This window comes from Amblyomma maculatum, chromosome 8 (assembly GCF_055883805.1).
Source record: "Amblyomma maculatum isolate TAMU_Amacu chromosome 8, ASM5588380v1, whole genome shotgun sequence".
Taxonomy (NCBI): Eukaryota; Metazoa; Arthropoda; class Arachnida; order Ixodida; family Ixodidae; genus Amblyomma; species Amblyomma maculatum.
In genome coordinates this window covers 116,523,484-116,595,572 of record NC_139351.1, presented here as the reverse complement: position 1 = coordinate 116,595,572, position 72,089 = coordinate 116,523,484, and the positions used below count along the sequence as shown (strand labels likewise).

The window sequence follows — 72,089 nt, the reverse complement described above, 5'->3', positions numbered from 1 at the left end:
AGAAGGGAAGAAGGAAGAGAGAGAGAGAGAGAGAGAAACAACTTTATTTGCTCGAGCTAAATACGACGTCTGCTTAGACGCCGTCGATGGGAGTGGTTCCCTCTTCACGGGACCCATATGCATTCCTGGCCGCCTGGCCCCTGGAGATCAGGACGAGCTGGTCTTCTACGGCGGGGCTGGTTAGCAAGGTCTCCCATCGCTCGGTAAGGGAGGATGAGGGATGGAGTGGTGGGGTAGTGGGGCAGGTAAGAGGTGGGGGGATTTCCTTGATGAAGTTGCATACTCCAATGACATGTTGGAGCGTGCCTATCTCAGTCTTGCAGAAATCACATTCCTTCTGGTACCTTTCCGGAAGAAGCGTTGGTTTCTGGGGGCTAGCAGGCTTCACCTGTGACTCTCTCCGGTGACTACCGTGGACCGACTCATTGATACCTGACGCTTGTTTTCCTGTCGCCTGGCCCACTGCGGCTTAGTCCTCTGCAAGTCTTGGACTCTTCTGATTCTGAACAGGTGAGGCCGTTCCGCGAGTGGGGGATTTTGCCAGGTTTCCCCTTTATGGTTTAGGTCCCATGCCTAGCTAGGCCTACGGTCATGACTATGTCTTCGCCGGGCTCAGGTCCGGCAAACTGGTTGGCCAGTTTGCCGGCAGATAACCTACCTATAAAATGCTTTTCTGCAAATGGTGTCAAACATATCCCCATGGCACTTATTCCTGTTGGAGATGGATTAATTAAAATAAAATACCCTCGTCTAATCCAAGATCAACTGAGAGCGGCAACCAGCCAATACCTGCAGATTTCTTAAGTGCGAGCATTTGGTAGAACAGGTTTATTATGCAAATCTGATTACTTGGACTGCGTTGCTGACTTACTGCATTGCACTGCATTTGCCTCATTGCCGGTGAAGGCATTTATTCCAGAACAGCTTGCATGCGTGAAGGGAATAATCCGCGGGGTTGATTCATCCGCTACGCCAGCAGAGATTCTTGAGGACCTTCATGAGGCCGGTGTTGGTATCATGTCAGTGTACCGTTGTAGCAGACAGGCTGGAGGCTCACGCGTACCAACGGAGTCAGTAATTGCCACATTTGCAGGGTCCTCTTGCCCAAGTGAAACTAAAGTTTGGCCAATTATATACCGTGTTGACCCTTTGTATCCTCGGCCATTGCAGTGCAAAAATTGCTGGCGTTTTGGGCACAGTGCCAAAGCGTGCAAGTCGGCAACTGATCATGCTTCAGATCAATGCACATCTGAGTCTATTAACTGCTGCCTTTGCCAATGCAGTCACACAGCGGATGATCCCACTTGTCCAAAGAGGGCCGATGAGCAGAGTGTCCTAGACATTATTCAACGCGACAGGTGCTTGCGCGCAGAAGCTTATGCCCTAGTAGCAAAAAAAAAAAAAAAAAAAAAAACAGTGCATACGCAAATGTTGTCCGCACCTCAACTCCTGATGTTGAAGCAAGCTTAACAAAGTCGGTTGTTGCTGTAGTAGAGAAGGCTGTTGCTGGGGTAATTGCTCGCTTGATTAATACATTCAGCGATGCTTTGCAGCAAGTAATTTCCGCGCAGGCTGCATCGTCTTCCTTAGATACTCTAACCCCGTCTCTGCTCAATTTCCTATAAAACATTAGATAACATCCAGCCTACCTCCTCTTCTGCGTCCACGCCTGTGGAAGCAAACGATACCGACTCAATCCCTATTTCTACCGCATGTCAGTCAGATGTTGAGATGACCTGCCCATCTCAGAAGCGTCGTGCTTCTTCTTTTCCTAATAAACCGGACCATCCGCATGTCAAATCGAAGAAAGGTACTCAAGGATTTGCAAAGAAAACGGATGTGTTGAAAGAGGCTGTTGCTGCCTCATTTTTAAAGCAATAATCATGGCGGGAATCTCCGTACTCCAGTGGAATTGTCGCTCTATCTTATCTTCTTTTGACGACCTACAGCACCTTATTCTTAAAATTACCCCGGATATTATCTTACTGCAAGAAACTTGGCTCTCTCCTAATCGTCCTTTCACAGTTAAAAATTATCGTGTTTTTAGAGCTGATCGCCCACACGGCAAGGGCGGAGGCTTGTTAACATTGATTTCAACAAATCCAGTTCATCGTGCTAAAGTGGTACATGAATTTATTGAGCCTAATTGTGAGATACTTGCCGTTGAGTTAATATTCCCGCAGTGTGTCCCGGTCATAATTGAAAATATCTACTTTCCCACAGGCGTCCGTAGGACAGATTGTTTGGAAGCTTTGCTGACAATTAATTCAAATGTAGTTTTGGCTGGGGACTTCAATTCCCATCATGTCATATGGGGTTTCAGAACAGACTATAGTGGGCAGTTACTTTGGTCTTGGTTGTCTAGAAATGATATTCAATGTTATAATAGTCGCGCCTATACTTATATGAGAGCAAATTCTCATTCAGCTATTGATTTAACATTAGCTACAAATGGTATTCGAGTATCATCGTGGTCTATACAATAGACTTCGGTACGTCAAGTGACCACTACCCTATCACTTTCAACATTGCATGTAATCAGATTAGGTCAACTGGTACATCGAGTAAAATTTTCAACATTACCCTGTTAAGAAATGTCTAGGAGAGGAGTTCAGATCATCTGCCCCTTCTAATAAATTGAATCGCGGTCTTGAAGTATTGTCTTCAGTTTTAGACGCAACTCGGCGATCAGAGTTTACAGTTCAGTCTGCCATTAAAAATACGACTCCTTCGAGCTGGTGGAATGAAGATTGCGAAAAAGCCTATCGTCAGCGGAAAACCGCATGGAAGCGACTAGCCCACAATCAGTGCCCAAACAACTGGATTAATTACAAATTCTTTGCAGCTTCGTTTAAAAGAACAATATCTAAGGCTAAGGAAGAATATAATGCGAATCTGCACACCTATTTGTCTAACCCAGTCAACCAGAAATCTCTCTATAGATACATGGAACGTGCAAAAGTTTTGCCCTCCTTTCATACCACCCTGTCCACTGTTTTGTCTAAAAAAGATGAATTAGATCAATTGGCATCAATTGCCAAAGGCCTTGCGGCGCGCTTTCAAGCTTGCACTACCTTTTTTCTTCAAACCGATTGCAGTTTGGTGTAAACTTCACTGAGGTAACTATATCTGAATTAATGTCTGTAGTTAATTGCCTGCAATCGGCTGCCCCTGAAGTTGACAGAATATCTGTTGCCATGCTGAAAATACTATTCAAAGACTTTGGCTCGGACCTATTGCAAATTGTGAATTGGTCTGGAAAAAGCTTGGATTCCACACAAGCTTGGAAAACATCGAAAATTATTTTACTGCTTAAAGACCAGGAGAAAGGGTTTGACCTCGACAACATTCGGCCGATTGCTATCACTTCAAATTTAGTTAAGCTTATAGAACGGATAGTCTGCTTTCGTCTCACGGATAATGTTCTATCCTTCCAAGGCTTTAGCGAGGCTCAGATAGGATTCCGACAGAAATGCTCGATTTGGAACGCGCACGTAGACTTGGAGAGTCGTATTAGGGTTGCCATGAGGCAAAAAGAGGTGTCAGCTCTAGTTAGTTACCTTAGATATTGCCAAAGCGTACGACAGTGTAGAATACAGCATTTTGCTTCATAAGCTAGCTGATCTACATCCTCCATTATACATCTTTGCGTGGATTAGGGAATGTTTAAAGGATAGATCATTCTTCTGCACAAATAATGCATTAAATTTCAACACTTACACCCAGTCAAGAGATGTGCCCGAGGGAGCAGTCCTGTCACCGTTATTGTTCAATATATTAATGCGTGACATTCCTATTCATCCGGCCGTCAAAGCTTATGTGTATGCAGACGATATAGCTTTTTTTTTGCTTCTGCCACAAAATTCAAACCATATATCAATTGTTGCAAGATTATGTAAATGCCCTAGAGGTCTGGCTGGACAGCCTAAGGCTAAATTTAAATGTCAACAAATGTGCCGTCCTAGTATTCTCACAGACATCCCCCGTTAACATTTCCTTGTATTATCATTCTATCCTAATCCCACAGGTTGATTTTATTAAATATTTGGGTGTATTATACGACCCACAGTTAGATTGGAGGCCTCAAATTAGAAGCCTTGTGCTTAAAGGTGAAAGTGCCCTTGGCCGTTTGATAAGAATCAGCAATAAGAAATATGGTATGCGTCGGGACACTCTGCTCTTGCTTTATAAGACCCACGTACGACCAATACTTGAATTCGGCTCCATTCTCTTTTCTGGGCGCGCACAAACTTGAGCCCCTGTTTGTTTTAGAACGACAAGCTCTGCGCCTTTGTTTACGTCTGCCCAAATCAGTGGCCAATGCACTGCTATATTTGGAAGCTCGGATACCAAATCTAAATTCGCGGTTTCAGCTTCTAACTTTGCGAACATATTTAAGGTCTTTGGAGCCAGTCCCTGGAGTGGCTAACCCCATATTTACTTCGATCCCATCATACTTCTTTGATAATATTTGGCCTAGGTATAAGCTCCCTCAGGTTGGGTTTACTAATTCCCTACTGTCCAAACTTTCAGTATCAGTAACATCTTTATCACAAGTTGACCACCGGCAGCCTGATAATATAATTTCATTTGATAACACCCTCCCAAGCAATGCTAAGCATTTGCCTGCCAATGTATTAAATGCCCTTATAGAGGATTACCTAGACAATTTTCCGAGTCATTTTGCCATTTTTACAGATGCGTCTCAGCAGGATGAAAAATCAGCTATTGGCATATACTCTCAGGCTCTTGACTGGAGTTATTCATTTCGGGTCCCAGACTATACGCCAATTTTCGTTGCGGAGTTTCTGGCCATTAAGTTGGCCTTGACTAAAATCCCTAGTAATATTTCTAAAGGTTATTTTTCTTTCTGACAGCCTATCCGTGCTGTTATCGTTCGAAACTTCGAAGGACACTGTGTTTTGCCGTTCACTTTATTTTTTTCCTTCCGCCTCAGATTTCAGATTGCGTTTTCAATGGGTCCCAGGCCACTGTGGTATTACATATAGTGAAAGGGCAGATTTTTTAGCAAAATCCGCTCTTAGTGGACCTCTTGTTCCATTCATACCTTATACCGTTTACTTAACTTTAGCACGATTTCAAGATTTCCACCGTATCCATCACCTCAGTAACGAGCCTCTCCTTTCTACACCAGATTATCAACACCTCAGATGGCCTTGGCGTGGCCGCATGTGTGTTTCAAGGATATGTGAGGTGTCTATGACTCTCTTGCGCTGCTGATAACCGAAACTAAATCTTTATTTATGTCGTTCGGGGCTATCCGCTACTAACATCTGTGAGTCTTGCAATGAAATTGAATCTATCGATCATTTTTTTCTCTTCTGCCGGAGGTTCGCATGTCTCCGAAAAATTTACTTAGCAACTCCCCTTTCGAGATTAGGCCTTCCAATAACCATTCCAGTTCTCCTCTCCTTCGGAGCAAGCGTCAAGGGATATGCCTTAAAACCAGTTTACGATTTCATTCATGATTACATAATTTCAACAGGTAGATTCCTATGCTAGGTACGATTTCAACTTTTCTTTTCCTTTTTAGTTTTCCAAATTCTAGTTAAAGATCCATATTTATTTGAATACTCCAGTTCTTAATCATAATTATTTACAAACTACAATGCACCCTGGCCAATCCCCCCCATGGGTATGTGCCATTTTGTCTCAGATCATCATCATCATAATCATCATCATCATCATCACCACCACCACCACCACCACCACCACCACCACCACCACCACTACCACCACCATCATCATAATCATCATCATCATAATCATCATCATCATCACCTAATCCGGCTGCCACAGCACTGTAGATGAACACCCCCTTTCTTATTTCACCGTAACAATATAATTGATTTCATGACTTTGCTGTCTTACTGTCAGCGCCCATCGATGGCGTCAGGCATATGCTGTGAGAGGGAAGGAGAGGATTTCATGTCTTTTGTTCTTCGTGGAACGAATGTGTTTTGACAAGGTTACTAAGTCTATAGCACTAGAACTCAGCACATGCATTAAAGTTCAGCTTGTGATTTGGTTTATCAGGTATAACGTGTCAAAGTGATTCAAATAATTAAGGATGGCACCGTCGAAGGCTCCGGATAATTTCGATCAGCTAGGGTTTTTTTTTTTAACATTCACTGATATCGCATAGTGCACGTCAACCGGTGTTCCGCCTCCACAGAAACACGGTCGCCGCAGCCGGGTTCAATACCGGGTGCCCTGGCTCTGAAGTCGATTGACTAACCACTGAGCCACCGCCGCGGGGCGTTTGATAAGTCTGCCGTACCAGTCTTGCACGACTTAGTGCAGATTACTAGCAGATATAGTATAAGCTAAGGAATCTATTGTCAGAGAAAGAATGCTAGCGACAACGGACCAGGAAGAGGAGGCCACACACGTATGCGCTCATTAACTTTATATTGTAATACAGCCGATTAGCGCCTTATATACAAAGGCCAAAAGTGCGCATGAGCACGGTTATCAGAGCTCAAGCATCCAAGGAACGGCATCTCATATTGAACACAATTAACCCTGTGACACGGAATGTGTGGGGCGGGGCAAATGCAAAGGAACAAAACGAGGCACACATGAAGCCCAGATAAAACGATATTGAAGGAGGCCAACAAATAAAATGGCTAAAAGCGAAAATGAATGCATGAGACCAATAACAAAAACAACAAAACAGCGCGGCATAAGCTCAGTCTAAACTCTAAGGCTGTAAATTTCAGCGAAGGTAAAGGCGCTGAAATAGGAAAAAGGATGGAAAACATGAACAGCAACTAAAAGACGCTAAATGAAAACTCTGAAATCTAGTCATGCAAAACCGAAAAAGGCAAGTAAAAGGACACTGACAAAAAGGTCATACGCCCAGCAAACCGAAAAACAGGACGGGCTAAAGAAACGAACCACAGATGCATGAAACCTTATGGCAATGAAACGATGGGGCAAAAGACAGAATAGCTCGATTAAAAATTACGGCAGGCGAATGCGGAACTAACAAACAGAGGCGAAGACTAGCGCTTTTTCTCTGACAATAACCAAGTCGCCCAGTAACATACCCTGTTTAAGAAATCTACCTTTCTACAACGGTAATGTGGTGGTATTATCGGCATATTATATATATCCAGCAAATGTAAGAAATGATGGCAAATTCTTAATGTGAATTAGAAACACTGACGGTCTAAATATGGAACACTGAGGAACTCCAATGTTAGTAGTCTTGGCTTGCCAAAGTTCAGAAATGAAATATATTTTGATACGCCTATGTGAATTGGTACGAATTTGTGCTGCTCCCAGGAGGTCAATATATGAGCGAGTACATTGCTAGTGTTTGAATTTTTATTGACCGATATTTTCATGCCATTTCAATTTGGGATCGAATGATGCAGCAGCAAACTTTCCTCACTATATAGGCGCCTTAATATGTGCTGCAGGTCCGGATTCGCCCCACAGCAATTATTCACAAAACTCATTGTAAAGCAGTCTGGTTACGGTCCTCCTGTCACAACAGTCGTTTAAAAACCCCGCGTTCACTCTGACTCACCTAATTCCGCTAGTTCATCGCACTCGTGGCATTGTTGCATTGGTTTGGTTTGGTAAAACTATTTCCCACAGAAGTGGTCCTGTTGCATTCATTCTCGGAACTATTTCGGGCCACCAAAGATATATCTGCGACCGCGGTGACCGTGACCGTCGCCACGCGTTCCTTACAGACACTTTTGGGACACAATACAGTGTTATTTAAAGGCATATTTCCTTATATCAAGAAAATGCAATCAGTATATGATGATGTGAACAAGAAAGGCCAAAAAAACAATGGTAAATTTCTATTATAGTAAGAGTTGTATCGTAGACTTCCCCTGTAGCTAATCCGAAAGCCTGTTGGCGATCATGTGTCGCGACGTAGTGCAATTTTCATTGTTGGGACGCGAAGTCGCACATCGCCATCAAACATTAGAATCTCAGTGCGCCTCTGTGGAGAAGTTATGCGGTGCCAAGAAAGGATGCAGCAGTATTTCTGGTCCACAGCGTAAAATCGGCAGAAATTCAGTCTAGCGCTTGCTCTTCTAGGGTTTCGTGGATAACCCTGTGTGCAGTTGTCCAATCAGGAAGAACTTGAAAAATATTTTGCTTTGAAATTTTGAATTTTTACATCAACATAAAGACTTACTGCAACAGAAGACGAATAATGTTCGATCTGCCTTCAAAGAACGTTGTTGCGGAATAATCAAATAAGCGAAGTGCTTTGTTTAACAATTGGTTGTCACGCTCCCCTCCGCAACCTGATGACGCGGGTGGTGACGTCCACGTTCTTTGCAGGCCATGACCTTGTCAGAGTACAGACTGGACTCAAGGAGAAAGACACAGCGGATATGTTTCCATCATCGCCCATGACTTCGACACAGGTGAGTGCATTGTTGGCTTCCTGAAATGTTTTTTTTTTTTCGCGCTATGAAAGGTCGAAAATGGCAATGCGTCTTTTGGTGTGGCGGGACAAGGGACATCCATAAACACGTACACAAGTGGAAAGCTGAACGATCCGGCATAAACATATGGCTTGCTTTATGGGATTATGCGCGAGAAAGTAATAATTGAAGAGGAAAGTCGAAACTAAGAACATCTACGAATATGTTTTGGGGACTTTTCAGATGGCGGCCAGGCGGGCAATTTCAACATCAGAGCCTCGTTTTTTCATGTATTGATAATTTTTCCTTAATTTCAAGGCTTTTCGGCTTTTCGTAAGTCAAGATTTTAGCCCTACGTAGTTATCCTTAGCGCTAAGCTATGGCGTTAGCTGCGCACTTTCGAGAGTAGCCTCGCCGTTTTCGTTTCATTAATTTGCATAAATACCCCTTTACCTATGAAATATTTGCGAGTGCTTGGAAGCGTGCTATAGAATAAATGGACTGCATCGCCCTTATGGATGGAATATAGGAGCGTCCCCTTTGAAACGGAGTGGTAGCAGTAACTTTGATGCTCATTTTTCTTCCTATATCTTAATTAGTGGTTTAGATTATTTAACTATACCATCATTCTATTTCTTGAATTTTTGTTTCTGCATTACTATCATTACTAACATTATGTCACTGTTCTGCTTTTAAGCCACCATTCTTCCAGTCGTTTTTTGCTAGCTTCCACCGCTGGTTTATTCACCCGGTCACTGGTATTTCTAAACCCCAGAGCTTCAGGAAGAGTGACTGCGCCTGCATCGAATTCCGGATGGATACCATTACAATCGAGTATAATATGGTCAATTGTTTCACTGGAGTTACCACATATAGCACGTGCATCATCTTCATTGTTAAATTTCTTTTTCTAGCTGCGTGTTCTAAGGCATCCTGATCTAGCTTCAAAAAGTAGGGCACTGCCTCTTGAGTTATCAAAGAAAGCTTCCTTCCTGATCTGCCTTTTCCACTTTCGGTATAATTCCACACTCTGTTTCTTTTCCGTTGAATTTATCCAATTTTTACCTTCTGTGTTTTTCACCTGTTGCTTACCGCTCTTTATTTCTTCGTCCTTGTGACCAGCATACTTACTGGTTAGTTTCCTAGTTCGTTTCCTCCATTGTGAGTCAACGCTTTTTAAGTATAGATATCTAAATACTTTACATGCCCATCTGTTACTGTCCAATTTCCTCAGGCGTCCCTGATATAATTTTTACTCTGAGCTTCCCGTACTTCGAAAGATACCCAGCCTATAACTCTCTGTACTGCCTCATTTGTGGTTTTGCCGTGGGCACCTAGTGCTAATCGTCCGACGGCTCTCTGATTTATTTCTAATGTAGACTGTACCTCTTAATTTAGGCACAAAACCGCATTTCCGAAAGTAAGCCCAGGCACCATAATTCCTTTCCAAATACCCCTCAAAACCTCATACTTGTGGAATCCCCACCATGCCCTATGCTTCATTATCCCGGCATTTCTTCGCCCTTTGGCCTCAAGTGATTGCTCATGCTTTCCAATGTATGCCAATCCTTCCTTTACCCATACCCCGAGATATTTATATTCTGCTACTCTGGGTATTGTATTTTAAGACCCTGATCAGTTGAGCCGTAGAAAATCATCAGACCCGACTTAACTGCGCTAAAACTGAAGCCTAGAGCATCCCCTTCGTCTCCGCAATACTGAACCAGAGTTTGCAATTCTTCCAGACTCTCAGCTAGCAGCACAATATCGTCTGCATACATTAAACCGGGGAGGCGCTGCTCTACCGCCTTTCCACCTAACCTATATGACCGGTTAAAACCTAGGTTACCTTCTTGTGTCCTCCGTTCCAGGTTTATCATATAAACCATGAACAGCAGCGGTGATAGAGAACAACCTTTTCTTAATCCTTTGCATACTTTGACATCTTCCGTACTTCTTATACCTTCCCATGTAATTTCTACTTTGTTATCCCGCTATATTTCCTGTAGGAACTCTGTTATCTCATAACCGATACCTTCTTCTTTTAATATGTTCCACAGGAGTTGCCTGTTTACGTTGTCGTACGCCCGTGTATGTTCAGGAAGGCCGAACACAAAGGTCTATTTTCCACTCTAGATATTTCGATACATTGGGTAAGCAAGACCAGGCGGTTATCTAAGCGCCTACCATTTATAAAGCCGTTCTGAAGTTCTCCGAGTATCTTGTTACTTTCTACCCATGCTTGCACCATTTAATTTCACCGCCTGCATGGCCATCCAGTACATATCAAATGTTATGGTAATCGGCCTGTAGTATTTTATGTGCATCCTTTCTCCTTTCCCTTTATAAATCAAATCCATTTTACTCTGCCGCCAGCTGTCCGGAATTTGCTTATTCGTTATGACTGTTTCCAAAGCTTTTAACGACGTTTCCTTACTTCTTGGACCAAGTTCATTAATCAGCTTGATCGAAATTCCATCTATTCCTGTAGATGTGTTTTTAGGAATATTTTTTCTGCCTTTTTCCAGGTTAGATTGGTCAGTTCTAAGCTGCTTTGTATTCTGTTATCTTCGGTTGCTTCCTGATTTGCGGAAATTACCCTATCGTCGCTCTTAAATGATTCGGCTATAACTGATGTGATGTAGTTGACTGCGTTGTCTCCCTCTAAACAATTTCCCTCGTTATCTTGAATCCGGTTCTGCTTTCTCTGCTTCGTTTTACCTAGCCGGCTTATATGGTCCCAAAATATTCTTGGTTCGCCTCTAGAGGCATCGTGTATGGCAGCCATCCACCAATCGGCGGACTGCTTTATTTTACTTTGGACGAGGGCCTGTACATCAAGTTTCGTTTGTTGATATGAATCCCATTTTTGGTCGATTTCCTCCTGAGATACATCTGTATTTTTTTTTATGCCTCTCGGTGTTTCCTTGAAGCAGCCCGCCGTTGTTCAATGGCTTCCCTGATTTCCTTATTCCACCAGCTCCGTGCCTTCCTCTTTCCATTCCAGCGGTTTGCTACTTTAACCTTCTTAATTTTCCTCCTTATGAGTATTTCTACCATTTCATAATCCCAGTCTTCCATGGGGCTTTTCTCTATTGCTTCCTCTATGTCTGCTGCTATCTGCGCTATTTGATCGTCGCTTAATTTTGCGTTTACTTTTTGTCTAAGTTCCATTTCTTTTTTCATCACGGGCCCCATCTGCAATACGTTTATGGTCACTTCCCAGACTACACTCCCCTTCTTCGTCTATTTCCATTTTTGTGACCTTGTTATAAATTCCCTTCGACATTGGACAACAGTCAGTGGTCGTCTGCCTGTTGCGGAATTTCCGCGTAATTTGTCCATCGCATTTTGTTTTTCTATTTACTATAAATAGGTCGTGTCGCTCACAGAAATCTTGCATTAGCTTCCCGTTACAACCCTTGTATCCAACGAGATCGTCGATGTGGCCGTTCATGTCCCCCAACAGAATAATATCGGCCCCGTCTCCAAACTGGCTTATATCGTCACTAAGAGATTCAACAAGATTCTTGTTTTCTTGCCTGCATTGGTATCCCGTTCCTAAATAAACTACCCCTAGCCATGTCCTAATGCCGCCAATTGTTCCCGATACCCAGATATGTTCTTTACAAGTTGATTTTATTATTTGCCAGTTTGTTCCCTGGTGTAGCAACATACCTACATCTTAACCATTTTTTTCCGTTCTCGTTCTGTTGCACCCTTCCGAGACGTAGCCTTCTATAAACGGCGGATTTTCTAGATTCCTGAGATGAGTGTCACATAGAGCGTACACACCTATTTTGTCATCCTTCAACTGCTGTTCTATCTGTAGCCATTTCGCTCCTTTTCTACCTCCTTACATGTTTATGTAGCTGATCCTAGTGTTAAATCTCTTTTTGTACTTTTATTTCTCGACCTCCTCCTTGCCATTTTTTTTGGGCTCAGCCTACGTTATTATACTTTCTTCTGCTTTACTTCTAACTACCTTTGTGCACAGTGCCCTCGCGGACCCCCTTAAAAGTTGCAGCCCTGCCTACCATGCGCCAGCCGATACCTGCTCTCACCCTTCTATTAAAATGAATGCCATGTCGCTGAAAAGCCCTGCCAAAACCTGCTTTATGCACCTCCCTGTTTACCTCAACCACTTCGAAATGCTCCTCCAGGCTTAACTTTCTTATGTCTTAACTGTCACCACGTCCTTTTCCAGCTTTCCGTTCGATCCTATGACCTCCGGTACTGTGCATGCAAGTACCTGCGCTTGCTGTGTTATCTCCCTGACATCGTCAACTGCCTTAGCTAAACTTTCCACCACTCCTGCAGCCTCACCATTTAGGACATCGTTTAGCCCCGCAGCTACTATCACTATATTGCGCTCTGCGGAATTTTTAAACAACCTATTTTTACTCTCTTTCAACACTGCCCTCATTGTCATCCCTGGGAAGGTTTCAACTAGCACTCGCTTATCACCCTTTACACTTTCCAAGATATCTCGCTTGCACCTGCTCATATTAGAATCTCCAGCGATAAGCACCTGGGTATTCTCTCTCCCTCTCCCGACTGTTGGCTCCTGCTTTCGGTTATCTTGATTTTGTTAAGCGCCACATGACACTTGATGAAAGTAGTGCACGTTTGAAGCCTCTGCCCGGTATTCCTGCTGTAATGTGCTATAAACCTCTGCATGATGATTGGTGATGGGGGAGATAAAAGAGGGATACAGAAAGGAAACTTTATAATGACAGAACTCTGAGGTCAATTTTAAGAAGTTCGACGTCCAAAGCGATTCAGATAACGGTGGACGCCGTAGTGAAGGGCTCCAGAAACAGCGACCTCTCGGGGTTCTTTAACGTGTGCTGACATCGCACAGTACACTTGCTCCTTGCTTTTCACTTTTATCTAAAAGCGGCCTCCGTAGCCGGTATCGTAACAGCGTCCTAGCTTGGGTTAAGCAGTCGAGCGCCTTATCCACTGAGCCACCGCAACGGGGCAGCATTCAGGGTTAAGATTATCCTGCGCTAGGGTAACCGGAGCTCAGTGGCCTGCCATTTGGTCCGAGGTCAATCGTACTCACCACAGTAGAGGAGCCGGAAATGCGTAATGGCGAGACTCGATGGAAATGGAGAGAACAGAATGTTTCAGATTAGAAACGTACTCGGGGCACCTTCAAAGGGTAGGAGATGGTAGAAGAAGGCACGTGTAGGTGTGAGGAGTGTATTAAAATATACGCGCCTAAGTATATCCAAGTTGAGTAGTTACGAGAGATTTGTCAGTAATGAGGACAGTACAAAATTTTTCGTTAACGTTTTCACCAGTCAAATGTTCATTTAATGTTGGCAACAGAAAATAATGGGTGGTGACATCAGTAATGAGGAGATTACTAAATGTTTTGTTGACGTTTTGATAGTCAAGTGTTTATTTAATGTTGGCAACAGATAATAATGTTCCGTGCTAGTGGATAAGGACAGGAAATCTCAAGCGCCCTATTGCGTATCTCACGAGTTAGGCGATTGGCTGGTGATCCCAAGGACACAGGGTTCATCCCGGCCGCGGAGGCCGCTTGTCGATGGAGGAGAAAAGGAAAGCGCCCGTGTATTGTGCGATGTCAGTGTATATTGAAGAACACAAGGTGGTAGAAATTTCTACAGCCGGCTCTCCACTAAACAGTCCCTCATATCTTGAGTCGCTTTGGCATTTGAAACCACACCAGACCATGTTAACTACGCCTTTAGTTTGCATCGAATTGACATATATGAACATCGTTGTGTTCTGGGCGAGTCGGTTGTTCATAGTGGATGGAAAGTTTGTGCGCACTACAGATATGGACAAGATGGAGACACACACAGGTGCCGTATACCCGGACGGATTGACAGGTGAGCGAAAGAGGTCTATCATATCGGTGATCATAATGTGGGTATCTATAGGTAGTATTAGGAAGTGGTTCAGAGCGAGGACTTTGTGTGAATGTCACGGTCTGACTCTCACGCCCAGTACAGCGCGAGCCGATCAGCCTGGAATGATGTCGGCTGCAACTTGTTTTGAAACGGTTGTGATGCAGAGGTTATCTAGGAAACAAGAAGGAGGCGCGATGATTGGGAAGTTTTTTGGGACGAAGGGCAGCCTGCTGAAGGATTCAGTGTCCATGTTTGGTGCTTGAAAAACGTGCTATCGCAATCTGCTGGTTCCGGTGCCGTTTTAGGAGCTCTTACGAAGCTAAAGAGTCCTTTATAAAGTATTAATGCTCAGTGAATGTATTTATGCCAATACTGAGCCACGTCTTGTATAATGTATGAAGCGCAACAGCATATCCTGTCGTTGATGTTGTGTCAAAATGAGATATGGAACTGTATCTAAGGGAACTGTATCTATATAACGAGCCATTATACATAGCATTCAATGATTACGAAAAAGCATTTGACTCAGTTGAAACTTCCGTGGTGATGCAGCTGGCATTGAGAAATCAGGGGGTAGACAAGCCGTACGTGAAAGTGCTGGAAGATATATATAGTGGCTGCACAGAAACCATAGTTCTGCATAAATAAAGTAACAAAATCCCCATGAAGAAATGTGTTAGACAAGGAGACACGTTCTCCCCAGTACTATTGACAGCTTGCTTAGAGGAAGTATTCAGAGACTTGGAATGGGCGCAGTTAGGGATAAGGGTAGATGGAGAATACCTCAGTAATCTGCGATTTGCTGATGACATTGCCTTGCTAAGAAACTCGGGGGATGAACTGCAAATAATGATTGATGACCTAGACAGGAAAAGTAGAAAGGTAGGCTTAAAAATCAATATGCAGAAGACTAAGGTAATGTTCAGCAGCCTCGGGAAGGAACAGCAGTTTACGTTAGGTAACGAAGCACTGGAATTAGTAGGCGAATATATATACTTAGGACAGGTAGTAACCGCAGATCCAGACCATGAAAAGGAAATAACAAGAAAAATAAGATTGGGATGGAGCGCATTTGGCAAGCACTCGCAGATTATGACTAGCAGCTTACCGGTATCGCTCAAGAGGAAAGTATACAACAGTTGCATCTTACCTGTACTCACCTATGGGGCTGAAACGTGGAAGCTAACCAAGAAGGTTCTACTTAAGTTGAGGACAACTCAGAGGGCTATGGAACGAAAATTGGTAGGGGTAACATTAAGAGATAGGAAGCGTGCAGTGTGGGTCACAGAAATAACTCAAGTTACTGACATTCTAGTAGAAATTAAGAAGGAGAAATGGGCATGAGCAGGACATGTAGTACGAAGAGAGAATAACCGATGGTCGCTTAGGGTAACAAAGTAGATTCCAAGGGAAGAAAAGCGTAGCAGGGGGCGGCAGAAAGTTAGGTGGGCGGATGAGATTAAGAAGTTCGCAGGGGTCAAGTGGGTGCAGTTAGAACAGAACCGGGTGAATTGGAGAAATATGGGAGGGTCCTTCATCCTGCAGTGGGTATAGTCAGGCTGATGATGATGATACATACATCCAATGAGCGATGCGTGCATCTCTTCCGGCAGTCTATGAATACAGCAGAGAAGTGAAGGAGTTTGTGGTAGAAATTACTGATCGAATTTCAGTGTCATTTATGAAAAGCCCCCTTCTAGTTTCTGCGCGTCTGCAGTACCGTAGGGGGAGCACCATGGAGCGCCACAATCCTCCTGCCACAGCGTGCAGCTGCGGATATCTCCTGCGCACTTCCCTCTTCCAATCCTACGGTGAGCGATGCTACCCTCATTCCAGACAAAGCAAGTCGCTAGCTTCTTTTGGCAGTGGCGGGACCTACATAAGTCTGGTGCTATTGAGTGTAGTTAGGGGGCCTGTGGTGTAATATGAAATTTCGTTCACGAGGTCTGTCGTTGTAGCGCTGCTCAGATCCTCATCGGAGTCTCATTCTTCAGTTTGAATTATGCGGTCCAACTTCTCCATCTCTTATCTCATGGAACGGTAATGGTTCTATATTACTCCTAAAAATTTCATCGAAGGCGGACATGTTGAGCACCGGCTCGGCCACTCGTGCTTCACATCAGCTGAACTTCAAAAATGTATGATCCACTAGAACTGAAAAGATGTCGGGTCAAGGTAGCCAATTTTGCTCCATGGCCGGTAGCCGGCGGAGCCAACGCAGCGGACGCATGCGGTAGAAGATTGACGCTTGCAAATTTGGAAGTTTTTGCCAAAGAATTAGGGTTTACCTTTTTTATGATTATCAGTAGAAGTAGGTGGTATAATAGTTAGAGAGGATACCAATAAGCTGTCTAAGGAGACGAAAGATTTGATTAAGAAACGCCAGAGTATTAAAGCTTCCAATGCAATAGACCAGATCGAATTGGCCGAGATATCAAAGCTAATCAATAAGCGCAAGGTGGCTGATGTAAGGAAGTATAACATGGAGAAAATTGAGCATGCTGTAAAGAACGGGGGAAGCCTTAAATCGGTAAAGAAGAAATTGGGCATAGACAAAAACCAGATGTATGCGATAAGGGACAAGGCGGGCACTGTCATCACGAATATGGACAAGATAGTGAAAGTAGCAGAGGAGTTCTATACAGATCTCTACAGCTGCCAAAGTAGTCAGGACTGTAACGAGATTGGCGGCAGGGAAAAACAGTCAGACGTTCCACCAGTGACGAAGGACGAGGTCAAGAAAGCATTAGAAACTATGAAAAGGGGGAAATCAGCTGGAGAGGATCAGATAACTACAGATTTGCTAGAAAAACTGGCCACCCTGTATACGCAGTGCTTGGTGTCATCGATGGTACCGGAACCATGGAAGAATGCAAACATTATCCTCATTCATAAAAAAGGGGACTCAAGGAACTTAAAAATTGCAGACCAATCAGCTTACTGTCTGTTACGTATAAGGTATTTACTAAGGTAATCGCTAATAGAATCAGGACAACCTTAGACTGCAATCAAGCAAAGGATCAAGCAGGTTTTCGGAAACGGTACTCTACTATCGATCATATCCATACCATCAATCAGGTGATAGAAAAATGCTCGGAATATAACTAGCCCTTATACATAGCATTCATTGATTACGAAAAAGCATTTGACTCAGTTGAAACATCGGCGGTCATGCAGGCATATCAGGGGGTAGACGAGCCGTACGTGAAAGTGCTGGAAGATATATATATATATATATATATATATATATATATATATATATATATATATATATATATATATATATATATATATATATATATATATAGTGGCTGCACAGCAACCATAGTTCTGCATAAAGAAAGTAACAAAATTCCCATCAAGAAAGGTGTTAGGCAAGGAGACGCGATCTCCCTAGTACTATTCACAGCTTGCTTAGAGGAAGTATTCAGAGACTTGGAATGGGAGCTGTTAGGGATAAGGGTAGATGGAGAATACCTCAGTATTCGGCGATTTGCTGATGACATTGCCTTGTTGAGTAACTCGGGGGATGAACTGCAAATAATGATTGGTGACCTAGACAGGAAAAGTAGAAAGGTAGGCTTGAAAATCAATATGCCTCGGGAATCAATAGCCTCGGGAAGGAACAGCAGTTTACGTTAGGTAGCGACGTACTGGAAGTAGTAGGCGAATATGTCTACCTAGGACAGGTAGTAACCGCAGATCCGGACCATGAAAAGGAAATAACAAGAAGAATAAGATTGGGATGGAGCGCATTTGGCAAGCACTCGCAGATTATGACTAGCAGCTTACCGGTATCGCTCAAGAGGAAAGTATACAACAGTTGCATCTTACCTGTAGTCACCTATGGGGCTGAAACGTGGAAGCTAGCCAAGAGAATTCTACTTAAGTTGAGGACAACCCAGAGGGCTATGGAACGAAAAATGGTAGGGGTAACATTAGGAGATAGGAAGCGGGCAGATTGGGTCAGAGAAATAACTCAAGTTACTGACTGACATTCTAGTGGAAATCAAGAAGAAGAAATGGGCATGGGCAGGACATGTAGTGCGAAGAGAAGATAACCGATGGTCGCTTAGGGTAACAAACTGGATTCCAAGGGAAATAAAGCGTAGCAGGGGGCGGCAGAAAGTTAGGTGGGCGGATGAGGTTAAAAAGTTCGCAGGGGCAAGTGGATGCAGCTAGCACAGAACCGGGTTAAGTGGAGAAATATGGGAGAGGCCTTCCCCCTGCAGTGGGTATAGTCAGGCTGATGATGATAATATATATATATATATATATATATATATATATATATATATATATATATATATATACACGTACGAACACGTGTCATTTTGAAAAGCAAACACCATTTTAGAAAAAGAAGATGTTTAAGAAATTTTTAATTTAATTTAAGAAAATGCGAATTCATAATACATGGCAAGAGATCACGGAAGCAGTCAGGATCGCTCATCTGGAAAGACCAAGTCAAACGGAGACAGGGTCGGTCTCCAATCAGACCGAGGTCCACAAACGAAAACGTCTATCCCACCCAACATAAGGGAACACATACTGGTACCACCCTTACCACAAAACATGCACCCAGACTACAACAAAAAACGCAGAGAACACAGAGCCAATGGGATCGCTATAAGAAAGGAACACAAAGCAGTCGAGGAAGTTGCTCAGGTAGACGCATCATGCGGACGACAAGCAGCAGCCGTCTGGGCAGTAGTAAACGGGGAAGGTGCATCTAAAATTACGGCCTCAACAGGCACCCGAGACAGCACAGCTGAAGAGGTCGCGATAGCGCTCGCATGCACTGGCACACAGGCCAAAGCTATAATCAGCGACTGCAAAAGGGCTGTCTGGAATTTTGCAAAAGGACGGATCTCAGAGAAGGCCAAAAAGATTCTTCTCACAAATCTCATTACAAGAACCATATCCATCATGTGGATACCAGCACACTAGTCTGCCTCCGGCGACGAAGCAGCTCACCTGCTGGCCCGAAATCTCTACCACCCCGCAGCGGAAGAACAGCTGGAATGCAAGGGAATTAGAGATTGAGCTATTACATACATTGATATCACTGAATCTTACGAACTAAATCGTTAGGTCCCCCCCTCCCTTTCCCAGATCGTTCTTTCACTAACAATGAAGAACGCATCTGGAGACGGTTTTAAACCGGTAACTACATAAGCCTGGTCTGGGTTTTCTTAACACAGACCAGGAAGGAAGAAAATTCCAAATGCAAAAATTTCGGCCAAAAAAGGCACACTATAGATCATATAATATGGGAATGCGGCGACTCCCCAGGTGCCGGCATTAACATTATTAGTAGAGGGATTGGTAAAGAAGCCTGGGAGATTTGACTGCGGAGCGGTGATCGCACCGCTCAGTGGCACGCGACCCACCTGGCAGCTGAGGCCGTGAAGAGTTCTTGTAACCTCTCCTGGGGACCTCAGCCTGCGGGGCCCTCCTGACATGACCTGCGGCCTGCGTTCCGGGGACGGAAGATGAAGGGCTTCTTTTCGGTGGAAATCAAGTTTTCATTCATTCATTCATTCATTCATTCATTCATTCATTCATTCATTCATTCATTCATTCATTCATTCATTCATTCATTCATTCATTCATTCATTCATTCATTCATTCATTCATTCATGTTGCTTGCTCCTCCTCACCCTAATTGTATTTTATTATTATTTACATAAATAATTGCTTTTGATTGGTCTCGACCCTTTATTGCACTTTTTCAGTCTGACGTTGAAACGCACGTCGTCTTCCGGTTGTGTGACGTCACGTCATTTTGGACATCGACATTAGATCTTTCGGCTATTTGGACATCTCAATGGTTTACTGGCTATAATTAACCAGTGAGCCCACTTCTACTACACAGTTTCTCTGGTGAGATTCCTTGGTGCTCTTTCGCACACATAAAGATAATTTATTGGGAACATATATACATACAAAAGCGCACATTACTCACAAACCAAACCACTATACAAAACACTATAGGTTCCATATACATAATAAACTGAAAAACATGATTATTCAGAGAGGGGAAAACAGTAGAAGGGGGGGGGGGGGGTTCTAATAAAGGACGACAGGCATCTCAAGTCTGCTACCCCGTACAAGATAACGCGTGTGCCTGTGCCGCAGAAACCGCATCTCGCCGTCCGTTTCTAACTGTCCAGACAGATACTTCCAGATGACGAGGCGCAGCCTCTGCAAGGCTGAGTACATTGCTCGGGTGGGAGTGCGGCGCGCCTCAGCGAGGCACCTGCGATGCCACAACACAAACAGAACCACAGTGAACAAAAGTTGTTCAAAAGGGTTGCGCCGGTGCCTGACGCCGGGGTTCATGTGGACGTTAAACATCCTACACGCGAGCCGTCACATTGTTCCCGCAACTACACATTCGAAAAAAACGTGCGCGACGCTCTCGGGAGCACCGCAGTTGGTACACTGGTCATTGGGTATAATACCCCATCTGGCAAGGCGCTGTCTCGTGAGGAAGACGTCCCAGCGCCTAAGCCAGTCAAAATCTCGCACTTCATTTGGCAGCCGACAAGCTTCCCACGCTCGCCATTTTGTACAGCGGTCTCTCGTTTATCATCAGCTCACTGCAATTGCGATGACAAATTCGCGGAACAAGCGTTTCGAAAATTGCCACTTAACGCTAACGCATTAAGAAATTTTAATATTTTAAATTGACGTGCGTTTTGTTACTTTGGAGCCTTGTGCTAAACACTACGCTCCTATCGCAAGTGAAGTTGCATAGGATTTTAATACAAACATTCTTAAAAACGTTGAAAGCACAGCGGATATCTGCATTGGAGGAAGGCGGTTGCGACATGCAGTTGTGAGCTTGTGATGTGGAATCGAATGCCGGCCTCGGCGGCCGCTTTTCGATTAAGGACAAGCAAGGCGCCCGTGTGCTGTGCGATGTCAGCGCACGTTAAAGAACCCCAGGCGATCGAAATTTTTGGAGTCCTCCACTACGGCGTCTCTCATAGCCTGAGTTGCTTTGGGACGTTAAACCCCACAAACCAAACCAAACACAACTACACTCCGATCAGCGTTCGCATGCTCAATTCGCTTCTTGCAATCAGACGCAATGCAGCCTTCAAGCTGTATTTCATACATTTAGTACCAGGTGCTTCGCTTTCTAAAGTTTCGGGAGGGAGGGGTGCGAGAGGGGTCTTTTGGACTTCTTCTTTAACTGCGTTTCTAGAACTTTATCTTCGATTATTTCTTGTATTGTGTTATGCTCACCTAACTCTGCCAGGCGTTCGTTGCTGGCTGTTTCGGGCAGGCAGAGCGCCTCCTTAGTAGCTTGTCAAATAATAAAGTTTGTATGGATTTTGGTTAGACTGAGTTTGAGGTATGGGGTATAATACAGTACTCTACTCATAATATAGACTTGTTCCACTCGCACAGTATCCGCGTCCCTTAGGCCGTGAGCTTTACCTGTGACTATGAATTAACTCTGTAGAGGCTCCTTGCGTGTTCTTTAACCTTTTGATGTCTGTATTTTTCTCATCTTTTTTGGAGGTAGAGGCCCAGGATGCGAATGGTTCACACCCAGTGGAACCTCTCTGCCCTGTACGCAGATTCTGCTGTGGCTGTGATAAGTTCTGCCGTGTTGTCAAGAGAAGTTCAGATTTTTCTGATGAGCAGGTGAGGCCTACCTTGGTAACCTTTTCCTTTATTACTGTTGCGGCTGTGTATGGCTTCGTCGATTTGGGCATCCGATCCATATGCAGTTCACATGGTGCTATCATCCAAGTAAAAGCTATGACCAAGATGTGGAATTAGCAGCACTTTCCGCGCAAGCAGAATAAACATTGCGTTAAAAAAAGGGATGGTGACAGCACGAAGCCTAATGGGGTGCCTATGTTCGCTCGTGTGTAGCGGCGTGTACAATGATTGTCTACGCACATGCTTGCCGTTCGGTTTTACAAAAAAGTCCTTATGGAAATGTATGTTCGCTGGCCAACCCCTAGGTCTGTCATGGCTTTTAGGATGGCCTCATGCTTGACATTGTCGAAGGCCATCTTGATGTCAATTGCCAGTACTGCTTTGGTGAGTGTAGGTTTGAGGGGGTCTAGAATAGCTTTTGTGAGTTGAGGCATAGCTTCTTGCATGGATTGGCCAGATCGGGAACCAACCATTGAGTGTGGGTATTGACCGCTATCTTCTATGTGGATATGCAGGATGGCTAGTAGGACTTGCTCAAATAAGGTGCCTAAACTTGAGGTAAGGGAGATGGGGTGCGTAAGTTTTGCGGTGACTGGTTTTTTAGGTTTAGGTATAAGCTTTGGTTTGGTTTTGGAGCTTAACGTCCCCAAAGCGACTCAAGCTATGAGAGACGCCGTAGTGGAGAAATCCAGAAATTTCGACCTCCCGGGGTTCTTTAACGTGCACTCATATCGCACAGCACACAGGCGCCTAGCTTTTCGTCTCCACCGAAAAGCGGCCGCCGATTCCGGGATTCGATCCCACGTCCCTGGGCACAGTAGTCCAGTGCCCTAACCAATGTGCCACCCCGGCGGGGCTTTCAGTTCAATTCAGTCGTTCAGTCATGGCCGACTCATCGTGACCCTGTGTACATATCACGCCACGCTTTCCGGTCTCTCACTATCTTCCTAACATCACATAATTTCATCTGCAGCACCTCGAGGATATCATCTAACTACCGCGTTCGCTGCCTACCCTTTCTCCGGTCACCCTCAACCTTTCCCAACATCAAATCTTTCTCCATCAACTCCTCTCTTCTCATCAGATGACCAAAGTAGCTGAGCTTTAACTTTACAATTTGACCCTCCAATGAGCAGTCAGGGTTTAGCAGCGGGGCTTTAGGTATAAGGATAACAGTCCTATGTGTCCACTCCTCTATCAGTGTGCCACTCTGCTAATGTTTATTAAAGATATTTGTAAGTTCGTGAAGTGAATAGCCGTCCAGATCACGGAGAGTGGTATTTGGTATCCGATATTCGCCTTGGCGTAGTGCTTGTTCGCGAGATGTGTCAGCGAGATTCCGCGAATGACAGATGCTGCGCCTTTCTTGTCCTGTCAACCAATTAGAGAACACCGGTGAGCTTTGATGCGTTCAACGGAATGCTCGTTGTGTTCGACAACGGCACTGTGTATGGTAGGCCCCGCCGTTTGCTGCGGGGGTTCGCCTGTCATCGGTGGTTGTACTTGTTGTTAGCCGTCATTGCACCCGCCATTGCTTCGACGGCGGACGACGGTTTTTGCGACGCGCGTCTTTATCTCTTTCTCTTCATCCTTTTCTTTCTTTCTTCTTTATTTTCTCCTCGTACCCTTCGCATCATCGCGTCATACCGTGAAAGGCGGAGCTTAAATGTTCACCCTAATTTTCCTACTTGGGTTTTAACTACGGGTTTATTTTGTAGCCTGCAAAAACAGATGCCCAGATTCTCACTTCAGTCCAAAATCAAGAAGTGATGCTACTATTCTTTCGTTTGTAGGTACTCTTTGAGGCAGCAGATTCCACTATACGCAAGGGCTAAGCTGTGCTCTAAACCCGCGGCGCCTAATATTTGCATGCTGGTGCTGCATTGCGGCACAGAGTATCCCAAGAGTTCTGATTTAGAGCTTATACACGTGACGTCATGGCAGTTTTACGGCAACCACAGCGCAACATCTGAGAGGGTGGCTCCGCAAGATAGGATTGGCGAAACTGCCGCCCAGTGAATAGCGTCTATAGATTTATTTAAAATGAATTGTGAAAAATTATGAACCGCTAAGGTGCATTTGCGAAACACAACATGTGCATTCTGTAAGCGCGTTTTTAGTTTCCCTGAGAGTACTGTACTCATTATGTTGCCTTACCAGTAAAAAAATGAGAGTTGAGTCCTAATAGGAAATTTTCATTTGAAAACATATGAACTTTTCATTCAGATAGTTCCCGCAGCCAACTTCACCAGATTAAATCCAATTCAATTTGGGAAAACAAAAACGAATTAAATTCCAGGGGGCCTAGCATGAATACTGGTGGAACCTCTGCCAAACTCCTCTACAACGGAATCGAGGTTGTTAACATAGCATGCTGTAGAATTTCAGAACAAAGTTGCATCAATTGAAATGAATAAAGTTACACGTAATAATGGTCGGATGCAGCTCAAGGAAAAAACGTTTTCCTTCAGCCATTCAGAAACTTCAGCTATTGGCGTAAGACGATTTTTATGGTGAATTCCATTTCGTCTTCCACACTTTAAGACGACACGAAAAAAAGTACAAGTAAAATAATTTAATTGGGTACGTACAGACATGTCTCACGCTAACAAGGGCCAGCAACTACAAGGTGTAAGATATCTAAAAAGCCTAATATCATGACAAATTTGGGCCATGCCCCTGGCAGGTTGCAAGTGTGGTAGGCGGATTGTCTGACTCTGCTCGCATACTCGTCTACCGCATCCATGCAAAGTCGTTGCTATCGCTTTAATACCCCTGTCACACGGGCCCTTGTAAGGCCTTTGGAATTAGGATTATTTGCTCCAAAGGCGGTTGGCGCGTAGCTACACGGCAAATTCTCAAGACCTTTGCGAAAAAGACCCGTGGCGGAAAAGGCGGTCGTCAGCGGCCTTTAAGCTGCGTAAAGGATCAGCCTAAACATGAGCGCCAGCGAGTGAGCTCAGACAAAAAAAAAGTTCACGCAAATATATATTCGAAGAATACATTTAAGCCTAATTCAATTCAATGGCTAATTTCACATTACAATCAGCTTTAAAAATCTGGACGGTCAATTGTTTTCAGCATCCGCATCGACATACACTTGATTTGCTTCTCTCCTTATGCAGTATTTTTACTTCATTGCCCTTTTTTGTGTGTGCTCATTTTTCGTTGGTGAGTATTTGCTGGCTAATGCACAATTTACTGCATATTGCAACGCTTTACTTCAACTGTTTTATATATTTAAAGTAATATTGCCTGTCGAGAGATGGCGCTAAGGGGGGTTGCATGTATCTGGTAACTGCAGTGGAACAATTGACCATATTATACTCGAATGTAATGGTATCCATCCGGAAGTTGATGCAGCCGCAATCACTTTTCCTGAAGCTCTGGGGTTTAGAGATACCAGTGGCCAGGAGAATAAACCGGCGGTGGAAACTAGCAAAAAAAACGACTGGAAGATTGGTGGCTTAAAAGCAGAGAAGTGACGTAATGTTAGTAATGTAGAAACAAAAATTTAATAAATAGAATGATGGTTTAGCTAACCAATCTAAATCAATAATTAAGATATAGGGAGAAAAATGAGCATAATAGCTAGTGGTACCACCCCGTTTCAAAGGTGACGCTCCTATATTCCATCCATTCCATCCATAGATCATTATCATCATCGTAGCTATCTTCTTAGCACTTGCCGTGTAGCTGTGCCGCTGCTCCTTCTTGGTTTTTCTCCGATGAATGCGTGGACGAAGCTCGTGAAAACAGGAGCGATATTCGGAAGTCTGCGAACCGAGCGTCATTCGATGACGTTTCATCGACGCGGTGGAGTTCCCGAGCTGTTTTCTTCGTTTTTATCTGGTGTATCGGTGTGTTAAGTTGAGGGGGAAAAGAAGTAGCGCCATTTCTAATCGCCGATATCTCTGGTGTTAATAATTCATTCATTCATTCATGAACCTTCATTCATGAGGATGACTTGAGGCCTAGAGGAGAAGGGGGTGGGTTAGGTGAGGTTGAGGGCGCAAGACTCCGAAGCTAGCTGAAAAATTTTAATGAATTGACGTTTTAGGGCCACCTATCTCACGGCCGATTTACTTTTACCCCATGTTAGGCATTTCATAGTCCTTTTAGGCAAATTAAACATTGCAATTCCTTATCAACGTGAAAAAGTGGTATAAGTATTTCCGAAACATTCCGGTCATGCTACCAAGCCCATTCAAAAGCGAGGCAATGACGTTTCGCTTTTTATTTTTTGGCGATGACGTCACATGGCTTTATATCCGCGTGATTAAAAGCGGGGGGGGGGGGGGGGGGGGGATCAGGCGTTGGGTCCGGAAGCGTTGGCGTGATGCTCTGAATGATGTGTGTGCACAGGTAGAAGGCTTCGTTGCTGTATCTAGGAGCACGACGGAAGTCCACCACGTCCGCGCGGATGGAACCATTGCTCTTTCGGAGTCTGGGTGCCGCAGTCACCAATTTACAGCCTGAGGGCAGGCCAACAGGAATGGCTGCACGAAACAGAAGTGGTACTGGTAAGTGCAAAATATTACGGTTATAATATATTTCACAGAATAACCACAGTAATATGAGATCCTCGAGGCCAGAGATGGCCTCGGTCACGTTCGGTTGTCTTCACACAGTATGGCTTTGCTGTTTACCCTATAGTCCTAAAGAAATCGACGGAAAAAGCGCCCCCCCCCCCCCCAAACAAAAAAAACAACAACCAAGAAGTAGATAAGAACATCAGAATGATAGCTGCATCATTGCTTCGTTTTTGCTTTTGAGGACACCGAAAGCGCAGCGTTCTGTCGGGGGCGTTATCGTTTATATGCATGTCTGAAGTTCAGCACACATAACCGCAATCAACTGAATGGGCCGAGCAAAGAAATACTCAATCCAAAGCCTTCCATAATGATTGCGTTGGCTGTGCTTCTACAATCCATGCCGTTTGGAATCGGTGTGAAATGAGACATGACAGAGCTCACCCAGTTTTCCGTCCAGCAGAAATTTATCCTTTGTAAGGAGTTGCACTGTTCGGCGGATACTGCACGATGTGTCACTTGAAGGCGCACTGTGAAGCGTTGGACGAATAGTAACCTTAGCAAACGTACTGTTACTAGTTTAGAGCTGTATAATACCTTCGCAACCTGCTTCGCTGGTCTGAAAACCACAAGCGAAAGATTCGAACGCGGCAGACTCAAGGCTAGTGTTTCTAATCCCATACGATGCTACGAGGCGCGGGATGAACTGGGAACTATCCCGGCTGCCTAAAGAATGTGGTTTTAAGCCTCTTTAACTAATGTGTACAGGTCACCTCTGCATGCAAGCATGCTGGTTGCAAGCATGCAAGCATGCTGCATGCAAGCATTCAACCAGCATGCAAGCATGCTGGTTGAATGTTCAAGATATGTTCTCCGCTCAGCTTTGCCGACTGAACACATCTTTACCAAGGACTTGTAAATGGTGAGCATGTCATTTTTTCTTGTCCACATGAGACTGCGACAGCCATCACTGACTGTTGGGGCATACATCAGGAATATGAATAATTGTAGCAGCTAGCTTTCCTGGTTGTGGTTTGGCCCAGTTGTGATATGTGCAAGAAGTGTGAAATGGCATCCAGTTTTTGTGTAGTACACATTGGCGAACGAATGACTAGAAGTTCCAGGCTTAATTCTCTACGAAGTCTGAATTGCGTTTACTTAAGGAACAGGTGTTGTCAGAATATCGCGGTGCCATGATGCGAGTATAAATGATATCCGCACTTGAAATAGACAATCGAGCTAGCACTTGCAGTGTTTTAGTGGCCTAAAATATATTTTTTTTCGTCACAACTTTTCAAAATAATGAAATGTGTCTGTATGCTACAAAGTTCAGAAACTGATCTGAACGTTGGACATTGCACAAGCCAATTGAAACTTCGGCACAACGCGATGCAAGTAGGAGGATCTCTAATTCAGCTGTTTGTTTTCGGATCCGTAACTGAAATTCGGAGCTGGTGTCGCACCCTTCTTTCCGGTTCCCTTTCCTTCCATGTGTAGCTTTCCTTTGCGCTGGATTGTGCATAAACATGGACTGCCTCCGTACAAGCGTGCTTCCGGAAATCTGGGTCCGCTTGCGCGAAACAATCGTAAGACTGTCTTGGCTATGTCCTTGGCTTGTTGAATGCTCAAAATATGTTGTGCACTCAGCTTTGCCGACTTGACACATCTTTACCAACGCCTTCTAAACGGTGATCACGTCACTTTTCTTTGTGCTCATGAGACTGCGACAGCTATACCTGGCGAGTCTGTTACAGCACACATCAGGAATATGAATTATTGTAGGACCTAGCTGTCTTAGTTGTGGTGTGGTTTTAATCATAAAAAGGTACAATAATCAAATGTAAGCCCCTCGTCAAAAGTTTAGATCGCATGGGGCCTACTTCTGAGACGTACTATATGGCTCGTAATTAATTCCCATGTTTCCTAACTTGCAGAACGCAAAAAAAAACAAAAAAAAAACACACATTTTGTTTTAACCTCCGGAATGGCTAGGACTTCCATGATTGTTTTAAAAGCCATAATAAAAAGCCTAAACGCAAACCCTTTGGGCTTGAAAGTTTGATAAAGGCTACAACTACACCACGCAGCAGCATTGATAAGTGGCTTATATCGATATCTAGCTACAAGGTTCAGAAACTGGTTTGAACGTGGCTGGCCTACAGAGCCATATTTCTCAAGGCACTTGAACTTTAGGACTGTGCGATACATCTGTTAGTTTTGCAGGGACTAGCGTGGTATTAAGGTTAATAAAAATTCTCAAATGTGGCAATTTATTGAGCGAAAGCAGTCTTCCTTACTACATCATTCCTTGCACCATATAGCGAAGACATCCCCGTTTTTTCCATACAAAACTAATACACGGCAGCAACGGGCATCCGCCCTTTGGATGTCCGGGGGACCGCGAGAGGAGGTAATGTGCGCAAAGGCACACCACTTCACCTTGTCCACCACACACGGCGGCCGAGCGTGCAGCCGGACTTCAAATTGCGTTGTGAAGCAGCTTGTACTTACATCCGCGCATTAACTGACGCTCGCCTTAAAGAGCATTTCCCTGCTCTTCGATTACGTTTCTTCATCCTGGAGATCTTCTTTCACTGCTCGCAAGGTACCGATGCCAAAACTCTGGAGCATCTGTTTATCTCACGTCCTACATTCTCCTGAAATCCCTCTTTCTCCCTATGATCCCATCCGAGACCTTTCGGGTGCAAAGCACTGCATTCCAAAGACGGATGCAATACATTGCCCCTATTTTGTTCATGTGTAATAACAACCACTGAAGACGGTTAAGGAAAGCTGGGGACGCGGCTGAGCTGCGCGTCTGCTTCGCATAACTATTTATGAAGCCGGAAAGTCTGGCACTGCGCCGCAGGTTCGCCGTGCTTGATATGCTCAAGTACAACAGTTACGAAGACAGCGGAGACGGTAGACTACTGATACAGATCATCATCATCATCATCATCATCATCATCATCATCATCATCATCATCATCATCATCATCAGCAGCAGCCTGATTATACCCACTGCAGGGCGAAGGCCTCTCCCATATTTCTCCACTTAACCCGGTTCTGTGCTACCTGCATCCACTTGACCCCTGCGAACTTCTTAATCTCATCCGCCCACCTAACTTTCTGCCGCCCCCTGCTACGCTTTCCTTCCCTTGGAATCCAGTTTGATACCCTAAGCGACCATCAGTTATCCTCTCTTCGCACTACATGTCCTGCCCATGTCCATTTCTTCTTCTTAATTTCCGCTAGAATGTGGGTAACTTGAGTGATTCCTCCGACCCACTCTGCACGCTTCCTTTCTCTTAATGTTACCCCTACCATTTTTCGTTCCATAGCCCTCTGGGTTGTCCTTAACTTAAGTAGAACTCTTTTGGTTAGCCTCCACGTTTCAGCCCCATAGGTGAGTACAGGCAAGATGCAAATGTTATATACTTTCCTCTTTAGCGATACCGGTAAGCTGCTAGACATAATCTGCGAGTGCTTGCCAAATGCGCTCCATCCCAATCTTATTCTTCTTGTTATTTCTTTTTCATGGTCCGGATCTGCGGTTACTACCTGTCCTAAGTAGATATATTCGCCTACTACTTCCAGTATTTCGCTACCTAATGTAAACTCCTGTTCCTTCCCGAGGCTGTTGAACATTACCTTAGTCTTCTGCATATTGATTTTCAAGCCTACCTTTCTACTTTTCCTGTCTAGATCATCAATCATTATTTGCAGTTCATCCCCCGAGTTGCTTAGCAAGGCAATGTCATATACTGATACAGATATTGCAGCTAAGGGGCTCAAGATCCTAGATCACAAGCAGGGATAAGAAGTGATACGCACCTACCTCGCTTTTGCTTGATGATGAAAATCGGATATAATGTTTTTGACGTACCAATAGGTTTTCTTCCCTACCCCGAGCACGTTGAGCCTGCTGAGGACCGCGTCGTTATAAAACGCCTTCGTGAGGTCTGTCCTAAGATTACCTTCGCGTCTTCAGTGTGCGAGCCCGGTATATGTCATGCTTGAGTCTGAGAATCACGTACTATGCTTGCACAAGTGTTGTCTAAATTCGACAATCTCGAATACCCGAAGTCTATTCTGCTCCATGAAGCCCACCAACCTCGTCTGTACAACGTGCTCTATTAATTTTCCTACGCATGATGATAGTGAAACTGGTCTAAGATTCTCTGGCTGCGGCGGCTTACACGGCCTTGGTATGAATATGATATTTGCCGCCTTCCACTGTTCTCGAAAAGGGCATGTACTCTATTTGTTATGTAATGGAGTTATCGTCTAGATTTCTAAGCATTTTATTCGTAACACCTACAGAGCCCGGCGCTGATTTAGGTTTGAGCCTGACCCTCTCTGCCCACACCTCTGCCTCCGTGACGAAAGCACCTACGGACTCTTTTGTGCCCGACCGTACTCCGGAAGGAGGTGTGTTGGGTGTCCCCAATGTACGTCTTTATAATCTTATCCGTAAATCCTGCGCCGCCTCCCTCAAACGTGGGCATAGAATTGGCACGTCTAATCCTCGGTTCCGTTTCCAATTTTGGTGGGACCAGCAAATGCCGGAGCACGATCCACGTCCTAGAGAGATTCATGCCTCCCCCATTTCGTTGCGCTCACTGCCCCAATTTCGCTCTTTTACTTTGAATGTGTATTCCTCAATTTCATTATTGTGTTCTGCAATCTTCTTAAGATTGCAGTTCCATTTCTGCTTCTTTAATTTCTTTGCCATACTTCACCTGGCCTCCTATATGTGAAGCAGCCGACTTTCCGCTATCTCGGGAGCATTCTCCTCTTCTAACGTTTCTGCCGTCTTTCCTCTCGTGGTTCTTGAGCGCCTCATCCCACTCCCCTATGTTTTCGATTGCTCTTTCTCAGCGTTCTAAAACGATCCCACTCTGTCGCATATGTGCTGACGTGCTTTGAGCGTCCTGACGGCATAATGCAGCGCCAATACGATAACGAACTAAGTTTTGCTCCGAACTGTACCACTCGAAGCCTCTCGCGTTTTTGAAAAGCAAAACGCACTATTATCGTAACTTTGAGCTAAGTATTACACCATTTTACTACTTAGCAGGATACTGCATGCCGCGATGCAAATGTGCCAGGCTCAGTGCGTGAGTTTTTCTATCGTGCGGTAATTCTGTAGCTGGCTTCAGGCGAACGGGAGTATTTATAAACATTTTACGTCATGGCTACCAATAATCAGTCATTTTAAGCCACTGTAACTTATTTTTGCAGGTCATGGATGCAAGATAGAGCGACGTTGGATGACCGGAGGCGTAGAGCGTGTTCTGTAGGCAGCCTTGTACGACTGACCACATCATCACCGAGGACGTCTACATGGTGAGCACGTCCCTTTCTGATGCCCAGGCGAGAGTGCCGAAATCTCAACTTAGGAATGCGGAACACTATCACAGAGTTGTTGTGGCCACGATGTTCAGGAAGTGGGACGGGACATCCACGTTTGGTATATATAACGGGCAAACCATTTCCGCTGCTTTGCGCTACTGGCTGATTTCTCCCATGGCTAAACTGTGTCTTTGTAAAATATTGATCTTGAGGAATCCATCTCAGGCTCGCAAAGCTACATTGCAATGATATAGTTTTAAAGAGAACGCCTGAAGAGTGGAACGAGCATTAAGTTCGTGCATTCTCGTGGCTGGCGATACGTCCTTGAACGTAAGAGGAGCTTTGTAGTTACGATAATATAAAGCAACGCGGATGTAACGGTAATTATACGAATGCGAAACGAAAAGCTTCGTAGTGGGAATATACCGGCATGTGACTTCAAGATAAACTGGTTTGAACATGGCTATCCTGCAGTATGTACTATATTTAAGGTTAGGGCAACTGCGAGATTTTCCGTCACAATCTGCTACTAACCTGCTTGTTCTGAGCTCCATAATTTAAAGCAACAACTGCTGTTGTACCTGGTCTTCTGGTTCTCATTCCTCCCGCATGTAGTTTTGGTGCGCGCTGATTTCTTCGTAGAAATCGATCGCCGACTCCCAGAAGTAAAGTGGCCTTTCCGGTAGAAATCCGTCTGATCTTTGCGTTCTCGGGTTATTTCCTGAAAGATTTCTTGCTTACAGAGTAAAAAAAAAAATCACAGTTGCTCCAGTCAACTAGCGGCAAGTTAAGCGAATTTTCGACAGTGCCCTTCATGCTACTCACTTTTGAAAAGGTAATAGGAATAATTCGTTCATAATCCGGCAGAGAGTCCTACGTCCTTTCCGCCAGAGAAAGGAGACTATAGCAGGCGACGGACCAGGAAGAGGAGGACACACATATGCCCTCCTCTTCCTGGTCCGTCGTCTGCTGTAGCGTTCCTTCTCTGACAATAACCAGCTCGCCCATCAACACACCCTGTCCAAAGTAAAAGAAAAGCAAAGAAGGTCTGGGCGTTCTTCTCCGTATACAAGGAAGGAACCAGCAGCAACGGGCATCCGCCCTTTGGATGCCCGGGGGACAGCGAGAGGAGATGCTGTGCCTAAAAGGCACACCACCTCGCCTTGTCCACCACACACGGCGGCCGAGTGTACAGCCGGGCCTCGAAATGGCCCGGAGCGACCTGTGCCAGAATCCCAGTCCCCACACCGCAGCGATCACTGGCACAAGCAGTGCAGGCGCTGGGATTCGAACACGGGTCTTCGCGAGTGCGAGCTCAACACTTTACCCACTCGGCTACCGCGTGGCACGGCTTTTTGTGCCGCCTGTTCGTGCTGATGCTAGAGGAAAGAAGTAGGCCGAAAGAAATCGTGCGTCGTGCTATGGTAACTACGTCGGTGCTGAGGTGCTACGTGTTACATTCCCACCCTCCGAGATTACCGCAGCTGATATGGTGAAATAGCCGCATTGCCGCGATAATGTTGCGGCCTGAAACGCTATCCGCGTGGATTGTGAAGCCGTTGCCTATAGAAGCGGAGCGCGTTACGAAGAAGATAGCATAGCATAGATAGCATAGCTATCTTCTTCGGTGAAATTCGTAATTATGGCGGCTCAGCAATATAGTATTGGCGAAACTGCCGCCCAGTGAATAGCGTCTTTATATTTATTTAAAGGAATGAATTGGAAAAAATTATGAACGGCCGAGGTGTATTTGCGAAACACCACATGTGCATTCTCTAAGCGCTTTCATCGTTTCCCTGAGAGCACTGTACTCTTTAAGTTGTCTTACCAGTAAAAAATGAGATGTGAGTTCTACTAGGAAATTTTTTATTTGGAAACATATGAACTTTCAATGCAGATAGTTCCCGCAGTTCGACCAACTCCACCAGTTCCAATCGAATTCAATTGGGGAAAAGAAAAAAACTAATCGAATTCTAGAGACCACTAGCATGAATGCTGGCGGAACTTTTGCCAAACTCCTCTACGAGGGAAACGAGGTTGTTAACATAGCATGCTATAGAATTCCAGATCAAAGTTGCATCAATTGCAATGAATAAAGTTGCACGTAATAATGGTCGGATGCAGCTAAAATGTTTTTTTTTTTTTGCTTTGACACGCTCTGAACTGCACATGACCCTTAAAGAAGGCCCTTCAGCCATTAGCGTAGGCCGAGTTTTATGGTGAATTCCATTTCGTCTTTCACACTTTAATTACGACAAAAAAAAAAGAAGTGAAGTAATTTAATTGGGTACGCACAGACATGTCTCAAACTAACAAGGGCCAGCAACTATAAAGTGCAAGATATCCAATAAGACTAACATCACGACCAATTAGGGGCATGCCCCTGGCAGGTTGCAGGGTTGGTAGGCGGATTGTCTGACATCACCGCTCTGCACGCACACTCGTCTACAGCATCCATGCAGAGTCGGTTCTATTGCTTTAATACCCCTGTCACACGGGCACTTGCAAGGTTTTTGAAATTCAGGTTATTTGCTCCAAAGGCGGTTGGCGCCTAGCTACACGGCAAAGTCTCGAGACCTTTACGAAAAAGACCCGTGGAGGAAAAAGCAGTCGTCAGCGGCCTTTACGCTGCGTAAAGGATCATCCCAAACATAGCGCCAGCGAGTGAGCTCAGAAGACAAAAAAAGTTCACGCAAATATAACTTCGAATAATATATTTAAGCCTAATTTAATTCAAGGGCTAATTTCAGATTACAATGATCTTTAAAATTGTGGACAGTTGAGATACTACTTCAATTGTTTTCAGCATCCGTATCGACATACACTTGCTTTCCTTTTCTCCTTTATGCAGTGCTTGTACTTCACTGCCATTTTTTTGTGTGCTCATTTTTCGTTGGTCAGTATTTGCTGGCTAATGCCCTATTTATTTCATATTGCAACGCTTTAGTTCTACTGTTTTATATATTTAAAGTAATCTGCCCGTCGAAAGATGGCGCTAATGGGGGTTGAATCGATTATTATCATCATCGTGACTATCTTCTTTGAACTTGCCGTGTAGCTGCGCCACTGCTCCTTTCTGGGTTTCCTCCGGTGAATGCGTGGGCGAAGCTCGTGAAAACAGGCGCGACATCCGGAAGTCTGCGAACCGAGCGTCATTCGATGACGTTTCATTGGCGGGGTGGAGTTCCCGACCTGTCTTCGTTTTTTCCTGGTGTCTCGGTGTGTTGAGGGGGAACAGGAGTAGCGCCATTTCGAATCGCCGATATCTTCGGTGTTAATGATTTACTCATTCATTCATGAACCTTTATTGAAGACGATGACGTGAGGCTTAGAGGGGAAGGGGGTGGTTTAGGTGAGGTTGAGGCCGCCAGACTCCTAAGCTAGCTTAAAAAATCTTCTAATGAATTGACGTTTGAGGGCGCACCTATCTTTCGGCCGATTTGCTTTACCCCATTGTAGGCATTTCATACTCTTTTTAGGCAAATTAAACATTGCAATTCGCTATCAATAAACATTCCGGTCATGATACCAAGCCCACTCCAAAGCGAGGCAATGACGTCACGATGGCTTTAATTCCGCGTTATTAAAAGGGGTGGGGGGACATCAGGCGTTGGGTCCGGAAGCGTTGGCGTGATGCTGTGAATGATGTGTGGCGCAGGTGGAAGGCTTCGTTGCTGTATCTAGGAGTACGACGGTAGTCCACTGCGTCCGAGCGGATGGAACAATTGCTCTTTCGGAGTCTGCAGGTGCAGCAGCCACCAAGTTACAGCCCGACGGCAGGCCAACAAGAATGACTGCACGAAAAAGAAGCGGTACCGGTTAGTGCAAAAAACTACGGTTTTAATATATTTCGGAGAATAACCACAGTATATAATACGAGATTCTCGAGGTCAGAGATAAACACGGCTTTTTATTTTTGGCGATAACGTCACGGTGGCTTTACTTCCGCGTGATGGTAGGTGGTGGGGTACATCAGGCGTTGGGTCCGGAAGCATTCGCATGATGCCGCGATTGATATGTGTGCGTAGGTAACAGGTTTCGTTGCTTTATCTAGGAGTACGACGCAAGTCAACTACGTCCGAGCGGATGGAACCATTGCTCTTTTGGAGTCTGGGAGCAGCAGTCATCAAGTTACAGCCCGAGGGAAGGCCAGCAGGAATCACTGCACGAAAAAGAAGCGATACCGGTAAGTGCGAAATACTATGGTTGTAATATATTTCGCAGAATAACCACAGCAATATAATATCAGATAATCAAAGCCAGAGATGGACAGGGCCATCTCGCAATTCGCCGACGTTCGGTTTTCTTTACGCAGTATGGCTTTGCTGTTTACCCTATAGTCATAAGGACATCGACGGAAAGTTAACGAAGTAGATGAGAACATCAGAACGATAGCTGCAAGCATTGGGATGTAAGTTGCAATGTTTTCTCCATGGCAAACGTTTACGCCACAATGAACGAAACAGCATGTGCATCTCTTTGCCTGCTCTTCTGGAATGCATCATTGCTTCGTTTTCGCTTTTGAGGGCACCGAAAGCACAGCATTCAGTCGGGGCGTTGTCGTTTATATGGATGTCGAAAGTTCAGCACACATCGCCGCTGATAACTGAATGGGCCGAGCAAAAAAAATGCGAGTCCAAAGCCTTTCATAATGATTGCGTTGGTTGTGCTTCTCCAACCTATACCGTTTGGAATTCGTGTGGAGTGAGACATTACAGAGCCCACCGAGTTTTCTGTCCACCAGAAATTTATTCTTTGTAAGGGGTTGCACTGTTCGGCGGAGACTGCACGATGTGTCATTTGAATGCGCACTATGAAGCGTTGCACAAATATTAACGTTAGCAAACGTTCTGTTACTAGTTCGGAGTTCAATAGAACCTCGGCATCCTGCTTCGCCGGTCAGAAAACCACAAGCAACTGATTACAACAAGGCAGCCTCATGAAAGAGAGACACCGAGAACTTATTTGTCCGACAGGGCGACTATCCCGCTCCTCGGGGGTTAGACCCGGAAGGTGGGAAAGTGCACACGACGTGTGTCAATCGCGTGCATCACATGCGCGCATGCGACGCACACGATCGGATCAGATCGGTGCACGCGACGCGTGTTAATCGCGTCGATCACGATCCGATCCGATCCGATCGGATCGGATCGAATCGGTGCAGGCAACGCGTGTCAATCGCGTCCATCGCATGCGCGCATGCGACGCACACGAACCCCGTCCATCGGATCGGATCGGTGCAGGCGACGCGTGTCAATCGCGTACAACGCATGCGCGCATGCGACGCACACGAACCGCGTCCATCGGATCGGATCGGTGCAGGCGACGCGTGTCAATCGCGTCCATCGCATGCGCGCATGCGACGCACACGAACCGCGTCTAACGGATCGGGTCGGTGCAGGCGACGCGTGTCAATCGCGTCCATCGCATGCGCGCATGCGACGCAGACTAACCGCGTCCATCGATCGGGTCGGATCGGTGCAGGCAACGCGTGTCAATCGCGTCTATCGCATGCGCGCATGCGACGCACAACAACCGCGTGAATAGATCGGATCGGATCGGTGCATGCGACGCGTGTTAATCGCGGTAATCGCGTGCGCGCATGCGACGCACACGAACAGCGTCCATCGATCGGATCGGATCGGTGCATTCGACGCTGGTCAATCGCGTCAATCGCATGCGACGCACACGAACCGCGTAGATCGATCGGATCGGATCGGATCGGATCGGTGCATGCGGCGCGTGTCAATCGCGCCTATCGCATGCGCGCATGCGACGCACACGAACCGCGTCCGTCCATCGGATCGGATCGGATCGGCGCATGCGACGCGTGTCCATCGCGTCTATCGCATGCGCGCATGCGACGCACAGAAACCGCGTTCATCGATCGGATCCGATCGGAACCGATCAGTTCATGCGATGCGTGTCAACCGCGTTCATCGCATGCGCGCATGCGACGCACACGAACCGTGTCCATCGATCGGATCGGAACGGATCGGTGCATGCGACGCGTGTCAATCGCGTCAATCGCTTGCGCGCATGCGACGCACACGAACCTCGTCCATCGATGGGATCGGATCAGTGCATGCGACGCGTGTGAATCGCGCCTATCGCATGCGCGCATGCGACGCACACGACCCGCGTCCGTCGCTCGGATCGGATCAGGTGCATGCGACGCACACAAACCGCGTCTATAGATCGGATCTGATCGCATCGGATCGGTGCATGCGACGCGTGTCAATCGCGTCTATCGCATGCGCGCATGCGACGCACATCAACGGCGTCTATCGATCTGATCGGATCGGATCGGTGCATGCGACGCGTGTCAATCGTGTCTATCGCATGCGCGCATGCGACGCACACTAATCGCGTATATCGATCGGATCGGAACGAATCGGTGCATGCGACGCGTGTCAGTCGCTTCTATCGCATGCGACGCACATGAACCGCGTCCATCGATCGGATCAGATCGGAGCGGATCGGTGCATGCGACTCATGTCAATCGCGTCCATCGCATGCGACGCACACGAACCGCGTCCATCGATCGGAACGAATCAGTGCATACGACGCGTGTCCGTCGCGTCTACCGCATGCGACGCACATGAACCGCGTCCATCAATCCATTCTGATCGGATCGGTGCATGCGACGCGTGTGAATCGTGTCTATCGTATGCGCGCATGCGACGCACATGAACCGCGTCCATCGATGGGTTCGGATCGGGTCGGTGCATGCGACGCGTGTTCGTCGCGTCGATCGCATGCGCGCATGCGACGCACACGAACTGCGTCCAACCGATCGGATCGGTGCATACGACGCGTGTCAATCGCGTCTATCGCATGCGCGCATGCGACGCACACTAACCGCGTCCATGGATCGAATCCGATCGGTGCATGCGACGCGTGTATCGCATGCGCGCATGCGACGCACACCAACCGCGTCCATCGATCGGATCGGATTGGGTCGGTGCATGCGACGCGCGTTAGTCGGGTCTATCGCATGCGCGCATGCGACGCACACGAACCGCGTCGATCGATCAGATCGGATCGGTGCATGCGACGCGTGTTAATCGCGTGCATCGCATGCGCGCATGCGACGCGTGTTAATCGCGTCTATCGCATGCGCGCATGCGACGCACACGAACCGCGTCCATCGATCGGATCGGTGCACGAGACACGTGTCAATCGTGTCTATCGCATGCGTGCATGCTACGCACACGAACCGCGTCAATCGATCGGATCGGATCGAAACGGATCGGTGCATGCGACGCGTGTTCGTCGCGTCGATCGCATGCGCGCATGCGACGCACAGGAACCGCGTCAATCGCGTGAATCGCATGCGCGCATGCGACGCACACCAACTGCGTCCAACCGATCGGATTGGTGCATACGACGCGTGTCAATCGCGTCTATCGCATGCGCCCATGCGACGCACACGAACCGCGTTGATCGATCGGATGGGATCGGAATCGATCGGTGCATGCGACGCGTGTCAATCGCGTCTATCGCATGCGCGCATGCGGCGCACACCAACCGCGTCTATCGATCGGATGGGATCGGAACGGATCGGAGCATGCGACGCGTGTGAATCGCGTTTATCGCATGAGCGCATGCGACGCACACGAACCGCTTCCATCGATCGGAACGGATCGGTGCATGCGACGCGTGTCAATCGCGTCTATCGCATGCGCGCATGTGACGCACACGAACCGCGTCCATGGATCGGATCCGATCGGTGCAAGCGACGCGTGTCAATCGCGTCTATCGCATGCGCGCATGCGACGCACACGAACGGCGTTCATTGATCGGATCGGTGCACAAGACACGTGTCAATCGTGTCTATCGCATGCGTGCATGCTACGCACACGAACCGCGTCAATCGATCGGATCGGATCGAAACGGATCGGTGCATGCGACGGGTGTCAATCGCGTCTATCCCATGCGCGCATGCGACGCACACGTACCGCGTCCATCGATCGGATCGGTGCATGCGCGCATGCGACGCATACGAACCGCGTCAATCGACCGGATCGGAACGGATCCGTGCATGCGACGCGTGTCAATCGCGTCTATCACATGTGCGCATGCGACGCACACAAACCGCGTCTATCGTTCGGATCGGATCGGTGCATGCGATGCGTGCCAATCGCGTCTATCGCACGCGCGCATGCGACGCACACGAACCGCGTCCATCGATCGGATCGGATCGGAACGGATCGGTGCATGCGACGCGTGCCGTTTGCGTCTATAGCATGCGCGCATGCGACGCACACGAACCGGGTCCATCGATCGGATCGGAACGGATCGGTGCATGCGACGCGTGTCAATCGCGTCTATCGCATGCGCGCATGCGACGCACACGAACCGCGTCCATCGATCGTATCGGACCGAATCGGTGCATGCGACGCGTGTCAATCGCGTCTATCGCATGCGCGCATGAAACGCACACCAACCGCGTCTATGGATCGGATCGGATCGGATCGGTGCATGCGACGCGTGGCAATCGCGTCTATCGCATGCGCGCATGCGACGCACACCAACCGCGTCCATGGATGGAATCGGATCGGATTGGTGCATGCGACGCACACCAACCGCGTCCTTCGATAGGATCGGATGGGATCGGTGCATGCGACGCGTGTCAATCGTGTCTATCGCATGTGCGCATGCGACGCACACCAACCGCGTCCATCGATCGGATCGGATCGGTGCATGCGACGCGTGTGAATCGCGTCTATCGCATGCGCGCTTGCGCGCATGCGACGCACACGAACCGCGTTCATTCATTGGATCGGATGGGATCGGTGCAGGCGACGCGTGTCAATCGCGTCCATCCATCGGATCGGATCGGTGCTGGCGAAGCGTGTTAATCGCGTCCATCGCATGCGCGCATGCGACGCACACGAACCGCGTCCATCGATCGGATGGAATCGGATGGGTGCCGGCGACGCGTGTCAGTCGCGTCCATCGATCGGATGGAATCGGATCGATGCACGCGACGCGTGTTAATCGCGTCGATCACATGCGCGCATTCGACGCACACGAACCGCGTCCATCGATCGCATCGAATCGGATCGATGCACGCGACGCGTGTTCATCGCGTCGATCACATGCGCGCATTCGACGCACACGAACCGCGTCCATCGATCGCATCGAATCGGATCGGTGCACGCGACGCGTGTCATTCGCGTCCATCACATGCGCGCATGCGACGCACACGAACCGCGTCCATCGATCGCAACGAATCGGATCGGATTGGTGCACGCGACGCGTGTCAATCGCGTCGATCACATGCGCGCATGCGACGCACACGAACCGTGTTGATCGGATCGGTGCATGCGATGTGTTTCAATCGTGTCGATTAGTGGAGTGCATGCGTGCTATCCACACTACAGCTCTAGTGGCTGCCGCTAAGGGACCCCCGGAATAGGGATAATGGATTGCTCGTAGCTAACAGGATTACGGGAACTTTACAACAATCAGCTGATGCTAATGTCTGGATGTCCGTTACGAAGGAGCAATGTATCTGACCGTCTTACTGGAATTGTATCACGGTGTAGAAAAGTCTCGTGGCCACCTCTATTATGAGAAGCCCCCCAATATTTAGACATACTTTTTCAAGGCTCTATTCATAGCGTGTTTATGGCATGTAGCACAGCAATGGTCCGTTGACCTTTAGCTATTTCCATGAGACCAAACCATGGAGTGGTCTAGTAAGAAAGGGTACAATCAATTAAAAAATGAAATCGTTTTAATTTCTTTATTAAAGTTTCGAATGATTTGGAGATACACTTAGTGGCATTCTAGCTAGCAAACGTTACTAGAATAAGTGCGTGTTGCCTTACTACATTCCTCAAACCTCAAAATTTCATCTCTGTTATAATAAGCGACACTGTACAATATATATTTTTATATCCACACATACCACAATGATGACAAATGCACGAAATTATGGCTTACCAGTAGCTTTTTGAGTTCCCCCAAAGCGTTCTACCAGTTCTGTGTAGGCTGCTCCCCCAAAACTCTGCTTCCCACTCCTTCAGCCATTGCAGTCACGGGATGTGTCGTTCTGAAAATAACGAATTAAAAAGTATAGTAATGTGCTTTGTGGACTGCAGAGACAAGTAGAAGAAAGAGCCGCTTATACAATGCCAATGTGCCAAGGTTCCAACGGTCCGCGAATATGTAACTGCTACGCTGCTGACGTCAGTTGAAAATCTTTACCTTGCACTTGATACCGTATTACTCTTCACACAACTAACTGTGGGCAGAAACCAGCGCAGACTGGTCAGCTGAACACCCTGCAAGCAATGGCCCGAGGGGGGGGGGGGGTTATCTGGAAAAATAAAGCAACAATTTTTGTCATCTGTCGCCCTCGCCGCCACTGCTGCGAAGTTTATCAAGTTTTTATCTCGCGATTACGTCACTCCGATCCGACATTTCAATGCGGCTACTGCGCCTGCAGGTCAATAGCGGATTGTGACGGAAAATCTCGTAATTCCCGGAACCTTAAATAATGTGCATACTGCAGAATAGCCACATGGCGGTAGATGCCCACTACGAAACCTTTAGTTTAGTTTGCTATATTACAGTTACATCCGAGTTCCTTTATTTTACCTGCACTAAAAACCTGTTCTTGGGTTGAAGAGCGTATCGCCAGCCACGAGAATGCATGAAATGTATGGTCCTTTCACTCTTCAGGCGCTCCTTTTGAAACTATATCCTCGCAATGTAACTTTGCGAGTTTGAGATGGATTACGCAAGACCGATACTTTACAAAGACACAGTTTAGCTACGGGAAAATTCAGCCCGTAGCGCAAAGCAGCGGAAATGGTTTGCCCGTTACATATACCAAACGTGAATGTCCCGTCCAACTTCCTGAACATCGTGTGAACACAGCACAACTGTGTCAGTGTTCCGTATTCCAAAGTTGAGGTTCCGGCACTCTCGCCCGGGCATCAGAAAGGGACGTGCTCACCCTATAGAAGTCCTGGGTGACGGTGTGCTCAGTCGTACAAGGCTGCCTACAGAACACGCTCTACGCCTCCGGTCATCCAACGTCGCGCTATCTTGCATCCATGACCTGCACAAATAAGTTACAGTGGCTTAAAATGACTGATTATTGATAGCCATGACGTCAAATGTTTACAAACACTCACGCACTAAGCCTGGCACATTAGCATCGCGGCATGCATTATCCTGCTAAGTAGTAAAATGATGTAATACTTAGCTCGAAGTTACGATAATAGTGCGTTTTGCTTTCCAAAAACGCGAGAGGCTTCGAGTGGTACAGTTCGGAGCAAAACTTAGTTCGTTATCGTATTGGCGCCGCAATATGCCGTCAAGACGCTCAAAGCACGTCTGCACGTCTGCGACAGAGTGGGATCGTTTTAGAACGCTGAGAAAGGACAATCGAAAACATAGGGGAGTGGGATGATGCGCTCAAGAACCACGAGAGGGCAGACGACACAAACGTTAGAAGAGGAGAATGCTCCCGAGATAAAGGAAAGTCGGCTGCTTCACATATAGGAGGCCAGGTGAAGTATTGAAAAGAAATTAAAAAAGCAAAAATTGAACTGCAATGCTACGAAGCAGATTGCAAAACACAATAATGAAACTCAGGAATACAGATTTAATGTACGAGAACGGAATTGGGGCAGTAGGTGCAACGAAATGGGAGAGGCATTTGCTGGTCCAAACAAAATTGGAAACGCAACTGAGGATTAGACATGCCAAATCTAGACGCGTGTTTGAGGGAGACAGCGAAGATTTTATGGATAAGATTATAATGGCATACATTGAGGACAACCAACACACCTCCTCCCGGAGTACAGTGGGGCACCCAAAGAGGCCGTAGACGCTTTCATCACGGAGGCAGAGGTGTGGGCAGAGAGGGTGAGGCTCAAAACTAAATCAGCACGGGGCTTTGTAGGTGTTACGAATAAAATGCTCAGAAATCTAGACGCTAACTTCATTGCATAACAGAGTACGTGCCCTCTTCGAGAACAGTGGTAGGCGGCAAATATCATATTCCAACAAAGGCCGGGTAAGCCGCCGCAGCCATAGAATCCTAGACCAGTTTCACTACCACCATGCGTAGGAAAATTGGTTGAGCATGTCGTCCAGACGAGGTTGGTAGGCTTCATCGAGCGGAATGGCCTTTCGCAAGGCGAGATTGTCGTGTTTAGACAACACTTCTGCACGCATAGGACGTGATTATGCTCATCTACGTCCGCTGAAAATGCAACGAATGATCATTCACTGTGGTAACGCTTATTGCTCGTAATGCAGTTCCCACTTCGTATGCATAATGTCCTCAGCAGGTCTTCGATGTAAATACGGGAAATCTTACTTATTTTACATGTATGATTGGCGGGTGTTTTTTGCCGCATCAAAGAACAGCGCTTCGTGATCCGTAACAATGCGCTGTTACTGCAGTTTGCGCACCATTTTTGATGTGTAACCACGCCAGTACATCCTAAGTAATAGGTTGTCTTCAGACTACATGCCTATCATACCTCAATGTGCTCCTTGCAATGCGCCATCGTTTTTTTACATCCCTTTGCGCTTCGGTCACAGCAGATATACGGTGCGTTACACATGCAGACGTTCGCAATCCGCATTCATTTCTTTCGTGGTAAGGAAGGAAGATGTTGCTCGTCGTCAATGCCACATTATCTGCATCACAATACAAAGCGACGCAGTTCTGTACCCTCCCATTACGAATAGGATGATAAGGCTTTGGCTACATGCAAGCGTAGGCAGCGTTGCAGCGGCCGCACCAGATATCACTGCAACCAGAACCTGCTCTTATCATCTATGGTAATCAGAGAGGGTGAGAGCGTAACTGTGGCACGACGCTATGTTTCTTTCGGCCTACTTCCTTCGTCTCGCATCAGCATATGCATGCGGCACGAAAAAGCCGTGCCACACGGTAGCCGAGTGGGTAAAGTGTTGAGCTCGCACTCGCGAAGACTTGTGTTCGAATCCCAGCGCCTGCACTGCTTGTGCCAGTGATCGCTGCGGTGTGGGGACTGGGATTCTGGCACAGGTCGCTCCGGGCAATTTCGAGGCCCGGCAGTACACTCGGCCGCCGTGTGTGGTGGACAAGGCGAGGTGGTGTGCCTTTTAGGCACAGCATCTCCTCTCGCTGTCCCCCGGGTATCGAAAGGGCGGATGCCCGTTGCTGCTACTTCCTTCCCTGTATACGGAGAAGACGCCCAGACCTTCCTTGCTTTTCTTTTACTTCGGACAGGGTGTGTTGCTGGGCGAGCTGGTTATTGTCAGAGAAAGAACGCTATAGCATGGAGGCGGACCAGGAAGAGGAGGACACACATATGCCCTCCTCTTCCTGGTCAGTCCTTGCCGCTAGTTTACTGGAGCAACTGTGATTTATTTTTTTTTTTACTCTTTAAGCAAGAAATCTTTCAGGAAATAACCCGAGAACGCAAAGATGAGACGGATTTCTACCGGAAGGGGCACTTTACTCCTGGGAGTCGGCGATCGATTTCTACGAAGAAATCAGCGCGCACCAAAACTACATGCGGGAGGAATGAGAACCAGAAGACCAGGTACAACAGCAGTTGTTGACTGAAATTATGGAGCTCAGAACAAGCAGGTTAGTAGCAGATTGTGACGGAAAATCTCGCAGTTGCCCTAACCTTAAATAATGTACATACTGCAGGATAGCCATGTTCAAACCAGTTTATCTTGAAGTCACATGCCGGTATATTCCCACTACGAAGCTTTTCGTTTCGCATTCGTATAATTACCGTTACATACGCGTTGCTTTATATTATCGTAACTACAAAGCTCATCTTAGGTTCAAGGACGTGTCGCCAGCCACGAGAATGCACGAAATATATGCTCGTTCTACTCTTCAGGCGTTCTCTTTGAAACTATATCATTGCAATGTAGCTTTGCGAGCCTGAGATGGATTCCTCAAGATCAATATTTTACAAAGACACAGTTTAGCCATGGGAGAAATCATCCCGTAGCGCAAAGCAGCGGAAATGGTTTCCCCGTTATATATACCAAACGTGGATGTCCCGTCCCACTACCTGAACATCGTGGCCAGAACAACTCTGTGATAGTGTTCCGCATTCCTAAGTTGAGGTTTCGGCACTCTCGCCTGGGCATCAGAAAGGGACGTGCTCACCATGTAGACGTCCTCGGTGATGATGTGGTCAGTCGTACAAGGCTGCCTACAGAACACGCTCTGCGCCTCTGGTCATCCAACGTCGCGCTATCTTGCATCTACGACCTGCACAAATAAGTTACAGTGGCTTAAAGTCACTGATTATTGATAGCCATGACGTCAAATGTTTATAAATCCTCCCGTTCGCCTGGAGCCAGCTACAGAATTACCGTACGATAGAAAAACTCACGCACTGAGCCTGGCACATTAGCATCGCGGCATGCAGTATCCTGCTAAGTAGTAAAATGATGTAATACTTAGCTCGAAGTTACGATAATAGTGCGTTTTGCTTTCCAAAAACGCGAGAGGCTTCGAATAATACAGTTCGGAGCAAAACTGTGGTAGCCATCAGTTCGTTATCGTAATGGCGCTGAAATATGCCATCAAGATGCCCAAAGCACGTCTGCACATCTGCGACACAATGGGATCGTTTTAGAACTCGGAGAAAGGACAATCGAATTATAGGGGAATGGGATGAGGCACTCAAGAAACACGAGAGGTGAGACGACACAGACGTTAGAAGAGGAGAATACTCCCGAGATAAAGGAAAGTCGGCTGCTTCACACATTGGAAGCCAGGCGAAGTATGGAAAAGAAATTAAAGAAGCAGAAATGGAACCGCAATCTTAGGAAGAAGATTGCAAAACACAATAATGGAATTGAAGAATACACATTCAAAGTACGAGAGCGGCATTGGGACAGTGGGTGGAACGAAATGGGGGAGGCACGAATCTCTCTAGGGCGTGGATCGTGCTCCGGCATTTTCTGGTCCCAACAAAATTGGAAACGCAACCGAGGATTAGACATGCCAAATCTAGATACGTGTTTGAGGGAGACGGCGAAGATTTTATGGATAATACCATAAAGACCTACATTGAGGAGACCTAACACACCTCCTCCTCGAGTACGGTCGGGCACCCAAAGAGGCCGTAGACGCTTTCATCACGGAGGCAGAGGTGTGGTCACAGAGGGCCAGGCTCGAAACGAAATCAGCTCTGTAGGTGTTACGAATAAAATGCTTAGAAATCTAGACGATAACTCGATTGCATAACAAAAAGAGTACATGCCCCCTTCGAAAACAGTGGAAGGCGGCGAATATCATATTCATACGAAGGTCGGGTAGGCCACCGCAGCCAGAGCATCGTAGACCAGTCTCACTACCGCCATGCGTAGGCAAATTAGTGGAGCACATCGTCCAGATGAGGTTGGTGGGCTTCATGGAGCAGAATAGCCTTTGGTTATGCGAGATTGTCAAGTTTAGACAACACTTGCGCACGCATAGGACGTGATTTTCAGACTCAAACGTGTCATACTGGGCTCGCAAAGGTAATCTTAGGACAGACCTCAAGAAGGCGTGTAATAATGACAAGGTCCTCAGCTGGCTCAACGTGCTCCGGGTAGGGAAGAAAACCTATTGGTGCGTCAAAACCATTATAGCCGATTTGCATCATCAAGCAAAAGCGAGGTAGGTGCGTAGCACTTCTTATCTCTGCTTGTGAGCTAGGAGCTTGAGTCACTTAGCTGTAATATCTTTATCCGTAGGCTACCGTTCCGGCTGTCTTCGTAACTGTTGTAGTTAAGCATATCGAGCACGGAGGAACCTGCGCCGCAGTGCCAGACTTTCCGGCTTCATAAATTGTTACGCGAAGCAAACGCACAGCGCAGCCGCGTCCCCAGCTTTCCTTAACCGTCTTCAGCTGTTGTTATTACACATCAACAAAATAGTGGCAATGTATTGCATCCGTTTTCGGAATGCAGTGCTTTGCACCCGAAAGGTCTGGTATGGGATCGTAGGGAGAAAGAGGGATTTCAGGAAAATGTAGGGCGTGAGCAAAACAGATCCTCCATAGTTTTGGCATCGTTACACTCCGAGCATTGAAAGACCTCCAGGATGAAGAAAATAATCGAAGAGCAGGGAAATGCTCTTTAAGGCGAGCGTCAGTTAATGCGCGTCAGTACAAGCTGCTTCACAACGCAATTTGAAGCTCGGCTGTACGCTCGGCCGCCGTGTGTGGTGGACAAGGTGAGGTGGTGTGCCTTTGCGCACATTACCTCTTATCGCGGTCCCCCGGACCTCCAAAGGGCGGATGCCCGTTGCTGCTGTGTGTTATTTTTGAATAGAAAAAACGGCGATGTCTTCGCTATATGGTGCAAGGAATGATGTGGTTAGGAAGACTGCTCTTGCTCAATCAATTGCCACATTTGAGAATTTTTATGAACCTTAATAACACACTAGTCACTGCGAAACTAACAGATGCATCGCGTTGTCCTAAAGTTCAAGTGCCTTGAGAAATGTGGCTCTGTAGGACAGCCAGAAGCAGAAATTTTCAGCAGGTTCAGAACCAGTGTCTGAACCTTGTAGTTACGTACCGATATAAGCCACTTAAGAACGTTGCCGCGTGGTGTGGATGTAGCCTTCGTCAAAACTTTCGAGCCCAAAGGGTTTGCGTTTAAGCTTTTAATTATGGCTTTTAAAACTATCATGGAAGTTTTAGCCATTGCAGAGGGTAAAACAAAATATGTTCTTGCCTTCAGCAAGTTCGGAAAGATGGGAATTAATTACGAGCCACATAGTATGTCCCAGAAGTAGGCCCACTGGGATCTAAACTTTGGAAAAAGGGAGTACATTTGATCATTTTACCTCTTTTTTGATTAAAACCACACCACAACTACGACAGCTAGGTCCTACAATAATTCATATTCCTGATGTATGCTGTAACAGACTCGCCAGGCATAGCGGTCGCAGTCTCATGAGCACAAAGCAAAGTGACGTGATCACCGGTCAGAAGGCGTTGGTAAAGATGTGCTAAGTCGGCAAAGCTGAGTGGAGAACATATCTTGAACATTCAACAATCTAAGACAGTCTTACGATCGTTTCGTGCAAGCGGACCCAGATTTCCGGAAGTACGCTTGTACGGAGGCAGTCCATGTTTACGCACAATCCAGCGCAAAGGAAAACTACACATGGAAGGAAAGGGAACCGGAAAGAAGGGTGCGACACCAGCTCCGAATTTCAGTTACGGATCCGAAAACAAACAGCTGACCTAAAGATTCTCCTACTTGCATCGCATTGTGCCGAAGTTTCAATTCAGATCAGTGTCTGAACCTTGTAGCATACAGTCACATTTGACTATTTTGCAAAGTTTTGACGAAAAAAAATATTATTAAGCCACGAAAACATTGAAAGTGCTAGCTCGATTGTCTCTTTCAATTGTGCATATAATTTATACTCACATCATGGCGCCGCGAGTTTTGGACAGCACCTGTTCCTTAAGTAAACGCAATTCAGACTTCGTAGAGAATTAAGCCTGGAACTTCTAGTCATTCGTTCGCCGTGTGTACTACACATAACTTGGATACCATTTCACACTTCTTGAACATATCACAACTGGGCCAAACCACAACCAGGAAAGCTAGCTGCTACAATTATTCATATTCCTGATGTATGCCCCGACAGTCAGTGATGGCTGTCACAGTCTCATGCGGACAAGAAAACATGACGTGCTCACCGTTTACAAATCCTTGGTAAAGATGTGTTAAGTCGGCAAAGTTGAGCGGAGAGCATATCTTGAACATTCAACCAGACAAATCCATGCATACGTTGAGTCCATGTTACAGTGCCTTAAAACCATATTCTTTAGGCAGCCGGGGCGGTTCCCAGATTAACGCGCGCCTAACATAGCATCGTATGAGATTACAAAAAATAGCCTTGAGTCTGCCGCGATCGAATCTGTTCCTTGTGGTTTTCTGAGCGGCGAAGCAGGATGCCGAGGTTCTATTCAGCTCCGAACTAGTAACAGTACGTTTGCTATGGTTACTATTTGTCCAACGGTCCACTGTGCGCCTTCAAGTGACAAATCGCGCAGTCTCCGCCGAACAGTGCAACCCCTCACAAAGGATAAACGTCTGATGGACAGAAAACTGGGTGGGCTCTGTCATGTCTCATTTCACACCAATTCCAAACAGTATGGATTGTAGAAGCACAACCAACGCAATCATTATGGAACGCTTTGGATTGAGTTTTTCTTTGCTCGGCCCATTCAGTTGATTGCGGCTATGTGTGCTGAACTTTAGACATGCATATAACGATAAAGCCCCCGACAGAACGCTGCGCTTTCGGTGTCCTCAAAAGCAAAAACGAAGCAATGACGCGTTTCAGAAGAGCAGGCAAACAGATCCGCATGCTGTTTCGTTCATTTAGGCGTAAACGTTTGCCATGGAAAATCATTATAACTTGCATTCCAATGCTTGCAGCTAGCTACTCCTCGTTTGTTTTTTGTTTTCTTTTTTTACTATTTCCTTCGGTTTCCTTAGGACTATAGGGTAAACAGCAAAGCCATACTGCGTGAAGACAGCAAAACGTGGGCGAATTGCGAGGTAGTCCTGTCCATCTCTGGCCTTGAGGATCTTATATTCTTGTGGTTATTCTGCGAAATATGTTATAACCATAGTATCTTACACTTACCAGTACCGCTTCTTTTTCGTGCAGCAATTCCTATTGGCCTGCCCTCGGGCTGTAACTTGGTGACCGCTGCACCCGGACTCCTAAAGAGCAATGGTTCCATCCGCTTGAACGCAGTGGACTTCCGTCGTACTCCTAGATACAGCAACGAAGCCTTCTACCTGCGCACACACATTATTCACAGCATCACGTCAAGGCTTCCGGACCCACGCCTGAGGTCCCCCGCCCCCCACCTTTCATCACGCGGACTTAAAGCCACCGTGACGTCATCGCCAAATAATAAAAACCAATAATAAAAATAATAAAAAGCCCTCTCCATCTCTGGCCTCGAGGATCTTACATTCCTGTGGTTATTCTGCTAAATATGTTATAACCATAGTATTTTACACTTACCGGTACCGCCTCTTTTTCGTGCAGTAATTCCTATTGGCCTGCCCTCGGGCTGTAACTTGGTGACCGCTGCACCCAGACTCCGAAAGAGCAATGGTTCCATCGGCTCGGACGCGGTGGACTTCCGTCGTACTCCTAGATACAGCAACGAAGCCTTCTACCTGCGCACACACATTATTCACAGCATCACGTCAAGGCTTCCGGACCCAACGCCTGATATGCCCCTCTCTCCCTCTCCCTATAGAATGCTATAGAAGACGACGGACCAGGAAGAGGAGGGCATATGTGTGTGTCCTCTTGCTGGTCCCGTCGTCTCCTAAAGCGTTCTTTCTCTGACGAACAGGACGCAGGTCTCTCTGCCGCATTATGGAGGAGTTATTCCTATTACGGGCCTATTACCTTTCGAAAAGTGAGTAGCATGAAGGGCACTGTCGCAGGACTCTCTGCCGGATTATGGAGGAATTATTCATAATACCTATTACGGGCCTATTACCTTTTCAAATTCGCCCTAACTTGCCGCTAGTTTACTGGAACAACTGTGTCCTTTATTATTTTACTCTGTAAGCAGGAAATCTTTCTGGAAATAACCAGAGAACGCAAAGATGAGCCGGATTTCTGGAAACTACGTTTCTATCGGAAGGGGCACTAAATTCTCTATCTTTAAGCCACGCCCACTACGAAGCCATTCGTTTAGTATCGTATAATACCGTTACATCCGCGCTGCTTTATTTTACCTTCACTACAAAGTTAACCTTAGGATCAAGAACGTTTCGCCAGCCACGAAAATGCAGGAAATAGAAGTTCGTTTCACTCTTCAGCCGTTCCTTTTGAAACTGTATCCTCTCAATGTAGCTTTACGAGTTGGAGATGGATTCCTCAATTTCATTTTTTTACAAAAACATAGTTTAGCTATGGGAGAATTCAGCCCGTAGCGCAATGCAGCGGAAATGGTTTGCCCGTTATATATGCCAAACGTGGATGTCCCGTCACTTCCTGAACATTGTGGCCACAACAAAACTGTGACAGTGTTCCGCATCTATTCCGCATTCCTCAGTTGAGGCTCCGGCACTCTCGCCTGGGCATGAGAAAGGGACGTGCTCACCGTATAAAGTCCTCAGTGACGGTGTGCTCAGTCGTACAAAGCTGCCTACAGAACGCGCTCTGCGCCTTCGGTGATCCAAAGTCGCGCTAGCTTGCCTCCATGACATGCACAAATTAGTTACGGTGGCTTAAAATGACTGATTATTTGTAGCCATGACGTTAAATTTTTACAAATCCTCCCTTTGCCTGCAGCCAGCTGCAGAATTACCGCACGATAGAAAAACTCACGCACTGAGCCTGGCACATTTGCATCGCGGCACGCAGTATCCTGCGAAGCAGTAAAATAATGTAATACTCAGCTCAAAGTTACGTTAATAGTGCGTTTTGCTTTCCAAAAACGCGAGAGGCTTCGAATGGTACAGTTCGGAGCAAAACTTTGGTAGCGATTGTTTATCACATTGGCGCTGAAATGTGACGTCAAGACGCTCAAAACATGTAGGCACATCTGCGACACAATGGGATCGTTTTACAACGCTGAGAAAGAACAATCGAAAACAGGGGAGTGGGACGAGGCGTTCAAGAAACACGAGAGGGGAGACGACACAGATGATAGAAGCGGAGAATGCTCCCGAGATACCGGAAAGTATTTTGCTTTAGATATATGAGGCCAGGTGAAGTGTGGAAAAGAAATTAAAGAAGCAAATATAAAATCGCAATGTTAGGAAGAAGATTGCAAAACACAATAATGAAATTGAGGAATACACATTCAAAGAATGAGAACACAATTGGGGCAGTAGGTGCAACGAAATGGGATAGGCATGAATCTTGTGCTCCGGCATTTGCGGGTCCCAACAAAATTGGAAACGCAACCGAGGATTAGACATGCCAAATCTAGACATGTGTTTGAGGGAGACGGCGCAGAGTTTATGGATAAGACCATAGAGACGTACATTCAGGACACCCAACACACCTCCTCCCGGAGTACGGTGGGGCACCCAAAGAGGCCGTAGACGTTCTCATCACGGAGGCAGAGATGTGGGCAGAGAGGTTCAGGCTCAAAACTAAATCAACGCCGAGCTCTGTAGGTGTTAAGAATAAAATTCTTAGAAATATAGACGATAACGCCATTGCATAACAGAGTACATTCCCTCTTCGAGAACAGTGAAAGGCGGCAAATATATTCATACCTAGGCCAGGTAAGCTGCCGCGGCCAGGGAATCTTAGACCAGTTTAACTACCGCCATGCGTAGGAAAATTGATGGAGCACGTCGTCCTCGCACACTGAAGACGCGAAGGTAATCTTAGGACAGACCTCACGAAGGCGTTTAATAACGACGCGGTCCTCAGCGGGCTCAACATTCTCGGGGTAGGGAACAAAACATGTTGGTACGTGAAAAAAATTATAGCAGATTTGCATCATCAGTTAAATGCGAGGTAGGTGCGTAGGACTGCTTATCCCTGCTTGTGATCTAGGATCTTGAGCCCCTTAGCTGCAATATCTCTATCAGTAGGCTACCGTTCCCACTGTCTTCGGAACTGTTGTACTTAAGCATATCAAGCACGGAGAACCTGAGCCGCAGTGCCAGACTTTCCGGCTTCATAAATTGTTATGCGAAGCAAACGCGCAGCGCAGCCGCGTCCTCAGCTTTCCTAAACCGTCTTCAGCTGTTATTACACACGAACAAAATAGGGGCAATGTATTGCATCCGTCTTTCGAATGCAGTGCGGTGCACCGGAAAGGTCCGGGATGGGATCATAGGGAGAAAGAGGGATTTCAGGAGAACGTAAGGCGTGAGCAAAACAGATGCTCCAGAGTTTTGGCATCGGTACACTCCGAGCAGTGAAAGAAGATCTCCAGGATGAAGAAAAGTAATCCAAGAGCAGGGAAATGCTCTTGAAGGCGAGCGGCAGGTAATGCGTGGATGTAAGTACAAGCTGCTTCACAACGTAGCTAGCGGCTTGGAGCCGAGGTCCAGGGAGCACCGCGTGTACACGTCTCCTGTCCACGAAGGCTGAGGAGTGATTGATGCGAGGAGAGAGATGGCGAAGTGATGGACGCGCAATTGACACACGACTGCTCAGAGCACACGCTTGTACAACACCGTCCCGTGATGACCGCGCCATCCGCAGCTGTGAGATTCCCCACTCTCTCGCTGGGTGCATCTGTGGGGCTGCTCCGCCCCCTCATTGCTAAGTCGCGTGGTGCGGAGGTCGCCAGCTTTCTTTTCACCTTTTCAAGTTAATGGAGTGACGGACAGAGCAGGCGAGAGAGAGAGAGAGACTGCCGCTCCGCCTCCTCAATGCTGAGCCGCGCGACTCACGCCTCGCGAACTTCTGTTTCTCCACTTCAAGTTCACGAAGAGAGAGCGATCGGCTTCGGCCAGACATTGACGAAATCCGTGATTATGTCTAGTAGTGCTACGCATTAAAACGTTTTATCGGGCAGGACTGCTTCAATAACCTTTCAAAATTTAATATTGAGCTAGGCTCTGTGCTATCCCTCTTCCTCATTAACGTGGCAATAAGAAAGCTCCTTTCTTTTGCGCTTTTTTTGCAAAAGAAATCTCTTTCCTCGGTGGTCATTGCATTAGCGTGCGATTACTCGTCTATTTTGTTTCGGGCCCTTTCTTCTGTTTTTGATGTTTTTATCTATTTGATGTTCTATATTTGATGTATCTGAAGTTTTATGGGCCGTCTCAGACGGTCAAAAACATCGCTATGATCATCACCATCGAGATGCGTACTATCCGTCTGGCTTTCTTGTCATCACTTGGCTCCCCGGCCCACCGTGTAACTTTGTGCGAGAAACTCAGCCCCGTAAATAGGGTCCCCACTGCGTCTTGCTGCAAATTAGTGACGGGACTCACAAGATCATGTCCCTGTCTCTCCTGCCAGACTCCACTTCACCACCTACACAAACTGTTCACGTAAGTCGTCTTCAACACTACTATTCCGGCTCCTCGGTTTAGCAAGCACTGGGTCCGCGGTTTCTCCGCGGATGCAAGTGTTACGTTAGGTATCCGAGATGTCAGAAGAGGACGAGGATGCTTTGGACTCTGGGCTGAACGTCGATGACACATGAGCTGAAACTGTTGTGTCTTCTGTTGTTCTGGAGGTGCTCCAGGCATTGAAATGAGACACGTAGCAGTCGCGAACGCTCAATAAAAATATGCTTTCGTGCCTCAAAAAATAATAGATTCAAAGTTAGGCGACTTGTCCTGTGTCTTTCTCAAGTGCCTGTCCTTTCTGCTCTTCAGGCTTCTCCAATAGCATACTTCTCCTGGACCACGGCGATAACGGAGAGACCCCGAAGAAACTCGCAGACCACGCGATGCATACCGTGAGCCTCATCGGGCGCGGTATTACCAAGGGTTAAAAGAAAGGAATCCCCTGAGGTCAGGCTTTCATTTTCAGTAGTATCAGCGATTCCTCCGGCTCGCCCTCATGGGGGGAAAAAGGAGTAAGCTAAATGGTCTAATAAGAAGATGCGCCAAAAGTGGCTTTAGGATTTCAAACTTCCACATCTATGGAGTGACTCGTGGTGCTTGGGATGCACTAGTGAAGGGGAAGGGGAGGCCGCCAAGCGACGGCTTTGCTCACATGGCTACCAAGCTGTCTGTTACTTTGCAGGAGGCGTTGTTTCAGAAAACGATGAAGGTTATAGGCGGGCGTGAGCGTTGGAATTCGGGGAGTACTAGATATGATATGGAAAGATGGACTAGACATCTGCGTTACTCTTTCAGTATCGTCCTACAGTGCAGAGGATTAAACTAGAAATTCCGTTGGTAAAACAAAGGCAGCGTTCCTGCACTGAGCGAATGTACGACCCTACCCTCGTCACTACATCGCTTGCCATACTACTTCGCAATATAAGAATAGCTGTAGGTAAAGAACAATCTCCTTTCACAGCTGATAAGGTGCAAAAGCGGAATGAGTAGTCATCCTTTCCTGCTTTTTCATGCAGGTGTCAAGAAACAGGGAGGCTGCCGCTCCTGCTGAAGCGCGAAATATTGCTCACTTTCTGCTGCCCTGGACAGCTCGTAAAAGCATCCTGGAACAGGCATAAACCATGCTAACGTTGTATAGAAAACACTGTTCTGCAAATAAATACAGTCGCGGGAAGAAAGCCATTAGAAAATTTACCAGGGCTCAACGCAGCTGAACCAAATTTTGAGCGAAAGCATCAGCTGCGGGTGACCGACCGTTCCTCCTCTTCTTTTTTTCTTCTTCCCCAGCCCACATATAAAGCCCCGCTCTAACCAACCCGTGTGAACGCGCCTGAGTACTATAGGGGTAACGTGAATGCCAGGGCCCTAGCAGGCTGATTCTAACATAACCGTCCCATGTGAAACGAGAGACCCAAGTTGTCAGCTCCTGCCAACTGAGTCGCGGCTCCGACCGCGCCACGCCAACCGCTTGAGTTGGGAGCCCGTCTCTCGCTTTTGTGCCACGTGTGGTGTGACGTCACGGCGTCACTTGGATAAGACGTGGCTACCGCCGCGCTACGCCGACCGCTTGAGTTGGTAGCCCAGCTTTCACCCTAGTGTAACGTGGGGTGTGACGTCACAGCGTCACGTGGGTAAGACGTATGTGGCTATCGAAGCGGAGCAGCTGAAGGCTAGAAATCTAGAGTAGTATTGCTTTCGCAATAAAACGATGTCGTATGATTTCTTGTGGTGTACCAACCACGGCCGTTCTGAACGTACTGCCTCATTTCTCAATTTTCTCGCAATTTGCACGCTCTAACTGCGCCTTCGGTATACGAAATTAATTGAAAGGGGATTTTTCCTTCATTACGGACCTTACACCGAGCCACGAGTTCTGTTCGCATGTGACCACGATTTAATGTTTAATTTTTCCTCGCGTGTATATACAGTTTGTCGCACAAAACTTCAGCCAAAATTACAGAAAAAGAAGCACTTCATACGCGAATGTGTAACGCCGATTCTCCGCCACTGACGAAGCCACTACAGCTTACTACAGCACACGGCCCCATACATTCCCGACCGCCATTATCAAAGTTATAATTTTTGTTGCCCCCCCCCCCCCCCCCCCCCCATGATACAACTTGCTCTACAAATATGCCATGTTTGCTTCTCACATATTGCATTACGTTTTTGGTTTCATTGTGAAAAGTTTTCTTTCCCTTCTGAACAAAACTTCCGGTCTGAACCTACCTGACGATTCAGGTGTCGAAGACAAGGCGCTGGTCACCTTACGGGCTCCCTCGCAGTACCTCATCTGGTGCAGATGGTCCACGGAGAGAGGGGGCTGCCCTCTTTCCATTCACTGATGTGCCTTGGAATTCTGGAAGATCATGGAGGAAACACATCTGGTGCCCATCCAATTCATTGGAATGGTGAAAGGATACGACCACAGTAAAAAAGAGCGTTAGAAAAAGAGGAACTATATCCCTCTATTCGCTGTTCCAGCGAATAGCATGAACCAACTGGCTCTAAAGCAAGTACCTCTACAATTACGGGAGCATCAGGACAAATTAAATGTGTGGTTGTGAATCCCAATCAGTACAAATACAGCGCACTTATCACATCAGTATGTGAGGTTACAGCCTGCGCAGATGATCAGTGATTCATTAATCTCAAACATCCGTTGTTGTCAGTAAATATGTTAGTCATAGCTCATGTTACAGCATTACACAGCCTTACCTCACAAACTTAATGGCACCCCACTGCTTCTTTCTGGTATCCTTTCGCCTGCCGCAGATGAGTGCCACGTTGTGTCTCCTTCATCTTCGCGACGTTGTGGGGACTGCACTGTCTTCTTTCAACATGTCACTTCGGTCCCTTTGATGTCTGCATGTGCGGAATACATGATTAGAGGTCTCCCTCAACTGCAGAGACGAATACACGTGTCTAGAGCCCCCGCCAGGGTAGTGCAATGGTAGGGCGCTCGACTACTGTGCCCAAGGATGCGAGATTGAATCCCGGTTTTGGCGGTTGCTTTTCGATGGAGGCGAAAAAGCTAGGCGTCTGTGTGCTGTGCGATGTCAGTGCACGTTAAAAACCCCAAGATCTTTGAAATTCTGGAGCTCTCCACTACGGCGTCTCTAGCAGTCTTAGTCGCCTTAGGACGTTAAACCCAACAAACCAAAACTTGCCTACAGTGCTGGCGCAATCTCATGCGGTAGATATTAAGCGACAATATGGCAATATGGAGCAGCTACTGGCACTGATATTACTTGCGCTCACGGGGAGGAGAAAAGGCCTAAGACAGCAAAGGCACAAGTTCTTTGCGAAGTCCAAATATTCCTAGAAAATATTTCACTTAATTAGCTCCGACGCAGACTGCTCAAGCGCTCGGGACAAGTGTGACTGACTCTGTACATAGTGGAATGCGATACTTCTGCTAGTTTATAATGCGTATATTTGTGTAACTGCATGATCAGACTAATAGCCTGCATCTAGCGTGATTGGATCTGGCCGCTCTTCGATGTGTCGAATTTCTCAAGACTACTTCACGTGGGCCAAAGTGAACGACAGCACGAAAAAACTGCCCCCTCTGGGAAAAGTATTGAAACCAGCAGCCCGTACACAGTTCCCCAATACGCTTGACAAAGGCTACTTTGCCTACTGTTTGATGGACTTCATGATGGCGAGCTTTGCTGTCTTTGGCTACAACCGAAGCTGAAGATAGTGTCGGGAACCTGGTCGGCATCCGTGTCTTGCTTCATGAAGCCATCACCTGCACAGACAATAGGCGTGAAGTCATTATCGTTAAAAAGGTGGCGAGGGCTGAGGATGGTCCTGTATCTACTTAAGAGCATTTTCCATTTCGATTAGAGTATGCTGAAGTATCACAGTGAAGAAGAGCCATTTACTTCGCTTAACCATAACAGATAAAAAAAAAAAAAAAACGTCGAAGAGAATTTATCATGGCAACCGTGAAAGGTGACGTTAATGCTCTGTCGATATAACGTTTTAACTTCTTCCTAGTCTCAGTTTTATGAAAATGACGTATTTTCATAAAAAGGCAGAATGCAATTCACGTTAAACTTCAGGTAGAATCGCAAGGCGGCTTCGTATTCAGCGCCAAATATCATTTCTGTATACGCAGTTTTTCACGAACATATGGTGAGTAAAAAGGGAATAAACATACGTCACAAGAAGGGCAAGCAGTGGCTGAAGTTCTTCGTTCAGTATGATTTTCAGCGCAGTAATTATGGCATTTTTTTCGCATAAAAGAGTCCACGCATAAGAATATAACCGTATAGAATCGTGAATTCATTGTCGGAAGCGATATTGTTGGGACAGCAATTCGCAGCATTCGCTTGATAGGTTATAACCACCAAAGAAAATCATCGCTCAGTTCACTCTATGACAGAACATTTTTGCACATATTTTTAGAATACATACGGACCTATCAGCTTGCATCTGTTACGTATAAGGTAATCGTTAAGATGATTGCTAATAGAAACAAGGCAACCTTACACTTCAATCAAACAATTGATCGAGCAGCTTTTCGAAAAGATTACTCTAATATCGATAATATCCACACTATCGACCAGGTAATGGAAAATTGTTGGAATATGTCCATCCCTTATACACAGAATTCATTTATTGTGAAGGGTTATTTGACTTAGTGAAAACCTCGGTAGTCACGCAGCGATTGCGAAATCAGGGTCTACATTAGGCACATCTGAAAGGACCGGACGTTGACTATAGTGGCTGCACAGCAGTCATAGTTGGAGCTCCACAAAAGAAATTAATAAAAATTCCCAGAAAGAAAGGGGTTAGGCAAGGAGACTTGCCAGTTACTATTCGCCGCTTGCTTAGAGGAATTGCTTTGAGGAATTATAAAGAGCCTTTTAATGGGAGCAGTTAGTGGTAACAGTTGACGGTTAATATCTCAGTAACCTACGCTTAATCTCGCTAAATAGCTCAGGAAATGATTTGCAAGGAAAACGTAGTGAATTAAGGCATAAATATTAATATACAGATGACTAAAGTAATGTTCAGCAGCCTCGGAAAATAACATCAGTTTACAATAGGTAGGAAAGCACTGGAAGCGGCAAGCGGACATGTCTACTACTACATCATCATCATCAGCCTGACTAGACCCAAAAAGGGCGAAGGCCTCTGCCATATTTCTCCAATTAACCCAGTTCTGTGCTAGCTGCATCCACTTGACTCCTGCGAACTTCTTAACCTCATCCGCCCACCTAACTTTCTGCCGCCCTCTGCTACGCTATCCTTGCCTTGAAATTCAGTTTGTTACCCTAAGCGACCATATGTTATCCTCTCTTCGCACTACATGTCCTGCCCATGTTCAATTCTTCTTCTTAATGTCCGCTAGAATGTCGGTAACTTGAGTTATTTCTCTGACCCACTCTGCGCGCTTCCTATCTCTTAATGTTACCCCTATCATTTTTCGTTCCATAGCCCTCTGCGTTGTCCTCAACTTAAGTAGAACCCTCTTGGCTATAGCTTCCACGTTTCAGCCCCATAGGTGAGTACAGGTAAGATGCAACTATTGTATACTTTCCTCTTGAGCGATAACAGTAATCTGCTAGTCATAATCTGCGAGTGCTTGTCAAATGCGCTTCATCCCAACCTTATTCTTCTTGTTATTACCTTTTCATAGTCCCGATCTGCGGTTACTACCTGTCCTAAGTACACATATTCGCCCAAAACTTCCAGTGCTTCGTTACCTAACGTAAAATGCTGTTCCTTGCCGAGGCTGTTGAACATTACCTTAGTCTTCTGCATATTGATTTTTAAGCCTTCCTTTATACTTTTCCTGCCTAGGTCATCGATAATTATTTGCGGTTCCTCCCCGACTTACTTAGCAAGGCAATGTCATCAGCAAATCGAAGATTACTGAGGTATTCTCCATCTACCCTTATCCCTAACTGCTCCCATTCCAAGTCTCTGAATACTTCCTCTAAACAAGCTGTGAATAGTACTGGGAAGATCGTGTCTCCTTGCCTAACACTTTCCTTTATGGAAATTTTGTTACTTTCTTTATGCAGAACTATGGTTGCTGTGCAACCACTATATATGTCTTCCAGTACTTTCACGTACGGCTCGTCTACCCCCTGATTTCGCAATGCCTGCATCACCGCCGAGGTTTCTACTGAATCAAATGCTTTTTCGTATTCAATGAATGCTATGTATAAGGGCTGGTCATATTCCATTTTTCTATCACCTGGTTGATGGTATGGATATGATCGATAGTAGAGTACCGTTTCCGAAAACCTGCTTGATCCTTTGCTTGGTTGCAGTTTAAGGTTGCCCTGATTCTATTAGCGATTACCTTAGTAAATACCTAATACGTAGCAGACAGTAAGCTGATCGGTCAACAATTTTTAAGGTCCTTAGCGTCTCCTTTCTTATGAAAGAAGATAATGTTTGCATTCTTCCATGATTCCGGTACCGTCGATGACACCAGCCACTGCTTATACAGGGTGGCCAGTTTTTCTAGCACTATATATCCCCTGCCTTTCAACAAATCTATAGTTATCTGATCCTCTCCATCTGCTTTCCCCCTTTTCATAGTTTCTAATGCTTTCTTGACCTCGTCCTTCGTCACTAGTGGAAAGTACTGTTTTTCTCTGAAGCGAATCTCATTACGGTCCTGACTACTTTGGCTACTGCAGAGATCTGTATAGAACTCCTCGGCTACTTTGACTATCTTCTCCATATTCGTGATGACGTTGCCCTCCTTGTCCCTTCTCGCATACATCTGGTTTCTGCCTATGCCCAATTTCTTCTTTATCGCTTTAAGGCTTCCCTCGTTCTTTACAGCATGCTCAATTTTTTCCATGTTATACTTCCTTATATCGGCCACCTGGCGCTTATAAATTAGCTTTGATATCTCGGCCAATTCTATCTGGTCTGTTCGATTGGAAGCTTTCATGCACTGGCGTTTCTTAATCAAATCTTTCGTCTCCTTAGACAGCGCGCCGGTATCCTAACTATCCTACTGCCTACTTCTGCAGCGCACGCAGTAAATATATCTCTGAAATTATTGTTCAATGCTTCTAGGGTACTGTCGCCATGCTCACTTAGAGCTGAATATCTATTCTGTAGCGAGATCCTGAACTCTTCTCCCTCTCCGTCACCACTAATTCATTAATGGGTTTCTTTCTTACTAATACGTTGCGTTCCTTCTTCAGATTTTTTTTTTTTTCGAAGCGTTTGCCACAAGGCATAAGTTGAGAAAGGGGGAATGGGATGCAGGAGATCGAAAGTTAAAAGAAGGAGTGTAGTCCAGTTGTGCTTATGAATTCGAGAAGGTTGGCAGTATAGCGATTGTCCATTGTCCATTTGTCATAATCACTATCGCGATTCCACCGCAGGCCCACCTTCATGATTATCCGTTGCCTGATGTGCGTTGTTGATGGACACGTCCACAACAAATGGCGCACATCGCAGACGTCAGGTGGAGTGTCACAGTGAGGGCACCTGTCAGTCACTGGTAGGTCTTTTTCCCGCCATCGATGTCGAACAGATGGGGTCAGAGCCGCCCCTGCCCGGATCCGGCGCACTGTCACCTCCTCCTGCCGAGTAAGACTACGGGGGAGAGGGTGCGAACACGGAGGAATGAGAGCGCGTGTTCGGTGGCGCAGAACTTGCGAATCGGAAACGTGGGACAGGAACGGATCTGGGGGAAGAGGGGAAGGTGGTGGATCGTCTGATGTGTTTATATGCGTCATAGCATCTGCTTGTATGTTATGGGGATCGCGAGCATGGCCGCGAATCCAGTGTATGCGAATAGGACATGGGTACTTTGAACATAGCAAATGTATGGACTGTGTTATTTGGAATGTGCGTCGAACGGCCTTAAGCTGTTTAAGGGCAGTGAGAGAGTCTGTGTAAAGATGAACTGCATTGAATGTAGGAACTGGTGGGAGGGAATGTATAGCATTGTAAATTGCTTGGAGTTCCAGTGCCAGAGGGGTGCACGTATCCGCGGTATATGTCACGTGAGTGTTGAGATGCGGATGAGAGGGACTATACACGGCAGTAACTCCTCGCTCTGCAGTATGTGATGCATCGGTATATAATATGCACCCTTCAGGCAGATGTGCGGATGATACCGACGGGGAAGCAGTGGGGCGATTGTCCGTGAGCTGGCAGTACGACCATGGAGGTAGTGTCTTTAAATGATGTAGTTGTAAAGACTGTTTGCGAGCTCTGTTTGCCGTCCGCTGATCAACGAGTTCAGTGAGCGTATTTAGCTGGGCATACTCCTGAAGTACTGGTATGGGTGTTAGGCGGGGGAGGTACGTTATTGCACGCATAGCCTCACGATTGATGGCCTCAAGGGAGTCCCACTGTCTGCGGGTGAGACGTTGAAACTGTGCCTGGTATATTATACGTGGCTGGAGGACAGAGCGAACAAGCTGGCGGGCCGTGTGAGCACGCGCGCCGCCAGAGCGCATAGCTATGCGACGAATGAGGCCTAAAGTAGCGTGAGCGGTCTTACGGATGGCTGTCAGCCACGGTGTGCCAGTCCCAGAGGAATGTAGAAGAAGACCAAGAATGCGAACGGTTTGTACCTGAGGAATTGGGGTATTATCTATCATAAAATTTATATTGGGAGCTTTCCGTAAGCCAGCTTTATTTCCAATTCGAATGAAACAGGATTTTGTATGCGAAAGAGTTAGGCCCAAAGGAGGGAGGCGAAATGTCAATATATCCAGCGCATGCTGGAGGGCCGCCTGATGGACAGACGTATCTGGGTGACAGCACCATAAGGTTATATCATCGGCATACGCAAGCACCCGTATAGAAGGGATGGCCTCTAGGGCTCGAATAAGTGGAATGAAGGCCACATTAAATAAAGTAGGGGCGAGAACGGAGCCCTGGGGCACTCCTCTGTTTGAGGGGAAGTGACCAAAGGGCTTTCCATGGACACGCACACTGAATGTTCTATTTGTTAGAAAGGCGTGAATGGCGAGGAGAAACCTGTGAGGAATACCAAGAGTTTCTAGGGAGGCAAGAATGGCTGAGTGAAGGATGTTATCATATGCCTTTGTTATATCTGTAGCGATCACAGTTCTAACAAGATGACTGTGCGGAGAGTGGTGAAGCACGTCAGCAGCCAAAGTAGCAAGACCGTCCTCCGTTCCTATTTGCGGGCGGAAGCCAATTTGGGATTCTGGATAACAATCATGGGATTCCAACCACCACGATAAGCGAGTGGCGAGAATGTTTTCGTAAAGCTTGCAGATTGTTGGCGTCAGGGAAATTGGACGAAGGGCCGAGAGAGAAACTGGAGGATGACCTGACTTCGGTATTGGAACAACAATAGAATGCTTCCACTCGTCCGGCATGATACCAGAATGCCACACGTCATTGAATGCATCAAGCAGGGCCTGCAAAGCAGTCCCTTCCAAGTTGCGGAATAAGGAGTTAGGTATGCCGTCGTGGCCGGGAGCAGAGTTAGATTTGAGGCGTTCAATGGAGGCCAGTAGCTCTGCCATGGTTAGGTCAGAAGTAATCTCATCAGGGGGTTCGGTAACCGGTAAGCAAGGTGGAGAAGTTGAGGTGGAATCATAGTGGGGAAAAAACTGTCTGGCCGCCTGTTTTGCAAATGTGTCCTCATCTACATTCATAGCAAGGCGAATGCTCTCTGTGTAATCAGAAACTTGAGAAGAGCGCTCCATGGCGTGAAACACTCTCCAAAGTTGTCGATTACTCTGCTTGGAGGACAGGCGCTCACACCATGAAGCCCAACGTTGCCTTGCTAGACGCTTTTCATACCGCCTCGCACGCGCGGTAGCCCGGTGAAGAGCGGGGATAGCCGATGTGTCATCGGGGTTACGAGCAGCATAATGATCTGCCTGGCGACGCAGAGCCCAAAGATTTAGGAGGTGGATGTCCGGGTTTGGCTCGTCTTCATTTACAGTGGTGGTAATCGTGTGGGACGCAAGAACAGCAGAGAGAGTAGACAATGCTGATGATGGGGTGAAATCAGATAAGCGATTGTCTGCGCGTACAGAGTCCCAAGATGTTATTCGTACGCTACGGCGTATTTTACGTATCCGCGAAGGAGTGAGAGAGATAAAGATAGGACTGTGATCACTACCCCAGGTATCTGGTTCAACAGCCCAACGAGGGCTACCAGGGCCTAACCACCAAGTCAAATCAGGTGAATAAGGCCCACCTCGTGGACGGGTAGATGTATGCGGGTGGTTTAAAAGGTGAAAAGAATTATCTGAAAAGCTTCCCTGGATGTGTGCACCCCTGGGAGAATCCGATGGGTAACCCCACGAGGTGTGTGCGCCATTGAAGTCTCCACCGACTAGAATAGAGATACCCGAGTAGGTAGAACGCAGAAAACGAACCCATCCAAGATTAGGAGATGCGGAACCAGGACGGCCATAAAAGGAAACTAGTATAAGTGGCGTGCGCACAGGCTTAACTAGGAGTGCTACCACCTCTTGGCGTGTGTTACACCAGCGTGAAAGGTCGATCGGTGTGTGGGGAACTGAAGTGTGAATATAAATTGCAGATTTACCTGGGCTGTGGGAAGAGGTGATGCAACGGCGATCAGGAATGGAAGGTGAATGGTAAGCGCAGAATCCTGAAAGGCGAGGAAGTGAGTTATGCTCTTGAAGTAAGAAGGCCCACGCCTTTAGCTTTTTGTCGCGAAGACGGATGTTCACTTCAGAGGCCTTATTCGCAAAGCCTCGACAATTCCACTGCACCACCAGAGACAGTGCATTATCCATTGCGAGGCCGAAGAGCTTCTACGATGAGGGAGGTCACCTGCTTCATAAGGGCTAATATTTTATCCACTGTCGGGGTATTCGGGGTTAACGTGTTGTCTGCACGTGATTGTGGTTTGTTGCTTATTCGAGGGGATTCATTTGAAATCTTATCACGAGGTATTATAGTTCTTCGAGAGGGGTGAGAGCGACGCTGTTCTCGGAGCTGGGTGAGTTCGTCTAGACGTTGGCGAGCCTCTGCAATGGCATTGTCTAAAACAGCGTCTTCATCTGCGGCATCCACATGTGATTGGTGCACTGGCCGTTTTGGTGTACCATTTGATCCACGAGGGTGGGTCGCTTGTGCGTATGAACCATGCTGAGAAGACGTATGATGAGCAGGTGGGTCAAGTAAAGGAAGTGCAGGGAAGTCGGTTTCTTCACATGTAAGAGCAGCGAAGCGATTACTTGTAGGAATATCTTCTTTTCCAGGCGGCTTGCGCGACGGCCTCGTTCTCTTCTTCTTTGGACAAGCGGGGGAGCGCATGTCATGGTCCGCCGATTTGCATAGGGCACAAAGCGCTATTGGTTCATTCATGTCGGCCACAGCTGCCGGATTAGGGCAGGTATTTTGCATGTGCCCTTCTTTATGGCAGTGATAACAAAATATACGACGAGGTCGGAAGGGCTGCGGTTTGATAATCGCACCATAATAGGTTAGGTACTCAGGCAAAGTCAGCGGGCCTTGTAGAGTGAGTAGGTATGAACCTCTGCGCCCCAGAGGCCGTGCTTGCAACACTGAGTGAGTTGAACAGCGAATGTTTGCTCGCACCTCCTCAGAAGGACTTCTGCTGTCAACATGGTAAACGACGCAGCGGAGGGTGTCAGGGCCAGAGGCAAAATATATTTGCACTGGGACATGCTCATTCGCATCCAGGGGAATTTGAGTAACTGCACACATTTTCTGGGCATCCACCAAGGATGGCAAGTTCACCGTAATGGTGTTCGATGGGCGATGGACGACAAATCCACAGTAGTTAGTAGAACCTAGAACTTGGTCAATTGTGGCTTGGACACACCGGGGAGGGATAGTCGTTATATCAAAGCGCAATGTAGGCTTGATGGTGACGCGGAACGAGTTGGCAGCAAGTGGAAGCGAGGCTCGACTCACTGGCGGCATCTGTGGTGGTGTCAGGGGCTGACACGCTGTAGTTGGCCTTGGAAGGGAAGACTGAATCGGTGCGACGGGCACAGTTCCTTGAGGGAGGGCTACAGGCACCGAGGCGGCGGTGCAATCCATGGGACAAGCCGAAGTCGTTCCATCCGAAGACGAAGCAGACTGGGGGCATGTAAGCGTTGATGATTGCGTGGACGTGGATGTTGCGCCAGGTTGTAACACAGCGGAAATCCGCACACCTGTCGTCGGCGGAGCAGAATCCATGCAGGCGCGTAGCCCAGCCTCGCTCGGCAACGCCGAGCTAAGCCTAGCCTGCGCCTGAGGGATCCGGTTGGACTTTCTTACTTGAGAAAGGGCCCACCGAGTCGGAAATCGCTCCACAGGGGCGTCTTCGTCATTCGTTCTTACGGAGGGCACTGTCCTACCCACACAAAACGACAGTTAATAGGCGAAACAAGATAAAAACACAGAGCTCTAAGCGGACACGTATCAGCTCAGGCGCTTCTTCTTAGGCTAATTCGGCTTAGGCTTAGGCTAATTCGGAACCTCACCATCCTGTGGTCACTGCATCGCACTTTCCCAATTACCTCTACATCTTGCATAATGGCGGGGGTTGAACACAGTAGACGTCAATTTTATTTTTAGTCTCCCCGTTAGAACTTTTCCGTATCCATTTCCGGTTCTTCCGTTTGCTGAAGAAGGTATTCATGTTTCTTAACTCATTCCGCTCTGCAAACTCAACTAGTAACTCCCCCCTGATAATACTAAAACCAATGCCATAGTCACCTACTGCCTGGTCTCCTGCCTGCTTTTTCCCTACCTTGGCATTGAAGTCACCGATTAGTAAAGTATACTGCGTCTTTACTATTCGTATTGCCGATTCTACATCTTCGTAGAAGCTTTCAAATGCCTGGTCATCATAACTACATGTAGCTTCAGAGGCCTGTACAACCTTCAGTTTATAATGCTTATTGAGCCTAATTATGATGCCTGCCCCCCTGTCATTATTATCATACAATTCATCTTTATTACCTGCTATATACTTATTGACAAGGAAACCTACTCCTAGTTCTCGCCTCTCCGGTAAATCTCGATAACACATCCCATCCTTCAGTGCAGTATATGCCTCATTCGGCCTCCTAACCTCACTTAGCCCTATGACATCCCATTTCATACCCTCTAGTTCCTCTAACAGCACTGCTAAACTAGCTTCACTAGCTAGGGTTTAAGCGTTAAACGTTGGCAGAGTCAGTTTCCAATGGCGGCCTATCCAGCGGAGCCACGAACTCTTAGCACCCCCTGCTGCGTCACAGGTCTGACCGCCGCCGTGGTCACTTGTTCCGCAGCCGCTGGTGACTGAGGGCCGGGGTTTTATTACTTATACTACTACTTAGGGCGCAGATATTAACCGCCGACCCGGACCACGAAGGCAAAATAACTAAAACAACAAGACTGGGATAGAGCGTATTCGGCAAGTACTCGCTGGTCATGACTGGAAGCTTAACGGTATCGCTAAAGACAGAAGTTGTAACAATTGCATCTCACCTGTACTCACCTGTGGGGATTAAACCTGGAGGCTAACGAAAAGTTTTCTACTCGAATTAGGACAAAGCAGAGAGCTATGGAGCGGTAGATGGTTGGGTAATGTCAAAGGATAGGAAGCGTGCAGAGGTGGCTAGGGAAATAACTCAAGTTAATGACATTCCAGTCGAAATCAAGAGGAAATGAGCGTGAGCAGGACATTCAGTGTGCAATGAGGATAACGGATGGTCGCTAAGGGTAACAAATTGGATTCATAAGGAAGGAAAGCATGGCAGGTGGCTTCAAAAAATTAGGTGGGCGGAGGAGGCTTACCTCATCCGCCCACCTGATTTTCTGCCGCCGTTAGCTACGCTTTCCTTCCCTTGAAATCCACTTCAGTTTTCAATTTGCGGGGATCAAGTCGATGCAGTTAGAGCAGTTGCTACACGCAATAGTGTAACGACAGCGCGGCCCTGGGGCTCTTCGCCAGAGATTGCAGATACGACACGGAAAGCCGAAAATGATACAGGCAGTCAGTAGGGGGCCGCATCCTCGAATGCAAGCTACTTTACGCGAGGCGTTATGTATAATACACTGCACCCGTGCAATGGAATCATTTGGGAAATAGTACTTATATTAATTGGCGTTTACAACGTAGCCATATGTGGCTAAAAGTAAGTCTGTGGAGCAATTTCAGAAGCTTTGCAGTTCAAGAAAAACTCGAGCTGCTCCGGGCATCGCAACACGGATCACAGGCGTACTTACAACTATAGTTTCGCCCCCAACACGTTTAACTCGAACTCTCGGGAACGTAGTTTCGACAAAATTTACCGCTATTCATCTTAGTGCTACGTCCGACATCTTGCTGTGGTAAATACATTACATCTTCTATCACCAACGATAGCCAACACATCAGCGCTCGGACAGTCGTACAGGGTGATCCAGTCTAAGTAAGAACACGGCTCGGCGTAGCCGTGCTCCGCGGGGAGCCAGGGCGTCTGACATGGCCATGCATCGAAGCAAACTGACACAGGTTCACACGGGCCTGGAGGCGGTGCTCCATCTCATTTGCTACAAAGCAGGAGGGCACAGTGGTTGCTCTGCGGTGAAGCCCACCTAGGTTTTTGCATGGCTGCAGCGCTCACTTATGGACGCGCCACTGCGAAAAAGCATACTAGGGGCAGCTCGTCCTCGCTTGTTGCACGTACGAAACCTCAGCGGCCTTTCTTCCCAATGCCACAACCTCACTCGTTCTATATTGATTCAAGCTTCTCACCTCAGGCTTGGTTTGGCTTGATTTATATGGTTTAGCGTCTCAAGGCGACAGAAGCTACGGGGGACCTATGATTACGGAAATTTGAGAACAGATGATTACGGTCGACCACCTGCGGCGTAATTCACGTGCGCCGATATTCCACAACACATGGCCTCATGGCGTTCGATCCCGGCCGCTGCGGCTGGAGTGAGGGCGTCTTTTATAAATATTTCGTGGCAGAAATACAGTGGTGGGCCCTCTTACATACGATGCTTTACTGTTTTTGTTTTACACATCTTTAAGATCGACGCAGTTGTCATTTTCCCTTATTTGCGGTTGTCTTGACCGCTGCGTAGCAATGGCCATGTCGTCCTTCTCAGTGGTGACTTTCGGGCGGACTTTTTATAGAGCAACTTTAATTCAGTGCTCTTCTCTGTATACTTCGGTTATCCGATTCACGGTCGAGAGTAACCAACTTAGCAATATGAATATTTTGCTCCCAGAATAAACTTGCAGACTTAAGCCTACAATACGCCTTCTGTCGCATTGTGCGACACAAGACATGGCTAGGTGCAACTAAAAACGCTTCAGCACCTCACCGTTGCATCGTTTTTATTGCATAGAGATCATGCAAAGAAAAATAAATTAAGTAACACATGTAAGTAAAATAACTGATAAAGCAAATAAAACAAATTAAAAAGCAACTCATACAGAGGAGTGCGTCGGCTGCCTAAGGAACAGCAAAGTAAGTGAGGGAAGCTGACTGGATACCTCCTTCACCGCGGCAGAGGATTGTGGGCTACAGCGTTGCTTGTGTTCTCGGTCCCCGCTTGCGCGATAACGTTGAAATCGTACTAGACAGTACGAGCAACCAGCGACAACGCGCTGCAGGTGCTGTCTCGGCGTTCGCGAGCGCTGCAATCGGGAAGAAACCTAGATGTCCTTCACAGCATAGAAAGCACTGTACTGTGGATAGGCAACCTGCAATGATGTTTGCTGTGTCGATGCCGCGCCGTAGCACATATCCTAGCGAGAAGAGCAAACACTTCTGAGGCGGCTTTTTAGGGAGTTTTCACGCCACCTGCAGGAGCTTACAGGAATCAGATTGCACGCTCTGTCGAAGCTTTGCATGGCATGTGTCAGGTAAGTGGGCTACATCGGGATCGCCTGGGCAAGAACGCTATGTGTCACACACGTATGTATAATGCTGCCGAGTGTGCTCGGTCGTTTATCGCGAACCAAGCGGCTAGCAGCAGCGTTTTTGAGCCACGCTGTGGTACAATTGGTGCCCCACTTATGCAGCGCAGGTTCCCTATAGCAAATGACCCGAAGCACAGCCTCTATGCCCCGGTGCGCTTGCGGCAGTTTGCTTCAATGCTGACAGCGCCGGATGTACTTCCGCCTCCCGGAGCGCGGCCACGCTACCTCGTGCTCTTCCTTAGGGGAACCACCCTGTAAATACACCTAGTGCACATGTGCTCAGCTAATACTTGATATTTAAGGTAGAAATAGCACAAAAATAACACAAAAATAACTACCGGAACGGTTTGTCTAAACTTAAATATAGTAGCAGGCGTGTCAAACGCGAATTTCGACTCGTTAACATCACCTACATTCTTATCCGCATGACTTGACACAACGATAAAATCTGCACATTAAGTCTTCAGAACCACTGGTTCGATCAACTTTCGTCAGCACTCATGAGTGTACTGTCTTCTATAGGCGGATACACTACATTTTTAAACCAGATTGGTGCAGGAAATCTTAAAACGTGACGACTTATTATTATGGCGATCTGAATCGGGGAAAGCAATTTGTTTTTCCCGCTTAGAAAAGATTGGGGATCACATTTAACGCTAGAGCATGATGCAGAAACGTAATCGGCAAAACTAAAATCTGAACAAAACTCACCATTGCGGCGTTTGCAGAAGAGGTGCAACAAAGTTCGCGAAGACTTTGATCCACGAAGTGGACTTCACTTGGCTACGTCGACAATGCCGACGACGCCAGACTTCAAAGAGGAACCGGGAATACTCTTCGACTTAAGCTACTCCGTCCACTGTCAGGAAGGAAACACGCTGTAACAGCACACGGTCCAGCGAACAGCTAAAACAAAACACACACTTTGTCGAATTTCACACAAAGCAGGAAGGCAAATCCGTAGCTTCAGAGCGATTCCGAGGTCCCAGAGGAGTCATCGAACATAGTTGAGAAGGGTTAAGCTGGGCTCTACCGTTTTTGTTCTGCCTTCTAGACCTAAGCTAGCGTCGTCCATTTTGCATGCCTAGCCAGCAAGAGAAGACGGTCCGGTTCATGTTTTTCTCTGCCATTTTCATTTGCTGAGGCTATAGCAACATTTCTGTTTGTTTCTTGTTAGAGTGACCGTTATCACATCTTTAGGTTCTCGTCCTATCTAGGCCTAGAACCTTCGCTCGACTGTCTGCGACTTTCCTTATCAGGCAGCCACAAACGTGTACTCCGTGTCTAGTTTCTGGCGAAA

The 72,089-nt window shown here is 46.8% G+C and overlaps 2 long non-coding RNA genes across 2 annotated transcripts; both read right to left on the bottom strand.

Annotated features, from left to right (window-relative positions):
* Positions 1-42,850: 42,850 nt before the first annotated feature.
* On the bottom strand, positions 42,851-50,686 carry LOC146182263 (uncharacterized). The gene is made up of 3 exons (XR_014700050.1): positions 50,534-50,686; positions 46,031-46,135; positions 42,851-42,955 (listed from the first exon to the last, which is right to left on the bottom strand). It is a non-coding gene; the product is annotated as an uncharacterized LOC146182263 (long non-coding RNA).
* A 273-nt stretch (positions 50,687-50,959) lies between these two features.
* Positions 50,960-71,889, bottom strand: LOC146182262 (uncharacterized). Its single transcript, XR_014700049.1, has 5 exons — positions 71,501-71,889; positions 58,553-58,663; positions 57,628-57,774; positions 57,139-57,268; positions 50,960-51,081 (listed from the first exon to the last, which is right to left on the bottom strand). It is a non-coding gene; the product is annotated as an uncharacterized LOC146182262 (long non-coding RNA).
* Between the last annotated feature and the right edge of the window lie 200 nt (positions 71,890-72,089).